This window comes from Solanum verrucosum, unplaced genomic scaffold (assembly GCF_900185275.1).
Source record: "Solanum verrucosum unplaced genomic scaffold, falcon-dt-bn FXZP01000108.1, whole genome shotgun sequence".
NCBI lineage: Eukaryota > Viridiplantae > Streptophyta > Magnoliopsida > Solanales > Solanaceae > Solanum > Solanum verrucosum.
This window is the reverse complement of record NW_026020274.1, coordinates 3540346-3611151: the sequence shown is the minus strand read 5'-3', so window position 1 is coordinate 3611151 and position 70806 is coordinate 3540346. Positions and strand designations below refer to the sequence as shown.

The 70806-nt window shown below is 31.6% G+C and overlaps 9 protein-coding genes across 14 annotated transcripts; 1 reads left to right on the top strand and 8 right to left on the bottom strand.

The window, feature by feature from the left end:
* Window positions 1-1688: 1688 nt before the first annotated feature.
* On the bottom strand, window positions 1689-3653 carry LOC125833926 (bidirectional sugar transporter SWEET1-like). The gene is made up of 6 exons (XM_049513085.1): window positions 3502-3653; window positions 3390-3426; window positions 3135-3230; window positions 2424-2703; window positions 2084-2203; window positions 1689-1995 (listed from the first exon to the last, which is right to left on the bottom strand). The coding sequence occupies exons 1-6, from the start codon at window positions 3542-3544 to the stop codon at window positions 1810-1812; spliced, it is 762 nt and encodes a 253-aa protein (XP_049369042.1). The 5' UTR covers window positions 3545-3653; the 3' UTR covers window positions 1689-1809.
* A 12065-nt stretch (window positions 3654-15718) lies between these two features.
* LOC125833927 (bidirectional sugar transporter SWEET1-like) lies at window positions 15719-18465 on the bottom strand. Its single transcript, XM_049513086.1, has 6 exons — window positions 18331-18465; window positions 18198-18234; window positions 17958-18053; window positions 17128-17407; window positions 16387-16506; window positions 15719-16083 (listed from the first exon to the last, which is right to left on the bottom strand). The coding sequence occupies exons 1-6, from the start codon at window positions 18371-18373 to the stop codon at window positions 15907-15909; spliced, it is 753 nt and encodes a 250-aa protein (XP_049369043.1). The 5' UTR covers window positions 18374-18465; the 3' UTR covers window positions 15719-15906.
* A 12650-nt stretch (window positions 18466-31115) lies between these two features.
* On the bottom strand, window positions 31116-34201 carry LOC125833928 (bidirectional sugar transporter SWEET1a-like). Its single transcript, XM_049513088.1, has 6 exons — window positions 34100-34201; window positions 33811-33847; window positions 33576-33671; window positions 32564-32843; window positions 31696-31815; window positions 31116-31545 (listed from the first exon to the last, which is right to left on the bottom strand). The coding sequence occupies exons 1-6, from the start codon at window positions 34149-34151 to the stop codon at window positions 31378-31380; spliced, it is 753 nt and encodes a 250-aa protein (XP_049369045.1). The 5' UTR covers window positions 34152-34201; the 3' UTR covers window positions 31116-31377.
* A 6562-nt stretch (window positions 34202-40763) lies between these two features.
* Window positions 40764-47427, bottom strand: LOC125833929 (bidirectional sugar transporter SWEET1-like). Of its 5 annotated transcripts, none has more exons than XM_049513090.1 (6): window positions 47153-47427; window positions 44614-44650; window positions 44409-44504; window positions 42595-42874; window positions 41189-41308; window positions 40764-41018 (listed from the first exon to the last, which is right to left on the bottom strand). In XM_049513090.1, exons 2-6 carry the CDS (start codon window positions 44622-44624, stop codon window positions 40854-40856), a joined length of 672 nt encoding a protein of 223 aa, XP_049369047.1. In that variant the 5' UTR covers window positions 44625-44650; window positions 47153-47427; the 3' UTR covers window positions 40764-40853. The 5 variants fall into 5 exon arrangements, with proteins under 5 accessions (XP_049369047.1, XP_049369049.1, XP_049369048.1 ...); XM_049513092.1 differs by lacking the exon at window positions 47153-47427 and adding an exon at window positions 45559-45591; XM_049513091.1 differs by lacking the exon at window positions 47153-47427 and adding an exon at window positions 45418-45482.
* Window positions 47428-48432: 1005 nt separating this feature from the next.
* Window positions 48433-51252, bottom strand: LOC125833902 (pentatricopeptide repeat-containing protein At2g29760, chloroplastic-like). 2 transcript variants are annotated; one of them, XM_049513054.1, is made up of 2 exons: window positions 49023-51252; window positions 48433-48511 (listed from the first exon to the last, which is right to left on the bottom strand). In XM_049513054.1, exon 1 carries the CDS (start codon window positions 51229-51231, stop codon window positions 49405-49407), a length of 1827 nt encoding a protein of 608 aa, XP_049369011.1. In that variant the 5' UTR covers window positions 51232-51252; the 3' UTR covers window positions 48433-48511; window positions 49023-49404. The 2 variants fall into 2 exon arrangements, with proteins under 2 accessions (XP_049369011.1, XP_049369012.1); XM_049513055.1 differs by having other exon boundaries at window positions 49097-51252.
* Window positions 51253-53193: 1941 nt separating this feature from the next.
* On the top strand, window positions 53194-54890 carry LOC125833908 (pentatricopeptide repeat-containing protein At3g21470). Its single transcript, XM_049513063.1, has one exon. It carries the CDS (start codon window positions 53219-53221, stop codon window positions 54806-54808), a length of 1590 nt encoding a protein of 529 aa, XP_049369020.1. The 5' UTR covers window positions 53194-53218; the 3' UTR covers window positions 54809-54890.
* Window positions 54884-56956, bottom strand: LOC125833925 (psbP domain-containing protein 4, chloroplastic). Its single transcript, XM_049513084.1, has 5 exons — window positions 56379-56956; window positions 55955-56058; window positions 55701-55812; window positions 55291-55518; window positions 54884-55205 (listed from the first exon to the last, which is right to left on the bottom strand). The coding sequence occupies exons 1-5, from the start codon at window positions 56698-56700 to the stop codon at window positions 55141-55143; spliced, it is 831 nt and encodes a 276-aa protein (XP_049369041.1). The 5' UTR covers window positions 56701-56956; the 3' UTR covers window positions 54884-55140.
* A 438-nt stretch (window positions 56957-57394) lies between these two features.
* On the bottom strand, window positions 57395-63398 carry LOC125833910 (probable glucuronosyltransferase Os03g0107900). Its single transcript, XM_049513066.1, has 8 exons — window positions 62940-63398; window positions 60301-60447; window positions 60043-60107; window positions 59552-59621; window positions 58948-59166; window positions 58209-58352; window positions 57986-58121; window positions 57395-57898 (listed from the first exon to the last, which is right to left on the bottom strand). Exons 1-8 carry the CDS (start codon window positions 63315-63317, stop codon window positions 57669-57671), a joined length of 1389 nt encoding a protein of 462 aa, XP_049369023.1. The 5' UTR covers window positions 63318-63398; the 3' UTR covers window positions 57395-57668.
* A 1350-nt stretch (window positions 63399-64748) lies between these two features.
* Window positions 64749-66991, bottom strand: LOC125833922 (peroxidase 43-like). The gene is made up of 4 exons (XM_049513082.1): window positions 66751-66991; window positions 66035-66217; window positions 65748-65910; window positions 64749-65183 (listed from the first exon to the last, which is right to left on the bottom strand). Exons 1-4 carry the CDS (start codon window positions 66973-66975, stop codon window positions 64750-64752), a joined length of 1005 nt encoding a protein of 334 aa, XP_049369039.1. The 5' UTR covers window positions 66976-66991; the 3' UTR covers window position 64749.
* Between the last annotated feature and the right edge of the window lie 3815 nt (window positions 66992-70806).

The following is a 70806-nucleotide window of genomic DNA, read 5'->3' as shown; positions in this document are numbered from 1 at the left end:
TTTCAGGAAGTAACATTGAGGTCTTTAACTCCACGTGTATACAAATGAGACAAGTTTGATGATCCAATATTTTATACTTCTATACTGCCAAAATTCATAAAATCTGCATCAAGAAAGCATAAATTTGACTTCGAATAAATATAAATAATAGAAAAAATGACTACTATAAATATGGGCGTTTATGGGTCGATATTTAATTAAAATATAAATAAATAAATTGATTTAGTTGATTTTTAAATTATTAAAATCAAATCAATTTGAATTTTTCTTCTTTTGTTGTTCTTTGTCCTGTTGTGCAACTACTTTATCTTCTTCTTTTACGAGCTTTAAACAACAAATTAAGAAAAGAAAAATATTGAATTTGTTATAAAATGAAAATAAATAAAATATAGTAAATATTGAAAGCAATAAAGATAGAGAGACAATAGAGGATAGCTTTCTTATTCTTTAAATTGTGTTCAAGTGTATCTGATATGAACTTTTATGTCTCTATTTATATTGTTACATAGAGGCATATAAAAGATTGTAATAAACATGACATTAACCATAAAACTTATTAAGAAGATCACAAGAAAGGTTGTGAATGTGTGGAGTTAATTACTAGAATGGTAGACAAAATTACTATTCTCTGGACACACTTAAGTTTTGATGCTCATGATTTTGATGATGGTTCAATTCCCCTTAGATATTTAAAATAAAGGGAAAAAATTATAAAAATTTGTAAAATCTTTAAATTTTGAATCCACCCCTTATACTTAAAAAAACAAGGATGTGAGAATAGAGTATACATGTAAGTCTGTGTGTTGTCTTTTTATTTTTAATTTGGAAATATATTTTACCTTCTGGATATACGATATAACTTGTGGGACACTTTACTCCCAATATATGTATAACTTGTTTGATATTATGATACAAACATATGAACTTATGCAACGAAAACATTGTTTGATAATATGATACAAAAAGTGTTGTTTTTCGGTGTCAGATATATTTTCGGCCAACTATTTTGTTACTTAACCTTAAAGCATATCTTAATATTCAAATATACATATTAAGACATCTTAACCTATTTTTCTTTTTTTTTAAATGAAGCTTGAGTGATCCAAATGATGTTAATAAGCTATGACATTCTTGTTATTATAATTAATTTAACCTGATGACTTTTTTTCCAAAAACAAGTGGACCTTCAGAAACTTTTCAAATGGCTAATTTTGACATTTAAAAAATCCAAAATTATAAATAAGAATTTCTACAAGTTTGAACTATGTGGGATGACATTAATGGGCTGGTCATTGATACTGGCATCAGTAGCCCAGCCCAGTATGTTAATATTAACTCTGGGACTCATCTTAATATGTCAATCACACTTGTCCATCAAAATGAGTCCTCCCATCCTCTTCCCTTTATTGGTCCAAGTCATTTCGGGACAAGCGGATCATTTATGATTAAAAGGATGAGCTTCAAGAGAATGATTCGGGATTCTTGCAGAGTAAAACCATGCACTACCAGACACGAGATAGAAATTCCAAAGAACAAGGCCGGGGGAGTGGGGAGGGGATCCTAGTTTCAACTTACAAGAGTCTCCAAATAGTAAAAGGCATTCATTAGAAGAAAACAAAGAACTAAAAGAAGGATCATGGTTTATTTCAGCAGCAAAGATGATGAAAAAGTAGAATCCAAATATATGAAACTAGTCCAATACTAAAACAGATGTCAAAGATCACTATAGCAAATCACAAGCACCTAAAAAAGATGCACACATTTCACAACATCATTCAAGAATTAGAGCCATCCAACTGCAATCATATCCTAAACTTGCTCAAGCTTTGACTTATTATTGTTGCTAGATTGCTTCTCCTCTTGGTGAGACTTGACATTTCCCGTCGTCAATGACTCATTAAAGGTTGATTTCTTGGTAAATCCCTTCTTCTCACAGTAGATTGCATATAAGATAAGTTGCACTGTTCCTAAACCAAAGCCAAAACCATTTGGAATCTGCAATGCAACAGTATATTCTTGTTTAGTAGGCAGCAACATCCATATTTTGGTATACTCAAAAGTTAATCAACAAATAGCTACTTACAGCAACAAAAGGGTCCTTGCCAAGAAGGCCAAAGGCAAACCAGGAAGCGCCACATAAGAACACGAACAATGACAAGAAAAATGGCATGAACTCCACGCTCTTCGTCTTGATTACCAATCTCTGTATACATAAAAATTGTCCTTGAGTGTATGCAACTATCGAGCATTTCCATCGTAAGAAGGAATAACCTCTTATGTTAAAATTGAACATCGAATAGCACAACTCATCCCAACTCTCCATCCAAAATTGGGACTACGATGAAGTATATAGTCAAGAGAACTACCAATAAACAATAAATAACTGCTCGAGAAAGAGTACGAAATGATGTTAAGGAACTTACTATGATGGATAGAGGAGATCCATACATAATGATAGAGAAGATCGTGGCAGCGATACCACAAAAGAGCTTCCTTTTGCTTCCATGTAAAGCGAGCATGGAAACAAGGGCTACAGCAGCAAAAACAGTAAGGACTAATAGAAGAAGTGCTGAGATTTTCTTCTTCTCTTTACTTGGTGCAAATGCAATGAAGATCAGCACATAAATGGTCTCAATTACAGCTCCAGTCCCATTGATTGTAGACACCAACAGATTATTTGGTGACACAAATGGTAACCCATACCTATCCAATTTGATACACAAAAACAAACCAGTTCAAGAAAACATGTATCACTTCTACAAAATCAAAATGAGATAATGTACACTGCTAACATGAACCAAAAACTATGTTTCTTCAACTCTCGAAAAATGTCACGAGTGCGTATCAGATCCTTTAAAAGTAGCACATTTTTGGAGGATCTGACACTGGAGACGTCCAAGCAACAAAGACCAAATTTCTCAATCTCTAAAAACAGATAACCAAATCCCAAGATTTGAGGAGTTGAACAATTTTTAACATCATGTAAGCAAGATTCTTGAAATGACTATAATTTACCACAAAATTAACAAAACAGTATCATTAATTGGAACTGAAAAGGGTAACAGAAAGCACTATACAAATGTTAAACCTGAAAGAACTTGATAGATAAATACAACAATGTTATTTAATCTTACCATGCAGAAAGCAGGCAGTTGAGTAAAGTCATAACATAAGGCAAGCCAGAAAATTGTTCAGTGGATCGATTTTGAATAACCCTCTTGAATGTGATTCTAAAAGAAGAAGATATCCAAAATGTTAGAAAGTTGAATAACAGATTCATGGAGAAAACCCCCCTTTTTTTCTCAAACAAAAGCTTTAAAGTATGAAAACCAAGAAAATAAAGAATCCATTTTTAAGAAATGTAAAGAGTTGTTGAAAATGGCTCTCACATTGGTGCCAAGAACAGAAACAGAGCAGTGGCATTTCCTGCAAAACAGAGAAGATGAAACTAAGAATGTGATTACAGAAAATGAAAAATCTTGAAGAAGAGTGAAAACCCACCAAATATCCCAAAAACAAAATGCAGAGTATGAACAACACCCATGTCTTCTTCACTTTTGCAGTACAGAGTAGTAGTTCAGAGCAATTTCTTTGATTGAGAGATGAAAAAGACTCTGTTTTGAAGAAAACCCAATTGAAGAAACTTACAAAACTCTCCAAGAATTTCAAAAAATTGAATACCCAAAGGAGAAAAATGAACAAGAATTTGAAAATAAGAGATGTTTCTTTATGAAATTGAGTCATAGTGAAGGGTTTATATATAGGACCAGAGCCCAGAGGAAGGGCAGTTACTGCTAAAAGACACCCTTTTCTTGTCCTTATCTTCCCTATCAGTTGGGTCACAGTACACTCTTCTGCCAAATGAAAACCGTTTGTGTGTCCGCTATACATGTTAAAGTCCGATTACATATAAAGCGTTCCGTAATAAAAATGACTCTGTATTTGTGATTCGAACCCAAAAAATCTCTTGTTAAAAATAAAGGAGTACTTATACTTATGTGATAGTAATAACTGTTTTATAGTTTCAAATAGGAAGTTACAAATGGAAAAAAAAAGCGGAATGACATGAGATGTTTCGGTACTCGGCTCCGTTTGTCAGTTGAACCCTCATATTCATCACTGTTGTCAAATGAATTGTTAAACTCAATGAATTCCACGTGTAAAACGAGTGCACTACACAAACTCATCGGATGAGAAAGAGATTTAAAATATTGTGTTTCAATGAGTTTAAGGGTTCAGTTGGCAAGTCATAAGTACGAAGGTGCAACTTACTTACGATCCAAGTACAAGAGTCACTCAGGTTATTCCGCCAAAAAAGACAAAAAAAGAAAAAGAACATATTTTTTTGGGAAAAAGGTCTGATATACCTCTCAACTTTGTCATTTGGAGTTGATATGCCCCTCATTATGAAAGTGTCTCATATATACCCTTACCGTTATACAAACAACTCACATATACCCCTACTGTTATAAAATGAGCTCACATATACCCTTCATTTAACGAAAGTGAAAAAATTAGTTTTAAAATTATATTTTTGACTTTTGATTTTTTTTAAAAATTATTTAGGGGTATATATGATTTTTCTAGCAAATTTCAAGGTATATTTTAATTTTTTTTGGACATAAATTATTTTTGACTTCTTGATTATCATTATTTGAGTTTCTTATTCTTATTTTATTTTTTCTTGTATTCCTTAGTGTAAAGAAAAAAATTTAAAACTATTTTTTGTGGCTATATTATGATTTAAAATATTTTTTTTGGATATGTTGTGATTTAATTTTTGTATTTGAATAAAAAAATTGGGTCATCTATAATAAATTTTACAAGAATATTAGCAAAACTTAAATAAATTTGACCATCAAAATAATAAATCTAAATTAGTCATTGAAACAAAAAAAAGGTTAAAAAAATAATATATGTTTGAGGAGGATTAAATATACCCATATGGGATAATATTTTTTTTTAAATAATAAATTAAACTAAAAATAATTTTTTCACTTCCGTTAGAGGAAAATGGTATTGGTATATGTGAGTCATTTGTATAACAATAGGGGCATATATAAGCCATTTTTATAACGAGGGATATATCAGCTCTAAATGACAAAATTAAGAGGTATATCAGACCCTTTTCCCTAATCCCCCTCCCTTTTTCTTTTAGTTAACAATTTCGTGTCAAAATTCATTTGTTAGTTGGTTTCGTGCCGTAAAAAGTTCATTATGGCAGTAATGAGCAGAACATAGCAGATAATGAAAAACACCAATGGAAATACTACACTTGAGAATATGTTTATGCATGCCAATTAATATTCTTCAACAATTTTCAGGATTTCGTATGGATATATCTGACACATAAATCATTTTATCCTTATACTCTATTCGAAAATGAATCTTTCATTGACATCGGCTCACAAATTCCTATCTTATCCATTCTACATGCAACCATATGTACAAAGTTATTTTTCACTAATACATACAAAACTACATAAATATTTATGGGTTAAATATTTAACCTATAAAACTTAAATTCCAAATTTATCTCTATTAAGGAAGACTCTATTCCCAAAACTTGAATATATATAAACATTTCTCGGTGGTAGAAGGGGGAAATATATGTAGGACGTCATATAAGATGCTATGTAGGACGCGAATTGTCACGTAGAATATCTAAATAGGATAAATATATTTACTTGTTTGATTTTATATAAATTAAATATCTATTCATATATATTCAAAATTAAAAAATATAAATACCAGATAAAACGGGATTAAATGATCATTTATCAAGTAGAAAAGACCACATGTGACATATTGATGATATCTCAAATTTGAAAAAAAAAATATGTTCTGCTTATAAAAAGCAAAGCCTTCTATCATCTAAAATCAAACACGTCTTTTTTTTTAAATTAAAAAAGAGAAAGAAAGATAAATGAAGAACTAATTCTAACATTTAACCAAAAACAGTTCTCAAATGCTAATCAAAGCACTCAACGACAGAAAACAAATGGAGTAGCGAATGGTATACTCCTTCCGTTTTGATTTAAGTGACACAAAAAAATGTCTTTTTTCGTCTTGTAAATTTTCTAGTTCTGATATCCTACTCAATAAATTTAAGATCTTGGATTGAACGAATGACATAACTCTGTAATTTAAGACAATAAAATCAATTTTTTAAAAAATAAAAATTCGTGACCAATTAAATTAACATATTTAAATTAAAACGGAAGTATAAATTACATGCTAGTCATATTTAATAATTTTTCTTCGATTTTCTCCTTCTTTCCACTCTTTTTTCATATTATGTCCCATATTAATTATTAAAAAGAGAGTAATAAAAAATGTAGACAACTAATATAAAACGAAAAGTAATATCATTTTATGTGACGATCAGGTCTAAAGATTTTTATAATTTTTCTTTGTAAAGATTTTAAATTAAACGTTTTCTTTTGCACGTTTATTTCTGGCCTTTTTGTTTTTTTCATGATTGTAAATTGTAGTAGTGTTTTATTACTTTAGCGTGCATGTGTCATCTGTATTTTATAAAAATAAAGTAAAAGCAACTAAAAAAACAATGATTTTATTTGGTGAATGAATCGTCTATACATGTGAACAAAAAAAGAATATAACTTATATATATTGTCAGTGTAAAATATCATGTTATAACTTATACTCATGTACAAAATTATTTTATCATCTAAACTTTATTGATCTCATGAAGCAAGCAAAAAATTTAACTATAAAAACTCTAACGTTTGCTTAAAAAATGTTTTTATTTTCTGATTTGGAAAGTAATTAGGGTGGCTAATTGATGGTTAAAATTGGATATTGTAGCAAGTCAAGTGTTAAATTGAGCTGGGCACAAAGATAGAAATGAGAGAAGATGAGAGTCAAGTTTATATATAGTTATATATAGCTATTTTGGATTGTTATTCTCATTATACAAAGCTTCCCATATTTGTACAATGAATAGTATTTTTTCAGTTTCATTTTATATGAGTTAGTTTGACTTAGTAGCCGAATTTAAAAAAAAAGGAAGTCTTTTGAAAATTATGGTCTAAAATAAGTATAGATATTTATGTGACTATAAATCATTTTATTAAGAGTAAAATTAATATTTTAAAGTTAAATTGTTACTTAATATAGAAATGTATCATTCTTTTAGAACTATAAGGAAAGTAAGTCATATAAATTATAAAGTGGGACAAAGTGAGTAATGATGTTCCTTGAGGTTCGTTATTACCACCAGATTCAAATTTTTTTATTATTTTCTTAAATTCTGTACCAAATTAAAATACCAAACAAATTGAAATGAAGAGACAAGAAATTAGTAATATAGGAACTGATATTATATACTCCAATATTCATATACGCACATCAAACGTAAGCCAATCTAAAATTTGAGAGATAAATTTGAACCTTTACGTGGAGTCTACCCATTTTAAATTGAAGCTCCTTTAATAACAATAACAAATAAAAACTGTTTGTAAAATTTAACAATAATGAATTACACAAAGGCACGAACCATTTTCCTTTTTCAATTTTTTTTTTTTTTTGGCTTATTACTTTTACTGGTAACAATTTTTGTTTGTGTTAAAAGACTCTTTTGTTGAAACCCCACTAAGATTTTAACATGTGAATGTCTTTTCAATTTTATAAGAAAATCACATGTGAAAGATCAAATTATATATTTGATTAGAAAAATTTCTTGAAATAGACTCTTTTCAAATATTACTTGTTTCAATCATTGAACGTTATGGCTGATTTTGGCTATAAGTTGATAGTCTCTATTATCACATCATGAATTGGGTTATCGTTCACTTATAAATAATTAAGTAGCTACCTTTAGCCAAGTCCTTTCTTTTTAGCATTTCTTATAATATTTATTTTGTTAAAGAAATTAGTAATTATCGTTTGCACTGATTAAAAAGTTTTGTCATTGCTCCTCAGTGATTTTATTTTGTAGTTTTTTAATAATTATTTTTAATTTTATATCTCTTTTTTATAAAAAAAAATAAAAAAATCTTTAATATAAGGTTAAATGCACTAAAATAATGATTTGGAGCTTAATTTTTTGGGGCTCCCATTTTATTTTTTCTAAAGATGTGTTATATATTATTAAAAAACATTCATGTACTAGTTAAATTTGAAAAGAAAATTTGGGTAAAAAATATAATAATTAATGTGGGAATTGTGGTAATAATTGAGAAATTGAATAATCTTTAAGTAATTGTAGTATTATTTTTTTGTATGACTATCTATTTTATTGCCTCATTTATATCCTGATGATTAGCATGAACCTACATTATTGTTCTTATATGTATTTACTTTTTTCATTCCCCTCCCACTATTATTTGTTCACTTATTATTGAATTATTCTGAGGTCTTAACCGAAAACCTTCTACACATTAGGCTAAATCTATTAATTGTCTATTTATAAAAGGCGGAATGGTCTGATGGACCCTTATACTTGTATGAGTTTGTATTATGGATCCTTCTACTTAATCATTTACCAACTGAACCCCTGAACCCATTGAAATTTAATATTTTAAACCCTTTTCTCACATGGTGGATAGTGCGTGTAATCCACCTCCTACATGTCAAATTCTACCTCATTTTTAACTGCCACGTACGAAATAAAACGGTAAAATTAAATTAAAGCCCCAAATTTTTATTTGAAAATTCTTTTTCTCCTTTTCCAATTATCTTCCAGATTTCTCTTCTTCCTCCTTTCTCATTCCAAAGGTTTTCACTAGTAAAATCTCACGACTCGTTCAAATTACTCAACCCTCATATTCTCTTATTCACTCATCCTCCATATTTCTTTTTCTTTTTCTTCCCCTCTTTGTAATTTTAGATCAATCTAACTTTTTAGTTTTTTATGATTTTGTGTTCTGACGATTTGCAGAAATTGGTGTTGTTGATAGCTCCGACGATGTTAAGTTCGGAGGAAACGAAATACTTGTTGAAGAATAGGATCGATAAGTCTATTTATTTGTTTGGAGCAATGAAAGAAATCTGTTAATTGTGAAAATTCTTTGTAGAGTAATAAAAACTGAATTTGTTCAAGAAATAAATGATCCTTTGAAGAAGATGAAAGGCAACATGAAACAAGTAAAAAAATGGAGAAAAAATTTGGAGATAAGTAGAAAATCCCCCCAAAAAAGCTTTTTTTTTGTCCAACAATGGTATATGAATAAATGGGGAAGAAGATACTCTAAATTAGGTCAAAACTTGACATTTTCAATTTTTTTGAAGACCTCACGCTCTTGAAATATGTGTATCACATGCATTTTAAACAAATATGCCACATAGGATGACAGGTCAAAAAAAGGGTTTAAAATCTCAAGTTTCAATAGGTTTAGGGGTTTAGTTGGTAAAAGATTAAGTAGAAGAGTTCATAATACAAACTAATACAAGTACAAGGACCCATCAGACCATTTCGCCTTTATAAAATGATCAAATTTAATTTGCTTTTTGGTGTCTTCTTCAAATTTCAAGAATGGCAACAAGTCAATTGTACTTTTTTAATATCAATTTATTAAATCCAATGAAACACTATTTCATTGTTATTACATCAACTTCTCAAATTCTTGAATCAAGTTTTGTAATAATTTACGTAAGAGGAACAAGATTGTGTACATGTTAACAACAGTGGATTGATAATTGAATCTTGTGAAATTGTTGCTCCAAATCTGACTTTGAGTCTCAAGAAATCAAAGTTTATGATTCACAAACTAAAATCGTTCTTAAAAAGAAAGAGAACTTTTTTCTCTATTTTTCTTTTCTCAGAAGCGTCGTAAAAAATTTAATTTAAAAAAAGGAAAACATATTTACGTTGGAGCAGTTACATACCCCTTTTCTAAATTAACACTTATCTTTTCTTTCAGAAAACAATCTTTGCTTGGATCAGACCGAATCAGTCGACATGAGCGATCCACGACTCAAAACTTATAAATTTTATTATTCTAACTTTATTTTATATTTATTTAATTAAAAAATTACATTATATTTATATTCTTACATCATAAAATTTATGTACATCCTGCCTTTTCTAAACTTCACTCATAAGCGATAAAACTACACCATGTATGTTAATGTTATTCATTTTATATATGTCAACCAGACAAAAGTTAAAATCTCAAGCCTTCAATCTTATTAAAACAGTCATGTATCTAAGATAACTTAATCTTCATCTCTATCCACCTCACCAATATCACCTTCAAATAAATTCTCTTTCAACAATAAATACTTTGATACAGAATTAATTACATATCCATAATCTTTGACTTTTATTCTCCAATTCCCATCTTGAAAAGGACTCAATCCAAAACACTTCATTCCTCCGTCACAAATTACTTATTATGTTTTGTTAGTTTATTCGGAGTTAAATAATATAAATTTTAATTTTAATATATATTTTTTCATCATACTTATATGAGCTAGAAGAATTATAATTTATAATATATTTGATATATTTTTTAAAATATTAAATTAATTAAATATTATTTAATGCTAAAAATTAATCAAATTAACTTCGGAAAGTATAAATTAGTATTTTAAGACGAAGGGAGTAAGCGATTAAATCTAGGATCATAGAATTTATATAATTAGGATGAGAGTTATATAAATTTATTATTGTTGTTGCTAAGATTTTCTTTAAAAAGAATGAAGAAAAAGTTTACCCATCTGTTTTTCTAAACATCAAAATGCACCTATTTTGTAAATTGTTTAAAATGTGAGATAAGGAGGTTATTGTTATGGTTTTGTCTTGCTTGTGAAACTATATAAGTTCACAACAAAATATTGTAATTGTGGCTTCTCGACCATTTATGTTTGTTTGATTTTTTTGGTTTTTTACATTCGATGTTTGATACTTGTATTGGAGCTCGACTGATTTGGATTCGTACCGTGTATGGCCCATTCGAGGGAAAACGCTCTCTACCAATGATCTTTTTCACTCGAACTCAAGACATCTAATTTAGAGAGGAATAGCCCTCTAATCCACTGCACCACATCTTTTGATGGTACCAAATATGTTATTTACTCCCTCTAATGTTTATGGATAAGTTGTTCAATTTCAAATTTATGATCTCCCCCAATCCACCGCAAGTAGTTATTGTTTTATTGACAAATCTTACATTTTAATGTACAACTAGTCCTCATTTATAAGTTACATTAAATTAAAAATACACATCCATGACCAAATAGACGATGATAAATCACAATCTATTAAATAAGGAAAAGACAAATACACACAAAAAAGTCTAAAATATAACGTCATAATGATATAATCATAAATTCTTGTCGAACGAAAAAGAAAAGAAAGAAAAAGGCTTAATACATAGCTAGTTTTTTTTAAACACGTCTGGATATTTCATTTAGATATTCGAACTAAGTCACATTTTAATTGAACACCTTAATTCATAATAAAATATTCTAATTAGACACCTTCGATTCAGATTTTAAAAACACCCATGTGTTTGTTTTATTCATGTATTACATAATTAGGTTAGTCATATAAAATATGTCATCTCCTTAAACTATATGCATTAACCTCAAGTAGAAAATGTTTAAGGGTTTACGACTTATTGAGATAAATGTATATATTTAAACGGAATGACATATGTTATCTGATTAATATAACTATCTAACAGACGAATAAGAATACATGCAAGAAAAAAAAATTCAAAATTTCAACAAAAGTACCTTATTGAAACTCTTTATTAAGAGTTGGAGGTGTTCATTTAAATATGACTAGTTTGAATGTCTAAATGGAATACACGTACACGTTTATGGACTGATTTTGTATTAAGCCCACCCCACCCCAATCATGAAAAGGAAGAAAGAAAGGGAAGTACTTTCTTTGAAGGTTACACTGCCCTAAGAAAGAGGACTCTCTTTAGTGTCTACCTAACACTCAATTGGTTGCAATTTGCAAATGCAAATAGGTGGTGCATCTCTAAATCAAGAAATGCCCACAAAATAGAAATACAAACATTTTTAGCAATTTGTTTTTATAAGAGTTCCATGTGCTATTCTCATCAATCTTTGCAACTATGACATCCAATATACTTTTGATGAACTATATTTTAGGGACTCCAAGTGTTATTGTGTATTCAATTTGTGGGGAGGCATAAGATCTTTTCTACACTAATTATTAGGCACTATCCTATATGCCCTTTGACCAAGGTAGGTTTTAGTCAATTTTATCTACTATATAATAGATATCCAGAATCTATTGATCTTATTAATTTAGATTTACACTGTGTAAAATATATTAAAGAAAGAATTGTTTCCATTTTAAGTAGACGTTTCACGTACATCTTATAATACTCCTTGATTATTTATTTGTCCTCCCACTTCATGGAAAGGGCCAAAGATCATAATTATTGACAAACAATTGTAACCTTCATAATTTACCTCAAGCATAAAATTAGGTGTCTTGAACAGGACAAAAATCATGTCTAATTTGTCATGTTAGTTAAGATTTTCAGTTGGGCGCTTGTGATTTGAAACTTTTTAAGGTAAAGTTGGGGTAAGTTTGTGAATCAAAAGTGCTTTATTAGTCAATTCCACAATAATGTCCAATTTTTCTTTTCTCTAAGATAGTGATATTTGTGGGTTTTATGTTATAAAAAAGTTTGAAAAGACACAAAGTTCATACTTTAACATAAAGTTATACTTTCTCCGTCTCATTTTAGATGATAGTGTTTAAAAGAAAGAAAGATTTTTAAAATTTGTGATCTAATTAAAATAATATTTAGATATATGTGTGGTAGTAAATCATTTTGTTAAGGATAAAAAGAAAATTTTAAAATTAAATTATTTCTAATTATAGTAAGCAGACATTCTTTATGGAACGAGTTAAATTAAAAAATATGTCACATAAAATGAGACGGAGGAAGTATATATTAACAATTAAAAAAGTTACTCAACTTTTGTAGTAAAAAAGTTGCTATTTTTTTTTAAAATTATTTTTGTAATAAAAAAACAAACTTTACCCAAGTATCACAGAAGAAAACAATGAAAATCGGAACACGCTATAATCATTTAAATTTTATTGGACTTATAAAATGATTTGAATTCTATTAAATTCAAATATATCATCCAATAAATTATAGACTATAATTTAATTATATAAGTTTCAATAAATATAAATTTAATTAAAGAATATTGATTGACATGCGATAAAATTGACATGTTTTAAGCCAAATATTTTATTTAACAAATTAAGCCTTCAAAATATGACGTTCAGACCATCTCCAACCCACCTCTGTTTTACTCTTCATTCTCTATATTTGAAGAGTAAAATAGAGAACGGACACTCCAACCAACCTCCATCTCACTCTCTATTCTTCATATTTAGAGAGGTGAATAGTAGTTCTCCACTCTCTATTTCACTTTTTGAATATTTTATTATTATTTCTATTACTTTCTAATTAACATATTATTTTGCATATAATATCATTAATTAAATATCTAATATTCATAATTCTTTTTAAATGTAATATATACTACTTCATCCCGAATTAATAGTATTTTAACTTTTTCTAAATTTCGTCAATAATATAATTTGATTTTATTATTAATTTTCACTATAAAGAATACATAAAATTAAAATGATAAGATGAAAAATTGTTCAAACTATTTGTGATCCACATTTCCAAAAGAAGAAATATTTCGCGATGAAACAAGAATCGTACCGAAAAGATGTTGAACGTGCATTCGGAGTTTTGCAATTATTGCATGATAATCACGTTTTTAGAGAAAGGAAGTGCTACATGATATAATGACTAAATGTATTATACTGCACAACATGATAATTGAGGATGAAAGTGATCTTAATGCATCAATTCAAGATGTTGTAGAGGCTCCAACTCCAACGACAAAAATTGTGGTAAATGAAAATCTCCGGTTAGGACAATTTTTAGCTAGACATACAAAAATTAAGGACAAAAATGCTTATTTTGAACTCCGTAATGCATTAATATAGCATTTATGGAAGCAATGTAATAATTTCAAAAATTGAGTGTTTATGTAATTGTATTTCACTTTTATTTGAATTTGTCCATTAATTTGTATATTATATAATATTTTCTTGCAATTTATGTTATTTAAAAATTCAGATTAAATTTTAATTTGAAAAAATAAAATTTTTTATCACATGAAATTATATAAAGTAATTATTAGGAAAAAGAAATAAAGGATTTATATTATGAAATAAGAAAATAAGAATGAAATAGAAATAATAATATAATATTGAAGAGAAAGAAAAAAGATTCTTTTTTAGAGAGTAAAATATGAAATTGGGTTGGAATTAATTATCTTAAAAAATAGAGAACTGTATATTTAAAAAGTGAAATAGAGTGTAGGGTTGAAGATACCCTCGTGAGACATTTCCTTAAAAATCTCTAATACAGTTCCATTGATTAATATGAATATATGATAATGAATATACATAATGATACATAATGATACCTTCATATTTTTCATACATATTTTTTTTCAATGACACCTTAATTATTTCTACCGGATATCTGTTATATCTAACTAATAAGAGTAGGACAAATAAATTGAAGCGGAAAAATAATAATATTTTTTTTAGAGTAAATTTTTTGTAGTAAAGCTCAGATTCCAAGATGTGTGGCATGGTTCAATTTTTTTTGAATTTCAGTTACAGTGCGTCAGATAATCACGGCATTTCTTGTTTGGTCTGAAAAGTTCTAATCAAACAATGTTTCACTCGTCACAAAATCATGTGATCTTTTTCACCATTTAATTTGGACAATATTTTTTTGGAAAAAAAAAGTTTGTTTAAAGTTCCAAGAATATATCAACTTGTACAAATTTATTCTGCCTAACAAAATCATACTCTTTTCAATCATAATTATTAGGAAATGCTAACTTTAAACCTCGAAAACACTTTTAAATTCGATGTAAATTATTAATGTTATTATTAAACTATTAATAGCCTTAAAAAGACTTTTGATCTTGTAATATAAGTGAAATATGTATTCCTAAATTCCTGTCAAATTTAGAGGTGTTTTCAACACTTTTCCTTACTTTTTATTAAGAAACTTATGTTCCTATAAGACTTTGAGACCACTTGTTATATCATACTGCAGATCGAGGATATATCTAAGTTTAGTTAATTAAGTATAACTATATTTTTAAAATTATCAATAATTTAAAGACGAAATTGATAATTTATGCTAAATTTTATTATGTTTTCAATACTTCTTACTTTGAACTTGTTTTGGATTTTTTTTTTTGGAACCAACAATTGAAGATATACACAACAATATCAGAAGTAGACGTACAAAGACAATTCGTTTATAAAACGATGACTACTATTCTTTTTATTTATTTATTTATTATTAATCTTATTTTCTTTTTATTTTTATTTTTGAAAGTTGGTATCGGTTGCCATTTGAAATAACATTCTTTATAATAGTAACATCTTATCATATAACAATCACTTCCTTTTAGGAACTGATTTACTGATTTTCGTGTTATATTTATTATACGTTAACTATATAGCACTACATAGCAGCTAGAAAATATCCGAACAAACAATATGTTAACGACATTTTGTTATAACAGCTAAAACAATATCTAGACAAACAATCAACTATATTCCCACTTTATTTTAATGATACTAATACTTGTGTTTCAACTTTTAATATTCTGATAATAAATCTGAAATACAAAAAGAAAATTGTTTGAAAAAGACTCTTGATTTCTTAAAAGAACTTTCACAATAACAAGGAGAATACTAATGATGTCTAAGTTATTACAATTACACACTTGATATAATGAGGATTACTCCTTCCAATTAGGAAAAAAAAATAACACAAAGTTTGGTTACATATTTTTCTTTTTTTTGATTGAATATTCTAATTAAATTCATCATACTTTTGCATCACTATTTTGGGTGTTAGGTATTTCCTTCTCATATGGCTTCTCTAATTCCATCTCTACTCTTCCATCTTCCTCACCTTTCTTGATTTGTCCTTTGTTTTCCCTATAAATGGCATACAATATCAATTGTGCTGTTCCTAGAAAACTTCCAACTCCATTTGGTACCTGTAAAAATTCATAACATAACAAGATTTAACATCGAGTTTATCTGAATCTAATACTAATTAAGCTCAATACTAAAATCCCTAAGAATTGAACTCATAGAACTTATAAAATCCTGAACCCGTCTCTATTAAATGGTATACATTAAAGTGAAAATACATATTTTCCAATAAAATGTTATATACACACACAACATATATAGATATTGAGTGTATATATGGGATACGAGTTTTAAAAAAAGTAAATTTTACCCCTCATGACCATATGATAAAAGTTGAAAGAAATGAAAGATTATAGTGTGCTTACTGCAATGAAAGGGTCTTTTCCAAGCAATCCATAGACAAACCATGAGGTGCCACAAAGAAAAACAAACAAGGACAAGAAGAAAGGCATGTACTCCACACTTTTAGTCTTGATCACTAGCCTCTGCCAAAATAGGAAATACATGAATAACAACAAATTACATGAAATATACTTGACAAGTTATTTAACCAAACAAGAAGATAAGCATTGTCAACAAAAGTAGCTTGAAATGATTTATAGGACAATGAGTAGTCTATTCAATGAAAAAACAAAGTTATTTAAGATAAAGTATTGTTTTTTATTTTCTCCATAGGATTCGATATCTGAAACCTTCTAGACCGACTAATCATATTTGTATTGAGTCCAATCAAAAGGATAAAGCGGTCCATATCAAAGAGGTTTATTAGGAACTCAATATCTAGGTTAAAAGCAACAAAAAATCAATAATTTACTAATGGTCACATTTAAATTCACTAGTAAAACTTTCGAATATTGACTTGAATTTTTCTCTTAATAAAATTTAGAACTTCATGACGATACTTATTTTCCTAAAATAGGATAAAAAAGTAGCCAGCAAGCGCTATTTCTATCGAAATTTATTAGTCCTACTACACCTCTTACCCTGTTCTATCTACACACAATATCGCTACACGTTAGTCATTTGATATCTGAAACCTACTAGTCCGACTAATTAGCGGGAATAAACGCTTCGTATCAAGAGAGGTAAGATTTAAAGATACATACCATAATTGACAAAGGAGAACCATACATAATGATGGAGAAAATAGCAGCAGCAAAGCCACTAAAGACCTTTCTTTTATTGCCATGAAGAGCTAACATTGAGACCAATGCAACAGTTGAGAAGATAGAAAGGACAACAAATAGAATTCCAGAGATTTTTGTTTTTTCCTTCTTTGGTGCAAATATGAGGAAAACTAACACATAGAATGCCTCAAGTCCTGCTCCTGTCCCATTGATAATTGATACCAACATGTTGTTTGGTGACACAAATGGTAGACCATACCTATTACAAAAAATCCATCAAATTTTTATCAATCACATACTCATTCTGTCGTCAATTAGTTTGTCCTACTAATTTTCGTTTTAAAAAAATGTTTCTTTCCCTTTTTTCTTTTAATTCATTGTACATATCTTTTGAATATATACTTTGACACTTGAAAGGTGAAACACATTTTATTTATCTTCTTAACCCAGGGCAGAGCTAGACACCAATGTAAGAATTCGGCTAAACTCGATAACTTTAATCCAAATAGTATTTATCACAAACTAAATAACTTAAAAAGTTTTTTTTTTTCCAAAAGAGTATGGATGGAGGTCACTTAAAAGTTGTAATGAGCTTTTTAAACCTAAGCTATTTACAAATTTAACACCCACACCTTGTATAGAATTCTGCTTTTTTGACTATTCAACAGGGGAAATTTGTTTCAATAAAAGGGGGAGCAAGTTAAAAGATTTGACTTCAAGGTCAAAATAAGTCAAATTTTCTTAAAAGAAAAGAACATATATATATATATATATATATTTGTTTGCTTAATTGAAGAAAATAATCTTACCAAGTAGAGAGCAAGCAATTGAGAAGTGTCATTACATATGGTATGCCTGAGAATTGCTCTGTTGACTTATTCATAATAACCCTCTTGAATGTTATCCTATACAATCAAAATGAAAAAGAAAGTTAGTTGTATGCACCTCGACTATTTCACGATACTTATTACCAGGATAAAATCAGATAACTCTGTCCACAAAGTAATATTTCATTTTAAATATTGAAAGAAAATTACAAGGAGGCTTACATTGGAGCTAAGAAGAGAAACAAGCCAGTAATATTGCCTATTCCAAGAAACAAATAAGAACAAGTCATGAAAAAAGAAACCATAATATAAATCCAAGAAAAGTAAAGTGAAAAATAGAAATGAGAACTCATACCAAAAATCCCAAACAAAGTGTGGAGAATTTTGATGATTGCCATAGCTAGAAGTTTTTAATTTTCTATTCAAGAAAGATATTGTGTTGAGAAGGGAAACGGTAGTGTATATGTAGAAAAAATATGTTAGGATTATAGGGAAGAGATATATTTATGTTTTTTATTATTATTATTATGTATAAATAGAGCCAAAAACAAACAGGTTGGCAAAAAGAAACAATCTTTTTGCTTTCGGTTTTTTCCAGCATGTTAGTATACGTGTTGTATTGGTAGTAGTACCTAGCTAGTATGAGATGAGGTCCTTATCCTTCTCTTCTTTTTTTTAGTGATGTCTCCTCAACCTAACCCTTAAACCGAACGACGTTAGATGGACTAAGAATATTTTTTACTATGATTGATGTCTTTTTAACCTAATCCTTCAACCGAATGATGCTAGACGGATTAAAGATATTCCTTTTGGTGATGTCTCTTCAACCTAACCTTCCAATTGAATGACGCTAGACGGACTAAAGATAACCCTTTTGGTAATGTTTCATTAACCAAACCCCCAAACCAAATGACACTAGACGGATTAAAAATATCCCTTTGGGTGATGTTTCTTCAACCTAACCCCCAAATTCATGAATGACGCTAGAAATACTAAGGATATCTCTTTTGGTGATGTCTCTTCAACCTAACCCCAATCGAATGACACTAGACAGACTAAGGATAGGTGAGAAAAAAAGAAAGAAAAGTTTTACTTCTAGTTGATCTCATCTATGAATTTTGGTTTCTTTCATCTTCACGGAAACTCTTTATCTATTTTTTGTCTAAACTAAACACACACAAATGGAATATGTGATTATCATCGAGGTTAGAGTGAAATGTATATAATAATCATAAATTAAAAAAAAATAAAGTTCAAGTTCTGAAATATAAAAAGAAATTTAGTATTTAAGGATAATTTTTTTCTTCAATAAAATTTTCACCATATTAATTCAAATTATTTAAACTTTAACACAGACACCAAATATCTGAAGAGAAATACACACGAGCATGATTGAAGACAAGTAGATTTCGAAGTGCTAAAATTTCACACCTAAGAATCCAATTCATGACTAAAAAAATGAAATTGAATCCCTTTTGCAATTACCCTAATAGAATTTAACAGTCAACATACAAACATTATTTAAAAGAATTTCACCACGCGCAAATGTAATTTTCGATTGAAGGAATTTAATTGATTACTTTTGAGCCAATTGTCGGTATATGATATAACGGTATTCGGGTCAACTTTGACAATCGTTGATACAAAATTGTCTAAGGAGCGATTTACTTACTCCTAAAGCAGAATTTCTCTACGATACTCAAATTAATTTTGATTTCATTAGTATTCAACGCAAGTTTAAATTTAATTTGACTGATCATATATTACTATAGAAATATATAAAAAGAAAAAATAATTAAACAGGTATAAGTATTTGATTCCGATTTAATAGAGACATTTTGGCAATATATACATTTTTAATTACGTACAGAAATGAACTATCCAAGAATAATTAGTAAGATGTCATGTCACAATTATTGTACCATGTGCTCGTAGGATAAAAATAACATAATTATGGAATTTTTTTTAACAGAAAAATCACAGAATTTTCACTATTAACACAAATCATTATGGCCGGAAAATCAAACTAGTGATAGATTCTTTTTTAAAACCTTTTTTAAAAAATAAATAAATTATTAATACAATTTAACAACATTACCCAAACCAAAACCATATGTAAAAAATTAATTTTGTGATTATTTTTTTTCAATTTATTGACCTTTTTACTGTATCTGGTTCATATTACATGATTTGTTAACTTTTTTATTTTGATTCAAAATAAGTAATGTTTTACATAACCACGGATGTAAAATTTTATTTTTCCAAAATTTACGGTTATTACTTTTTATTTATATTTATTAAGATAAGGTAGCTGGTGTGCCCCAGTGACTATTTTATTCAATATATGTAAAAGGTCTGTACTCTGTATATAAAAATTATTTTTAAAAAAAAAACCAGAAATAGAGCAAAACTAAAATAAATAAAAAGATGAAAAAGCTCTTATTTTCTAAACTTAAATAATGTAGGTGAAATTATCATATATCTCAAGTCTCTTATTTTCCCAAATTTACGCTTATTATTTCTTCGATAGTGTGAGTGTAATTATCATATTTCTTAAGGGGTGAGCCTAATTCAAAAAAATATCAAATAATATAGACAACAAAGAGTAATATTTATTTTACATATGAGTTCAATCCTAACCCCCCCCCCCCCCCCCCTAGGTCCACTCGTTAAAAAGATAATGAGTTCATGTCAGGTCAAATCTCTTTAATTAAATTTGTATTTATTTAATAATTAAATAAATTTACCCTTCGATTTCGAAAGTTGGATTTATCAACAATAGTTATTTTTGTGTTATAGGGTGAAAATTGGTGGTTTTTAGAAAATACACTTTTATGAGAAGAAGCCATATAATTGGGTGGCCTTATGCGAAACAAATATTCAAATATATATATATATATATATATATAGAACTATAATTAATTATCATATATCTATTTATTTTTTTCCCAACACGACAAGCTGCCAGGTTGGAAATATTCATATTGTTTTTGAAGAATCATAGAAAGGTTTAATATGAAAGAGAGAATTAACGGTCATTTTGGTGGCGGAGAATCGAGAGGATATATATTATATCAAATCGAACACTATGGAGGCGAGATGGGCTGGGGAGTAGGGATGTGCACTATTTGGATTAAACCGAAAAACCAAATCAAATCAAACCGAATTGTAATTTGGATTGGTTTTTTGGATTTTTGGTTTGGTTTTGGATTTATAAGTTACTTTGTTTGTTTTTTTGGTTTGGTTTCGGATTTAGAAAAATGAAAACCGAAAAAACCGAATTATATATATATAAAAATAAAAATAAAAATAGATTAATAATTACACATATAATATTTAGGTTTACTATGTAGGCCGTAGAGTACTAGTAATTCAAAATTACCGTAATATTTAGGCCCATATCAAATTACTGCCATCCTATTTCACTAAATTTTAGGCATTAGGTTTTACATTATAACTATAAATATCACATATTACTTGCACTTTCATGAAAAAAAAAATAGCTGAACTAGAATTAGCGGCGCTAGTCAACTTTTTTACTTTTGCAGTTTGCTCTTTTTTCTTGCTTTATTTTATTTGTGTGCTATTTGCTTTTGAAATTTTTATCTACTTCTTTCTAAAAAGTTTTTTCATCATATTTCAGGTTTAAGAGATCTTAATTGAAGACATGAGTTGAATTGCTGGTTCAACCTCGATGCGATTTGTGTTTAGTGATAATACTTTAGAGTTTAGAGTTAGTTTCATTGAAATTATTGATAGTATTGTGTTTTAATGTTTTACTCGTGATTATAATGGAAAGGATATTTAAGAGATTCAATATTATTACTTTTCCTTATATGGAATTTTGATTTTTTAAGCATGCAAATATAACTTTGATTATGTTATTAATTAGTTATGAAATAAGTTATAACCGAATAGCCAAACCGAAAAAAACCAAATCGAAAAGAGAAAAACCGAACCAAACCAAATTTTTTTGGTTCGGATTGGGTTATACTTTTTCAAAACCGAAAAACCCAAACCAAATAACACAAAACCGAACCGAAAAACCGAATGCACACCCCTACTGGGGAGTGCAGGTTCCCATTATTTTTTGGGGAAAAGACATGAGTTTACCCCTGAACTTATCTCGAAAAATCAGTTATACGCTTAAATTATCATAGCGACCTATTACATACTTATTTTTATTAAAAGTGTAACTAATACCACCTTCTAATATACAAAACCAGTCACACATACTAGAGTTGTGTGCACACGCCTGCCAGATCCTATGCAAGCATACACGTGTAATTTTTTAATTTCTTTTCCTAACCAAATTTGCCTCTATCTTCTCTCTTCATTTTTCACTTTTTTTCCAATCATTTTACCTCTATCTTCTCTCTTCTTCCTTACCTGAATGACACCATTTTTGTCTTTATTTTTTCTCTTCTTTCTTACCTGAATGACTCCATTTTCAATCCTTTCTTCTGATTATAAAACATACCAAACAAATTATTGCGACAAATAAGATCGACGGAGTAGAAGAGATGGTTAGAAAATTCGTGAGGGAATGGGGGACATGGATAGCAAATTAAATCAAAGTTATTATTCAATACGATTTCATCCCACTTGTCATCATCATTGACATTAATTTTGAACCCAAAACTTATATTTCTTAGCTTCTTAACCCTATCTAAACACCTTCCTTTCATTTGGATTTTTCAAATATGGGTCAAATGAACTTTAATTGGTAATGGTTTATTTTGAATTTTCTTTTTAGTTAGTAGTGTTTTGATGGTAATGGGTTGTGAAACTTGAAATAAATATTTTAGTTTGATATTGATCAATTTTATATTGTTGAGCCAATTTTGATTTTGCTATGTATAAACCATCATTGAACCCAAACCCTCGTTCTATCAAATTTTCAGCGCTGTGTAAACTTGATAATCTTGATAAGTGGGGGTGGGGAACAATTTACTTTTCTTGGTAATAAATATTTAGGAATTTAGGGTTTGACTCTTTAATGTTCTTTTGATGCTAATGGGTTGTGTAAAATTCAGATTAGAAAATTATTATTTTTAGTGAATCACTTTGCCGAATTAAGTATATGTCAAATTAGTGGAGAATTCTGAAGTAATGATAAAATTGAGTGAGAAATTGTAGAGTTTTGATAAGAAAAAAAATGAAGAAGAAGTCTAAAGGAGAATGAGAGAAGATGAGCATGAAATGGAGGAGGGTGGGGATCAAAAACAAAAGTGACTTTATTTTTTACTCAAACGCGCCTAATTTACTTTTTTATTTAATTTCATTTCCAAGTCAGTTCTGGGGTTGTATTAGTTACATTATCAAGAATAAGTGTGTAATAAATCGTCATGATAGTTTAAACGTATAACTGACTTTTTAAAACAAGTTAAAGGGTGAATTTATAACTTTTTCCTTATTTTTTGTGGAAAACATTTTCCTTCTTACCAAACACACCCTTAAACTTTTTGACCGTTTGTCCTGACCTTGATAAGTGAGTAAGATTAATTTTAATAACTCGATTGCTTGGCTATTCTGTTAGAGTTATTGATAAACCAAAAATTATTTTAAAAATTCCTTCCTTTAAAAGCTGTTATTTCCCACTGAATGTATGTCCAATGAGATGAATAACCAAACATGACATGTATGAGGTCCCCCACCCCATCTTGTGTGATGGTATTTGATCAGTTAGTCATTAAATTTGAGAGTTCGATCTGTTGGAATTTGAAGGCAGTAAATTAATGCATTTTGGAATTTAGCTATTTTAACCCCATACACACGAATCTAAAAGATAAAAACAAAATAATGTATAGGGGAAAATTCTAGACAGCGATAGGTGAATGAATCGAAAGATGACTTTAGAGAGGTCGGTAGGAAACAACTTTGTTTGTGGGGAGTCCTGTATGCTAGCTACCATCATTTTGACAAGGGCCTAGATAGTTTTGGAGAAGTGAAAAGAGTAAATTTTAAATTTAGCAAACATAAAAATCATATTAGCATTCTATAACTATAAGTATAAATTATAGGAACCACATATTATAAGTACTAAATAACATCATATCCCTTCTAGTTTTCTATTTACCAAAAATCCCTTAAAAATGATGTTTGCAGGATACATAGTTTCACTACAGGAAAAAGCTTTTTTTAAGACGAACATTTAGAGACTAGCTGATAATCTCGTCCTTGAAAGTACATGTATAGAGACGAGATTATATACTAGTCCCTAATTCTATGTTTTATTGCGAAGGCACTAAATCTAGTCTCTAAAAAAATTAGTATTTGGTCCCAAATTATAACTTGAGAGTGGGCGCGGGAGAAAAGTGCGCTCAAACATATATTAAAAAATTAAAAAAAAATAAAGTTAAAAGATTTATTTTCACCAAACTCATCAAGTGCCAAAAGTAAGAAATAAAATTCCTAAAAAATAAAACAAAAACTCTTTTCTTTTAAATACATATCTCGTTTTTATATTGTGCCCTAGCAGCAGCTCAGATCTGCAAATCGCTATTCTCAGCAAAAACATTGTAGTTTCTCAAAACAAGGAAAGCACGAAGTTAGCTCATCACGGCAGCTCACCTAAAACAGAGAAAGCACAACAGTTCACCAAAATATATTTTCATCTACTCTAATCTTGGGTATGCTCCTGTTCTGCGAGTTTATCTTTTTTCTTTTCTAAATTTGCTTTACTATTTGCTTTGCTAAAGTAACTCTTCATCTTCTTCATCTCTTGCATAATCTGATGGTAATTTTTTGTGCAATTATTGAAATATTATTGATTTGGGAGTCCTAGTTGAGGGAGTAGTCATTTGTTTTAAAATTTGTACAATATGTGAAAGATTGTCGAGTTGGAATTCCTAGTTGGAGTGTGTATGGTGTTGGGCTTGATCAAATACAAACTTTTGTTACTTCTTGTTATATTTCTTACTACTATTTATCTTATGAAATCACACTGCTATGCTCTTCTTGTTGTTGTTGTTGAACCCTTAGTTTTTATAATCAATTATATTCAATTAGCAATTTGGTTTGCAACTAGTTCAAGTTCGTCTCTTGTAAACCTCAAATAATATATGTTCTTTCCTCTTCAACTTACTACATCTACTCTTACAATTCTTAAAGTTGGAATAAAGTAATAGAAATTTACCAGATTATATATATTAAGTAGAATATCATATAGGTTTTTAATGTAGATGAGATTCTCTATCACTTTTGCTATATTCTATCTTAATGGAAGTTCTCCGCAAATCACAAATTAAAGCCAACTTTCAATAAAAATGTTGTAGCTTTTCAAAACAGAGAAAGGACAGTTAAATGATATGACTTCGTAATTTTGAATTGAGTAGATTTTTGAAAAAAAAGAGCCTTTTGTTGTAGCGGATCAAGCATCTCAAGTGTTTTATGCTAATGATAATCCCAAAAAAGATTGGCATATAGTGAAAAAGACTCGACCTCGTGATTCAAATTATTGATGATTTTTTAGATGACTTAGATAATTTTTCACAAAAGAAATGAAAAGGAACTAATGATATAAAGTATCTTCTATTAACTAAAATGTTTGGTGTCACCCATTCTGATAGGCATGCCTTTATTATCGCACAGGCTGGTTATTGAGGGGAAAAGTCGCGGACTGATTTTTCCTTTGATTCTCGATTAGGATGTTTGTATTCTGTAGGGAACAATAATACACTTCAATTATGCCACACTAAAGTTCAACTACGCTTTAAAAAGGCCCGTATATTTATAAATACTTATTGTTGTATTGAAAAATTATAATTTCTAGTACTTTTTGTATAGTTTTATAATTTTGCAAAGCTCAAAGATTAGTTTGATTCAATCCTTCGGTTCACTGGATAAGAATTTTACTTATTATTTTTGTACTTTTGCCTCTTTCTGCAGGTTCAGTATATAGATTGAAAATTAGGATGATCAAGTATGAATTGTACTATCAGATATTCATTCATCGCGCCTGGTGCAATTGGAAAGGGATGAGGACTAGCTGACGAGAGCTTAAGTCTCTGACATCAAAAGGCAAATTTCTAAGTATGAATTTATTTTTCCCAATCTACTGAACTAGTTAAGAAACACATATAAGAAGTTGAAACAAGTAAGTTTTTTTAACAAAAAAAATTGTACAAAAGACACAAGTTTATTCAACGAAATGACTAGTATGTGTAGCTAGTCCTTTTGGACTCAAAGACTAGTTTCAGTATTCAGACCACTACTGCTACTTTCAGCTATATATACAAATGGATCCTATATATAAGTCATAAGACTATAGTATCAAGCATGCATTTTGATCTACTTTGCTTCTGGACAACTATGTGTAGCTCTTTAGCAATCTCCATCGGAACTATGATTGGCCCTCTACATTTTTGTTGTAAATTGTGGATGTTTCTCTCTGTTCGAGTATGGAAGACAATTGCAGCATATAGAATCCTAGTATGGTATTTCTAGGAATCCTAGCATAGAATACACATAATGTCAACTTAAATACGCCATCTTATTAATATATCAACTCTTGTTAGTCTTCTTTATAGGGCTAGCTAGAGGATGAGCTAATGTTTACCATATTTCCAGTTTCCATAGTGAATTTCTTCCATCTAGTTGTAGGATATTGTGGAAGAAACGATTAATAAGCACTATTTATGTTGAACACAACCCACCATAGCTGATGAATCTGTCCAGTTCAATTCAACAGAAAGTTCCAATAATTAAAAAGGATCTTGTATCCAAAACTTTTTTTAACCCCCCAACCAGATTGTTTAGGTGTAGGGACATCATCTATAAAGTTATCTTTGATGTAAATGTTATGAATCCTTCACTTGTCTTTCTTCTTTGTTATAGTCCACTGTAACTTGCGTATTCCAACCTTATTCCAATTTGAGAAGTTCAATTTATTAAGCCCCTTGTCGACTAGGTCGAACAGAATAATTTTTGATCGAATAGAATAATTAATTATTGAAATAACAAACAACTAAACTAGCACGTAGTTGTTCTTACTCACTTATCTCTCTTTTTAGTTGTGGTCTGACCACCTTCTAATTCCAAATAGCCTATGTCTTGTCCTCCATGTATGATATCTTGTTATTGAAACTACTTCTCATAACATATTAAAATAGTTTTCTTTCTCCAGGCACTATTGGTAAGGGACGAGAACAAGGACTTACAAACCTTACCATGTCTTCTAATTAAGGAAATGGAGTGATACATAAGAACTATGTGGTTCTTGAGAAAGAGTGCATGCAAGTTTATACTCTATTTCCTTCTTCTACTAATGAAGTTAAGAAATACACCCAAGGAGATGAAACAAGTAAGTTTTTTTTATGTCTATTGAGATTTAATTACATATTTAACTGAATCTACTGCTCATAACATGGTAAATCATTTTTTTGGTTGAACAAAACAGCTTCTTATTGATAACAACTTATTCCCAATTGGATTGTAGTGAAGGACAAGGTGCTATTTATTTATAATGAAACAATTTCTCATTGATAACAATTTTTTTTATCAAATAAAACAACTTCTCCATGTTCTATTGGGAAGGAACAAGGAAAAGGACTTAACAACTCTACTATGTTTTATGATCAATGAATGATATTAAGCAATAGAAGTTTGGCACATGTGAGGAGCTATTTAGATATGAAACTTTTTTGTTCTGAATGGTTTCAAGTATGCCTAGTGATTTAATACTCAATTATCCAAGCATTTACCTTGTAGCTCGTCGTGATATTTAGATATGAAACATTTTTTAACTTGGTAACTTTTCGTAGTGGAACTTTTAATATGAAATATTGGACTTTAGCTTTTGTGTTTGAACTTCTATTTTGTAGCTTTGTGTCAAGAAAAATAGATGATTTTGTTGTGTCATTTATTGATTTTGTTTTACTCATAGTTAAAAATACAAGCGAGGAGTAGTAGAAATGCAGAATATCGATATTGTAGAAAATTATTGTAGACCTCAAACTCGTAACCATGTATTTGCTTTTGGGGTGGAGTAAAGCCGAAAGTCATGAAATGTGACACTTGCTCAAAAGTTGAATTAATGTATGTGCTGCATTAAACCCAAGAGGAAAAAAAATCCTTGAATAATGGATTGTCTACCTAGAAGATAAGATGAAAGAAAAAAGTTGAATGCAAAAATTCTTCACTGCTCAATAGTGACATATCCTGCATACGTCATCAACAGTTTCAGCTGAATGATCACTGGCATATTTTGCTATCCAAGTAAGTGAGCATATACCTATATTTATTTACGTATAGTTGTTTGAATAGTTATTGTAAGGCTGAACTGTTAGGAAACTAATAAGATGGTCGATCGTGTTTGAATGCTTTCTTCCCTTGTGGGGTCCTTTGCTGGAGGATTTTATTCTCTGAGCTGGGGTTTTTTTGATTACCTATTGCCTTTGGCTCTCAGTTATTGGACCAATGCTTTATATCTAGAGTTATTTGTATTATGAGTCATCTTTGCCTACCTTTTATGAAAACAATTTAATGATGTGATTGGAAGAAAAAATCGAGTTCTCTAACTACATACATACTTGAATAGCTAATGAAAGAGTAGGTCCATGTTAATAGGTATGATTGAACATGATCACTGTGCAAGAATCATATAGATCTGATCCATGCTACATAGCCGAAGTTGCTTCCCTGTCTTTTATTTCCTGCACAACTATATATGCTTGTCTTTTTAATCTATTTTTTATTTTCTGTACAACTGCACGTTACGTCTTCTTCCTCTGTTTTTTTTATTTTATACACAGTTGCACACATGCCTTCTTCTATTTTCTAAATATCTGCGCGTGCACATTTTTTATTTCTGCACAACTGTGTTCGCACATCTTTTATTTTCTGCCAGCTGAACTGAATCATACTCTTCAATAAGAACATAGAAATGTTATTTCATAAGAAATATAGTACCCCTTAACTAGATGTCTAACTTAATAATCTTTAAATGATTTCTAAGAGATGGCTTATATAATTGTTATTTGTTGAGAGCTTCAACTATGATAGTATAGCAACCCCAGTGTAGTACACCTACAATGAGATAAACAAACTTGAGATTCTTTCACCTAGTGTACTACATCAAGACATATAAACTTAAAAATTATAGATGTTTTAGACTTCTGATATGCTACTGAATGGACACTTGAGGTTCTAATAAGAAACTTTAGGAGGCGACCACAATTTAGAATTAAGTGAGGCTGCTATGCGAAAAGGAAAAAGAATTCTTTCGTTAAATGGCAATCAAAGATAACAATATGATGAAATCATTGTGTCCAGTACTCTACTCTGTGTTTGTCTCCAAACACTACATCAAGATGTATAAACTTGAAAATTATAGACGTTATAAACTTGTGATGTAGTACCAAATGGACACTTAAAAGTTCTATTTTGGTGCATCATTTGATGGTTTCTTAGCATATTATTTGTAATGAAGCAACAATGTCTCGATCTTTTAGTATGGTTTTCTGTTTTTTGGTACACTTCTTGTATCTGAAACATTTTTGTTCTTAGTTGATGAAAAAGAAAAAGAAAGCTCTAAGAATGATTTGTAAGAGATATAAATCTTTTTTCCTAGAAGATGATCACAGTTCAATGGATATCTATAATGTTTAGCAGTGAAGAAACTCTTTATTGTAGCAGATTATGTGATAATGAACATTGGAGTTGTATTTAAACATTTTTTTAATAAAAATGAGTAAAATGGCTACTTGATCAAGGGATCGACATGGAAACTTATTGTTGCATTTGTGATAAAAATTTGAATTGTTTGTTAATGCATCTCAAAGCTTTCCTAATTAATTTTTTTTACATCCTCGCAGCTTGTTCATGTTTATGGATAGCTCTTGGAGAATTTTGGAAATTGAAGTTCCAAGTCCAGATGCAAGTTAGAAGATGAACAAGATCAATATCATTATGTTATGAAAGTTATGTAAAACATGATTTCATAGTTTAGCTTGTGATGTTAATCACCTAAGTTTCGTTTGTTAAGAAAATATTGAAATCTAAGTTTTGTTAACCAATATATATCAGCGTTTTTTATGGAGCAATCTTATATTGATTGGTAATTGTTTTTTAATTTTATGATATGAAGCTCTAGAACCATTTGTGGTCAATTAGAAACGAGGTACTTTCTCCACCCTAAAGGTTCATTTAGGACGAGACATTTTTTCCCTAAAGTTTTATCTAGGACGAGGTAGTTTCTCATCCCTAAAGGTTCATCTAGGATGGGGTTGCTTCTCGTCCCTAAAGGTTAATCTAGGACGAGGTAGTTGCTTGTCGCTAAAGTGATTTAACGACAAGAAATAAAGTGCATTTCAAAGAAGAAAATCATCTATTGGGGATGAGATATGTAGTCTCTAAAAGTGTTTTGGCGACCAGCGTTGTTTCCGTCTCTATAAATATTTAACGACCAGCAAAGATATCCCGTCGCAATTATTTTTTAGCGAAGAAAGCTATTAGGACGGGTGGCGACCAGCCTTTTCCCGTCGCAATAGACCATTTGAGACCAGTTTTGGACTTTTAGGGACTAGATTTCCCTTCCTTAGAGGCTACTTTTCTTGTAGTGTTTTGTGCACGGGATACATTAGGTTTGATACATTTCACATACCGGGATAGATATCGTTGTGCACGTGATACATTAGGTTTGATACATTCCACATAGCGGGATACATAGCGTTGTGCACGAGATACATAGTATTTGATACATGCCACATAGCGGGATACATGCGGGATACATAGGTAAATAAGGGATTTTTGAAATTTTTGAAATAAGTAGGGATAAATGGATATTAAGGTAAGTAAAGGAGTGTAGTTAAGTAATTTATCCTAACTATAATAGCTTATATTATCCAACTATTTGACATCAATTAGGCCCATCTACTCTATATTGCTTCAAACTTTACATCAACCAGGCCCATATACTATGTGAAAACTCAAATATTTGCTACTATAATACTATGATACCAAAATTTTGACAAGCTAGAGAATTATTAAGGATAGTAACAATATTGATTCGTCTTCTTGATCATCAGGACGAAAAATATATTCTCGATTATCAGGACGAAAAATATATGCTCGACATGGTTGAAATTACAGATAAAAAGAAAGTAATCTGAAATTGCAAAAATTGATTGGATGATCTATGACTGATTAAGGGATATTCCTATTATTTATACATCATTAATTGGCTCAAATATTTCATCCTCTTAATTGCAATTACAACAATACCTTACAAACTAACTGCATCAATGAATCTAATCACTGAAAATAACTGCATACACTTTTTTTTTACTGGTGGCAAAGTAGGAAATATATTTAAATCGCAAAATAATATTTCGACTTCTTCCTTCATTCCTTTTGATACAAATTAAATCAATTTCGAATATCCTTCACCCTTTCTTATACACTATAGTGTATAAGTTTCCATATTTTTCTGCATCTCAATTTGGGGTTTTTCAAGCCCTGTTTCAATTGAGCCCTCCATTTCAACGTCTAATTTCTTTTTGCTATCGCGATAAATTGCGTACAAAATCAGTTGCACACATGCTAATAAAGATCCGATTGAATTTGGTACCTACCAAAACAATATTAAATTTGTGAAATTTAGTCTCCATGACTTAATAAGGTACCGTCATTATCATATATTTCTTAAAATAAAAGAGTGTCACTTAAATTGAAATAAAAATTTAATTATGATTAATATTTCAAATAAAAAGCTACTCACAATAATGAAAGGGTCTTTCCCAAGCAAGCCATAAATTGCCCATGAGGTACTAGAGTTGAAAATAGATAGTGACAAGAAGAAGGGCATGTACTCCACACTTTTAGATTTTATCACCTGCCTCTGTATACAAAAAGCAGAGCCAAATAAAATAAATAAGTTATATATACATAATAAATGAGCTTTCTATATAATTATTAAAATAACCAATCTTTTGTAATTAATTGAGCTATAGTGATTGTGTAAAAGATTAGGCCGTTTAGGTTAGCTGATTGTAAATAGTTGAAGTGTTGACAAACACTTTAAGTGCTGAAAATAATTTTATAAATAAACAGTTATGTATTTAGATAAAATGTGTCGAAACTAAAAATAAGAAATTAATGTGTTTAAAAAAAGTTTTAATAATTTGCTTTTTTGTTAAAATGACTAAAATATCCTCAAAATTATTAGTCAAAAAATACAAATTTAAAAGTATCTTTCTAAAAAAAGAAAAAAAAGTGGGAGGAAGGGTGAATTTAAACGCCACCTTGTTGCTGAAGATTCGATTTTCTACATTGTTATTCTCTCCCCATATATTCTCCCTTCCCCTACCCACAATTTTTGAAGAAAAAAAGAATATGAGGTGAAAAGAAAGTTTGGGATTTTATTTGGGAAGAATATCTTGAGAAATTAAAAAATATAAAGGATAAAATAGTTAGAAAAAAATTAAAATTGGTCAAACTAAAAATACTTATAAACCAACTTATGACTGAGTGAATATTCACATTAATAAGTCAAAAATAGAATACTTATAAGTCAATTTGATCAGCTTGTAATCTTAGTCAATCGCTCGGTTAATATATATTGTAAATAAAATTGAAAAGAGACTTACCATTACTGTAAGAGGAGCACCAAACATCATAATACAAGTAATGGCGAAAGCTAAGCCACAAAGAAGCTTCCTTTTATCTCCATGAAGTTTTAACACAGAGACTAAAGCCACAATTGAGAAGATTGAAAGGACCAAAAAGAGAATTCCAGAGATCTTAAACTTCTCTTTTTTGGGTGCAAATATGAGGAAAATCAACACATAAATTGCCTCCAAGGCACCACCTATGGAAGCCAACACTGTTAATAATGTGTTGTTTGGTGACACAAAAGGTAGACCATACCTGTTTAATTCATCAAAAGTATAGTTAAACTCAATATTTGTTTAAAATAATTTATTTATTTTTTTACAAAAGGTGAAAATTAATGAACTTGTCATGACACGATTTTCTAGGTCACAATGACACTTGTTGTAACCCAATAGTAGGTAAGTCAACTCGTAACGGGTGCAAGGGTAGGATAACAACCAAATTGTTCCTCTTTTGCATTTGGTTGTTATCCTACCCTTGCACCTGTTACTTGTCATTCTGAGTTACGGGTTGACTTAACTACTGGTGGGTTATATTATATGTCATCATGACCTGAAAAATCGGGTCGTGACAAGTTGATGTAGTATGTACAAAAAAATATTTTTTTTAAATCTACAAAAGTACTAATGCACTACAACAAAAATAACTTTTAGCGGAAATAAATATGATTAACAAAGAGTATTACCGCCTTTACCAGAATCAGTTAATTGTCATTAGATTCAATGTTGTTATAGGCTTTAACGACATTTACAAAGAGTTCTAAAATGTAATTGTCACTAATAATTGCCTCTAAAAAAATATATTTAGCATCAATCAAGCTATTGTCATTAATTAATTATCGCTAAAGATTATTTTTGGTATAGTGTTAAAACCTGACCGACAACTTGAGAGGGCTAAAATCTAAAATTCATAAATTTCAAATCCTGGCTTCGCCTCTATCAATTATTTTATTGTTTTGATGTTGAAATGTGATTTGGAGAAGCTTACCAAGCTGAAAACAAGCAGTTGAAGAGACTCATTAGATATGGCACCCCTGAAAACTTCTCTGTTGATCTCTTCATAATAATCCTTTTGAATGTAATCCTATAAAGTCAATTTTTGATTAATTGTGATGTATATAAGTAGTTAGTTTTAATTAGAGAAAGAATGAAAGAAAAGAGCAAATGCACATGCATGCACTTATTAAAACAAAAATTAAAAATTAAACTTGTAGAAGACTTACATGGGCGCCAAGAAGAGTAATATGCCAAAAACATTTCCTATTAAAAAAAAAAAAGCAAATGAAGAAAAAAAAGATTTAGCATATGAAACTGAAATAAAAAGAAACTGAAACATATGGTTATTCAACTAATAGTTATTATTATCTCGGAAAGTCATTTTCTTTGTCGAAAGAAACTGAAATAAAAAGAAAAGATAATTTTCTGAGATAATAACTATTAATCGACTGAGTATACGAAAAACCAATCCAAGACTAAACACATGAAACTTGGAGAATGAAATCAAAATCCTACCAAAAATTCCAAAGGTTGTGTGGAGAATTCTGATAACATGTACATGACCCATGGCAAATAATTATATATTTATTGTACGGGAATTGAAATAAACTAGCAAAATGGTGCATAGGCAGAATAAACATGACTAGTTTCTAGGGTATTTATTTACATAATTTTGTTGATTTGCTGATGAATGATCCACTACATTTTGCTTGCTTGTTCAGCACTTGAATATTCAGTGTGGTTAAGGCCCTACAAATTAATTAATTCCACTAATTACTTACTTAAATAAACATCTCATATAAACTATGCTCCTATTTGGATAATTATTCACAATACATACCTTGATATATATTCACAATATTAAAAAATCTTTTTACTTTTTCTTAAAATTTTGTGTCAAATTAAAATCAGACAAACAAATTAAAATGGAGGAGGAAGTATTTAATTTGTCTTCTAAGAGGTCTTAGATGTATTCTTACACTGACATACAAGTCTCAATAGATTCGTGGCAAGTAATACTTGATCTAGTATAATTAGTGTAACAACCATAAAAAAAAAATCTCAATTAATTAGTATTGTCTCATCTATGTAAACCGTTTGTTTCTATTTTAATTTGTTGTACTCTTGAATAATTAAATCTGCATTAGTTCAAATAGATTGTTGTACGTTAGAATTTAATTTCCGCCTTTTTCTCTTTTAATACCATCGAATATCAATAATAATAATATATACCAATAAGGGTTGTGATAGAGTGGTAAGTACTCTTTCATTCTTAATCAGAGGTCTCAGATTTGAATTCCCTTGGGTACAGAGTTGCCTTTACTAGGGAGAGTTTTACCTCTGAGACTTTAATTCCCGACGCGAATTTGGATTTAATCGTACTTCAAGGATATCAGACACCAAAGGAAAAACAGAAGAGAAAAAAATAGCAATTTTATATATATGGTTACGTTTATGATTAATTCTAATATTGTTCATGAATCTAGTAATGTTAACGTGTATACATATCATCAGTGGCGGATCCAGGATTTAGAGTCCGTGGGTGCCAAATAAACTTATCGATTAAATTAATTTTATATTCGATTAAATTAAAAACGTCAATAACAATTATAAAAAAATAAAAATAATGTGCAGCTGTTTTCCTTTAAAAAAAGGGGCTTGGGGCCTTTTTTTTTTACTAAAAAACGTCAGCAGCATTTTTTCAAAAAAATAGGTTCAAATGGGATTCGAACCCGCAACCTCAACCTTCTAAAGTTGCCCTCCTACCATGGCACCACAAGCCAATTTTGTTCTGTGGGTGGCACGCTTTATATTTATATAAATATTATGTATATATACCTATGTATATATAGAGTTTCCGTCGAAGCTCGGGGGTGGCGTGGCACCCCCAAGGCCCTTCATAGATCCGCCCCTGCATATCATAATAATTATCACATTTCTATGATATTCATATTGTGAATATTGTTGACCACTATAATAAAAAATAACTTTTAGCACTATAGACTTTAATGGTATTTATAAAGATTGTTAAAATGTAATTGTCACAATGTCACTACTAGTTGGATCTAAAAAATAGATTTAGCTGCAATTAATTTATTATCATTAATTAATTATCGATAAAAATCATTTTTAATGTAGTTAAATGTCCTCTTGCATATCACTCCTATAGTTTGTTTGTTTTTTGGTTAATTATTTGAGCAAATTCCATTTTGATTATATTTTGTAATGTATCTTCTCTTACTTGTTTGCCTTTAGGCATCATAATCTCATTTAATTAACATAATCTCATTCTATTAGTTCCACTTACGTAGGTTAGTGTTTATCTTACGCCGTCAATTGACTAGATTATTTAAGGAAATTAAACGTAATGGGTAATTAACATTGATACGCAATGGAATCAGCTAATTAATTGTAATCTTTTAAAATATATAATATGATTTATGACATGGAATCTCACTAACACATTATGATACATTTTATATATATTTAAACAAGAAAAAATATGGAACAAAAAAAAAGAAAGTGCTATCCTTGTAGGAAACAATGACAATTTTAATAGTGAGTAAAGAATATTCTACTAAAGGTATATTTTCCCGCCAATAAGAGATTTTGCAATAAAAACACTATACATAATATAATATAACTAATATGGACGAGATAGAATAATAAGTACTCATTCATCCTTAATCAAAAGTCTCGGTTCAAGTCTTGTATATGAAGTGACATTTGTTTAAAAGCGATTTACCTTGAATATAGGACTTCTTCATGAGAATTTAAATTTAATCGAACTTTAATACGAATATTAATTAAACATCATCGGAAGGAAAAACAAAAAATAAAACCCTCTTTGCATATATTTTCGCATTTTTTTGGTACATTTGTTGAGTCAAGCCAACTCAGCTAGCTACCCCATTGTCTTCTGAACATGTATTTAATTATTAAAAAGTGACCATTTACTCAAAAAAAAAAAAAAAAAGGAAAAGAAGTAGCCACTATAGGAAGTTAGGAACCATATTTGACAAAATATTAACACAATTTAAAGCAAAGAAAAATCAAAATGAGCTTTGATTTTTTGTACAATTGGCTACATTTTAATTATTAGCAATATATATCAAAAGATTTTTCTCCAATATATTGCATTTTCTTTTTCTTTTAAGAGGGGTTGTTGGGAGACGATATATAATTTTAAATTTGAGCTTATTTGAACTAATTTTTATTATTAAATCGTGTATTTAATTATTAAAATTCGAAGAAGAAAATATGCAACTAGTCTTCTAATAAAACACCTATACAAAGCCAAATATATGTTTTGATGTGGGACGAATAATATGTCTGAACCTACCAAATCCCAGACCACAAATTGTATGTCGTTTAAAAAAGAGCAGCTCGAAACGCACGTCTTATTTTGTATTTCTGCAAAATACTATTTTTAAAACTTAAATCCGTAACATCCTAATCACATGACAATAATTTTACCCGTTACTCCGAACCTCTAACAAATTGTATGTCATTCTATCCGAACAAAATGGGAAAGGAGTGACGTTATGTGTATAATCATTGTAAAATTGGTGCTAACTCGATGTGGTTTGCACAATTGCACTTGTCTAACACTAATTGGTATTGCTTAATTATTATTCTGTTGTATTGTCTTTTTAGCACATCATATTTTTTTGTTTAAAATGTCATAAGTTGATATTCTTATTAAGGTTATAAAAATTTGGTCAAAAATGTCTGAAATTGAGCATGATAAGTCATTGTATATTTAAAGTCTTGCTAAAGTTATAACTTTGATTACAAGTGTCGTAAAGTTTGATAATGTCAAGTACTCCACAACTTTAATTAACAATGTCCAAAATTGATTTTTTGCCGGGTATACCAAACTTCAAGCAAAAATATCTAATGTATAATCCTCACAAAGCTACACTTCAAACGCTAATGTCTGAAGTTCTGCTCAAAGCAGGTAAACTTGAAAAGAAAAAAAAACTGACTTTGAATTAATATTAAATAATATCTCCAAAAAAGAATATTTGTACATTTCTCTTTTTAATTTAGTGTAAACACTCAATCCACATATATCAATATTATACTCCTCCAATGAAACAACTTATTGCCATTTGTTTAGATTAATTTAATTTTCTATTTATCCAAAGATCAATCTATCTATAATAATTACTATATCCATAGATCAAATTTAATTTTGAGATGGTATTTGTATGGTTTTGTACTTTTATTCATTGTTCCAAATCATACTATTCCCTCACTATTAAAAAACATGAGTAATTATTAACAAATAAATTCCGTAACTTAACAACTAAATTTGTCATTAATTCTATTCAATAGTAATATAGGTAATTAAACAATTCTATTAACTATGAGTAATTTAGTGATGATGAAGTTGATAGCTGATTCCTTTTTCTAGAGGCTCGATAAGAATTGGGTAAGCTAATTCATAAGTCAAGATTATGTTTGAATTATGTTAGTGAACTCGAAAACCTGCAAGACTATAAAAAGGTAAAAACACTATGATCTCAATTCTCATGTTCCAAAATCTTTTGCCTTTGGAATGAAAAGGACAAAAGAAAGAAGTATTATATATACATCGATCTGTAATGTATATTTTATTGTATTAATAATATAGAGTTAATACCTCAGTCACTCAACTATGCGTTCTTCTCTCAAAAAGTCACTCAACTTTCAATTTTAACTCAAAAGTCACTTAACTATGCATTTTTTTCTCGGAAAGTCACTCAACTTTGAATTTTAACTCAAAAGTCACTCAACTATTCACTCTTCCCTCAGAAAGTCACTCAATCTATTTAATTGTTTTTATAATTAAAATTTGTTGATATTAATTGTTTATATTTTAAAAAATAAAAAATATCATTTAAACCATTTAATGATCCACCCACCTAACCTGATCCATTAAAAAATATAATATGACCCATTTTTTTTTGCCTTTAATCCTAAATTATTCCCTCTCTTTCTCCTTTGCTCCTCTACATTTTTCTTTTTCTTTTTCGTTCTCCATTGTTGTTAGTGCCTCTTGTTCCCCTAGCTATCACATATTAAAAAGCTATCAAACCTTTTCTACTATCTGTAGTCTTAACGTCATTTGCCTTGAAACTAAGGAGCCCCTTTGATTGAATCTTCCTCAATAAACAATTCTCACAACACTTGGCCTGAAGAGAGACATGTAAAACAAGTTCAATTACTAAGACTCTAGGGAGATACTGGTTCATATGATTCTCCCAACCAAAAAGCTATAATTTATTACAAGTTAAGAGCTTAATATGGACCAAAACAGAGAACTCTGTTTATTATAAAATTAAATTTTAAATGGATTATCTTCCTACCAAATGAGATATTTAGGGGAAGAAGAGGCACCAACAATGGAAAACGAAAAAGAAAAATAGAGGAGCAGAGGAGAAAGAGAGGGAATAATTCAAGATTAAGGGTAAAATAAAATGGGTCATATTATATTTTTTAATGGGTCGGGTTAGGTGGGTGGATCACTAAATGGTATTTTTTATTTTTTTAAAATTTTGGTTTGTTATATAAACAATTAATATTAGCAAATTTTAATTAAAAAAATAATTAAATAGATTGAGTGACTTTTTGAGAGAAGAGTGGATAGTTGAGTGACTTTTGAGTTAAAATTCAAAATTAAGTGACTTTTTGAGAGAGAAGTACATAGTTGAGTGACTTTTGAGTTAAAATTGAAAGTTGAGTGACTTTCTGAGAAAAGAGTGCATAGTTGAGTGACTATCTGAGATATTAATTCTAATAATATATATATGTGATATATAGTTATATATTATATATACATAAGTATATACTACTATTTATACAAAATAGATATATTATATATACATAATTGATAATACATTACATATACATACTGACCATTTTGTTGAAAATGTTATCTGTTGTGTTTAATGATATATACCAACTTCTCTATGTCTATCTGTCATATTTTATACTCGCTTTGTTCAACAATAGTTGGTCCCTATTGATTTGACACACATCTTTTAAGAAACAATATAAGGATAGTATACTATTTTAGCCTTTGAATATATTAAATTCAATGCTTTGAGAAATGTAGTAGATATTGAATAGAGCAAGGATAAAATAGACACAAAAGGATAAACTATCTCTTAATTTTTCAAACTAAATAAATATTATTGGATAATTATTTTTAGTATAAAGTAAAAATGAAAGTATATATTATCATCTCATCATCAGTTCATAAAGAGAGAACTCATGAAGTGAGTGAGTTTTTTTAACCGTTAATTGGGGGATTTGAGTATGCCATGTGCTCTTGTTACACTTTTTAATGAATAATTGAATATGGAATTTAAATTTACTTTCTGAGTTTGCCCTCAAGAAGTAGTTAGAAGAATGTTCTTTTTATTGTTTTGCAAGGAAATAAACAGATAAGGGTGTAAATAGTATAAAAAAAACATGATAGAATGTAAATCACAAAATACTATATTGCAAGGCTGTTTAAAATCGATAATTCAAATAAAAAAGTTTTTAATTTTCTTTATTATCGAGTTATCTATTCTTAACGGTTTGAGGTTTATCTTAATGGGTTAACCTATAACCCGATAGTAAATTAAATAATTATATTTATATCATTTGGTATATAAAGTCCTTGAGTTAGAGTTTAATTTCATACTTTTATTTCTGAGTGTCTCAAACTCTCTGTTATTTTATAATGTGACAGTGTTTGCTTTTGAACAAGATGCAATCTGTCAACTCATGTGCATGGTTCATTTGGTTTGTCACCTTGTTTCTAAGTGAATTTCAATGATCTTTTTTTTGTATCAAATCTTAACAGTTAAACCGATAACTGATAAATCAATAACCAATTACTGATAAACTTCAAAATCGAACCGACCGATAGGTTGCAAATTGTAAGGAACTCCATTAATAAAATCCTATGATAAAGAGTTCTTTATGGATGAAAATGCAATCATGAATACTTGAGACTTCTAATTTAGGCCCTATGCAAAAGTTCTTTGAATACTTGTGAAAAAAATATGGTACTACATTTTGTAAAGCAGGTAGTGCCTGCTGATTTAGGATTCAATATTGACACAATGAATCAAAAACATAGAAATTTGCCTTTAGAAAGGCCATATTGTACTAAATTTATAAAGCATACTGAGAAATAAAGGTAAGTAGTTGAATATGTTCCTCTACAGTAGAAAAACAAGCAACCATAACTTTTGATCCAAATGGAGTTACAGTTTCTGGATTGCCATTCTCACGCGTCTCCGTTGTAAGCTAGCTTCTTGTCTTGGAGTTCTCCAGTCCTCGTCTCTATAGATTCGTTCATTTCATCTTTCTTGACTACCCCTCTGTTATCACGATAAATTCCGTATAAAATTAACTGCACTGCTCCTAACAAAGTTCCAATGACATTTGGTACCTGTAAGACAAACACTTCACTGAGATTTGTCATTGTTATTGAATCAATCTTTTATGCCTTTGTTTGGTTGGTACTGACTTAAGTATCATGATTTTCTGAAAACCTTACAAAAATTCTAGTCACGAAAACGTAAAATTTACTGAATACTTGAAATAAAAGCTTATTCTTACCAAAATGAAAGGGTCCTTTCCGAGCAGGGCAAAGATAAACCATGAGATACTGCAGATGAAAACAGCTAGTGACAAGAAGAATGGCATGTACTCAACGCTTTTAGATTTGATTACCAGCCTCTACAAAAGAAGAGAAAGGAATAGAGTTATAAAAGAAGATAAAGAGGATTTTGTTTTACTGCTAATACAAGCTTGATTTTAGCTCTAATGTCGAATTCGGAAGATTGAACTGTACATTTATAAGGATGAGATTAGGATTTGTTGTTAGGAGAGTACCATTGATGAGAAACACACTCTTGACACAGTGATCATTTGGGCCACATATTTGTTTTCATTCTATGAATGTCTAAATCTGAATCAGTCAAATCTCAGTATATTAAGTGAATTTGTTTTCATTTACAATCACTTATTTGCTCTGAATTTGTCATAATGACAGATTATGTGCAAAATCGTTAAGATAATGTTTACTTGAAGTTTTCTGTGAAGGGAACTTTTAGCATTTTTCTAACTACCACATACAACCACTGTCAGCCTCCCCACCGCCCACCACAGCCCTAACGGCCTCTATCACTAGCCTCAACCTCACAAGCATTTCCACCACCAATCACCACATCAAAACTTCCACCTCCTAGACACCATTGCAAGCCAGTCAATCAGCATTGCTGGTCACCTCTACCAAATACAACCACCACTAGGCACCATATCTGAACCATCAATGTTGCTGTCAACTACCACTATCACTGGCTTTTAGAACGTCTTTAGTCAAACAATTAGAAACACTCAATCTTAAATATCCCATGCTCATATGAGAGAAAAGATTTTAATAATTTGATGTGTTCACACTCAAATATTTTAATCTTAACCGAAAAACGTCCACTGGAAAAACATGTGAATAAAATCAGTGATTTTCTTACTATGACAGATTGACCAATATATCTAATAGATAAGTCAACGTATAGCAAAAAGTGAATAAAATGCCTAAATTAGCAAAGAAGAAAATAGATTATAGATGGACACATCTTTTGTAACCTGTCCGTAACAATGAATCCACTAGTAAATATACCAACCTATATCAATGTCAAGAAATGGATCTTGGACCTAACTCAACTCAAAAGCTAGCTCATGAGGGGAGGATTTCCCAAGACCATATAAGGAGATCAAAGGACTCCTTATCCCACCGATGTGGGACTCCAACACCCTCTGCACGCCCAAGACGGGACATCTGGGGCATGGACTATATAAGACGGGAGGGCCAACATTGAAAACAATGAACTGAAAAAAATTCTAAAAAAAAATATTTCACAAAGGATGACAACGTAAATTCTTACTTCTAGTACCTATTGAGTATACTAAAAACTGAATCAGCTAGTGACTTTGCTAAATAAGTGGAAGACTAAATAACTTACCATTACAGAGAGAGGAGAACCATACATCATAATACAAGAAATTGTAAAAGCAAAGCCGCAAAGGAGCTTCCTTTTATTGCCATGAAATGCCAACAGGGAAATCAAGGCCACGCATGAGACGATGGAAAAGACCACAAAGAGGTATCCGCAAATTTTGGCCTTCTCTTTCTTGGGGGCAAATATGAGGAAAATCAACACATAGGTTGCCTCCAGGCCAGCGCCTATGGAATTGACGATAGTTACCAGCAGGTTGTCTGGTGACACAAAAGGTAAACTGTACCTGTTTTCATTCACCAAAAGCCAATTTCTAAGTTAAACTCAATATTTATTTTAAGAAGAAATGGCAACGACAGTATTATGTTTGGACCTGAATTATATACACATACAGTTATAAGTTATTTACGCTATTAGTGTAGTTAATATGTGATAGCATGTTAGTTACCATTTTTACTAGGTTAGCAAATTAAAATTCATTATACAATTTATTTCTAATTCTCTAACCAGATTGTAACCATCACTTCAGAGTCAAAAAAATATTGCATTCGATTGCACCCAACTTCTCTATGGGTGTGTTTCCTATGGAGCTAAACATTTTCCTAATTTTCTCATGTTTGGTTGGTCAAAACGTTTCTCCAGTAACACAAGCTCCTTAAGTGGTATTCCACCCCAAATGTATCCTCCCACCCTCCAAACATCCCAACCCCAATACCCTTACCCTTCCCATTCTCACTACCCTACCCCATCCCATTCACCCCATCCTTGCTACACATACCTATCCCCCCAAACCCTCCTCACCGCCCACATGTGCTAACCCCTGACCTCAGGGTGTTTGTCTAAATTATATATAAATACTCTTGGAATAATATCTTCTGCTTACTTATCAAACACCAGAAAATAATTTCTGTGAAAAATATTTTCCTTTCATACCAAACACACCAATGAAATTTTGTTTTCATGTCCTAATTTGACTAGTGACAAAAAAAAAACCTTTTATTAGTAGCATATAAGTGAATTAAAATAGAAAATTGTTCTTTTTTTCCTTTGAACCAAGGATGCTAAAGGGGAAAGAGAACAATGAAGGTGGCACTATGATGCTTGTAAAACCTAGACTATAGCTTAGGCGGCGAAAATTAGATATTTATTTTTCCCAACGTAACTTTACCGCTTCAGAAGATTAAGCTCCCCTGCAATGGCTCTGACCTAATCATGTTCAATCATTCCAACAAAAAAATATTTTGAAGGTGGTTGGCTAAGCTTATCAAACTGGCTCATAAACACTTATTGTCTTATCTACGCATTTGATGACATCAATAGTAGTGCTTATAAGCCAAGATCTGCAAGAAGTCATAATCTGGTCCAGCCCTATCTTCTGGTTTTACAACTTATAAGAATTTTTGGTTTAAACAAACCTTTTACAATTTTATCCTTGATACCTTTTGTAGTTTTAGAAATAACTTGTATAATAACATAACTTTTAATTATCTCTTTATTCTATTTCCATCATTCATCCTTCTTTATGTAAAAAGGTACTTTAAAATTTATATATTTTGTAAATAATTTTAAGGATATTGCAGTCATTTTAATAGAAAAAGTGCTTATCAGCACCTTTTTACTTAACATGTTAAATGTTTATTATCAGTTTCAGCACTTCTATTCAACTATGTAAATGCTTATTTGGAAAATCAATTTCAATACCTAAAAGTGGTTTTCAGCACTTGATGTTTATCAGATAACTCAAACGGCCTCTTTAATAAAGTATTAATAAAAAAACAGATGGTTTTCAAGTAACAATAAAACTAATTGAAGAAACTTACCAAACTGAGAGCAAGCAATTGAGCAGAGCTATTACATAAGGTATGCTAGAGAACTGTTCTGTTGATCTCTTGCTAATAATCCTTTTGAACGTAATCCTGTATGTAGTGTCAAAATAGTTTTGATGAGAAAAACAAACCGAAAGAAGAAGACAAAAGAGCAGATGTATAAACGTAACTAAATAACAAAAATTTCATAAAGGCTTACATGGGCGCCATGAAGAGTAATACACCAAAAACATTTCCTATTCCAGGAAGAAAAAAACAAGAAAGAGTTATAATAACTAATATTCAGTTTTCACAGAAAACTAGGAATGAGAACAAGAACTAAAATGCACGAACCTAAAATTCCAAAAGCAGTGCGGAGAACTTTGATGTCTCTCATGGAAGAGATGCTTTTTCAAGCTAGAAAACTGGAAATGTCCCCGAGAAGGTTAGCATATGGTGCATGCCAGCAATTTTGTTTAAGTATGTCTAATATAGAGCTAAAAAGGATCCTTTTACTGTAGAAGAATAACTGGCTTTTGTTTGTTGATTGAGCAGTAGTACAGGAATTTGGTTCTTATATATTCCCACCACGTTTTTCACTCAAAGTAGTTATTAATCCATACTATCCAGTTAAGTAAAGCATATACTAGCTTGATATTAAATCTTACTCTTAATTTGTTGAAACACACTCATAGCCAGCATATTTTGAAACAGCATAAAGTAATATACCATTTATGTCATTTCATATACTCAAACATGGTTATCATTTCATTTATACTCAAGCATTTGTCCTAAGCAAGGATACTTGAAATTCTCAACCTTTTCTTAAGCTTATGATTATGTCGAAAATGCAATTTAAATGAAAGCTAGTCCTATATGTTAGGTTATCACTCATTTTATGTCATCAAATTTACTCGATCTCAACTCCTTCATCAAATTATGGAGACAATACATATCTAAGGATTAACAAACCAATAAAACTCAAAAAGTTTATCTAGTATGTATACCATAGGATTCACAATACCTGATACCAGTTTATTGGTTCAAATCCTATGTGACTGTAAATCTGTAACGAAACTCATCTATAGCTATCAACCAACTATTGTAGAATCCTTAATACCCATATCTGTTAGGATTCATAAACTACACAAATTCAAAAACATACCCAGTGTAATCCCACGAGTGGGGTCTGAGAAGGGTAGAGTGTAAGCAGACCTTACCCCTACCTTGGGAGGTAGAGAAGACGGGGGGTCATAAACTCCTCAAATCTTGCATGCAAATTCAAAGTACTCGGAATCTTATACCATGAGTCAAGCCTTTACTCAAGATCTACATATAATTCAGCCATATTCTTAATCCATCATGAACTCAAGCAACTCAAACTCTAATCATGAGTTTTATATATGTTTACTTTTACAAGTCATTCCAAAGTAGGTGAGTCCAACTTCAACTTTGAGTGAAACCCAAGCCAAGGGAATGAAGACCAAGATAGTTAACTTCGACAGGGGCTCAGTCCACCCAAGATTTACTCAAGTTATTTTTAAATTTTGTTGTCCATGAATAGAAAGGATCGTAAAGGGTGAAACATAGGTGCATCACGTATTACAATAATAAGCATCAGAAAATTAACTGATTTTTCTACAACTGGGTGAAATAGTTTTTAAATTTTTTTTATAACCGTGAGGTCCGGGCCAGCTTGCGTGCACCTCAACCAATTCCACAGGATACCTGTCAGCTCCCCCAGCAACAGGTAACAGGTAATAGGTAACTCTATCCACCAAGGCTAGAACAAATGGGAAGAAATCACCTAGTATTTTGTCTCTGCTGGGAATTGAACCTGAGACCTCATGGTGCTCAATCCACTTCATTGACCACTAGGTCACACCCTTGGATGCTAATCTCAAATTTTAAAAGAATCATAGAATAATGAGATATATAAGTTTTGTCATAGTTGAATAACTATTTTTCAAGATACTTGTAATATTTTGTTACAAAATATTCTCACATGCCATGAGTTTGACAAAAAGAAATTCATACGCCCGTGAGTTGCAACCCAATTTTCTTACTTTAATAACTACAGATTTATAATCACTAAAGGTTTTTCCGATTTTGGTGAAAAAAGTAATTGACATTTAAACATACTTGCATAATCGCTATCACCTCTTTTTTGCTTCTTCAACATCTTTGGATTCAGAGAACATGTAAAAAGTATAAAGAAATGAGATTTATTGGAGGGTGATATTTATTCTCAGCAAAAGCATAAATACAGAAAACTATTTAATAAAGTTTCTTCATAATGACCAAAAGGCATCCACATTAAGATGAACTAAGAATAAAAAGATGCCCACTAATGGAACCTATATTGACAATTTTCTTTTATTTTTCAGTTAATGAAAGAGAAGGATTCATTCTCTCTTTTTCACCACTATCCTCTCTTTTACTTTTGTCTCTTTAGTCTTCTCAATTTTATTGTAATTATTTAGGAAGTCCTAGGGAGTGGATGAGTACTTTTACAGAAGAGGAAAAAGTTAAATTATAACTTCTTAATCAATTTGACTGACCAGGAATATTAATTGTCTGGAGAAAAAATGTTGCAACCTACATTTGCCCATAACTATAGCAGTGCACCACTGACGTAAGTATCAGGCATCACATGATGAAGAATATGCCCAGGCATCACAGTTTGGTAGTTTATAATGCACTTGCAGAGTCAAAACCAGATGACTTTAAAGCTAAAAACATTTGTGACTTACTATTACCTTGGTGAACAGCATACTAGCCAGTGAAAGTACTTCAACTTCCATATACTAGTGTCGGCATCAGATTCTCTTCCAGCCAGCTTCCATTTTCAGCACTATATTTTCAACAGAAAGCTGGAGGCACAGCGAGCAAAAGAGACAACATTTGCACACAAAAGTTTTATATGTGGAAATGGATTGGATTTACAGGAGAAAAAAGACAGCTTCTTCAAAAGCAAAGCATATCAATATGGAGAACAAACAATCAAGAAGTGAATATTAACAGAGCACCAATTCAAATGAGGACAACCAAACAGAACACTTCTCAACTTTGTGCTTAACTTCTCGGAAGGAATCTTGTACATGTCCACATTATCTGAATAAGTACAATGAAGGTAGTATCAGTATATTGATTAAGTAACTGTTGGTACTGTAGAAAAGCAACATGAAGAGTAGTAAGAAAAAGGTATCTTAAAATGAAACTATTGATGTAGTAACTAACAGTAGTTGTGTTGTCTTGGCAAAAACAAATAAGAAAATGAGAATCTTGCAGTAGATCCATCCGCTAAACTCTAGATTTGGTGCAAATTTGGCCATCCTTCAACACCTTCCCGACCAACCCACCATCCTCCCATCCTGTAGATCTGTCTCAACTTTCTGATCAACCAACCACTCCCTTTTTTTTTTTGAAGAATTAACCTAAATAGCCACCACCAAACCACTTCAATTAAAAATAGCCAGCGGATGTATACTATATGTATAATCCATGTATATTTTGAGTGTAGTCGTGAACCAGACTACTAGAGTATAATCTACGTATATACACTAGGAAAAGTAAAGAGGAAATCCATCCAGCTATTTGAGTAAGGATCCCTTTGTTTCAAGTTCAACCCTTTGCTTATATGCTCCAATATAATCTCTTTTTGATATTATCTTTCGTTCAGTTTAAAGTACGTTACGAAAGAATATGAGCATCCAATTCAAAATATGGCAATAAGTGAAATAGGACCATTATAAACTCCTTTAAAGTATAAGCTGACACCCTCCACACCTATGACCAGTTTTGAGGACTAGAAGACAAGGGCGGAGACAACTTATGGTAAGGGGTTCATCCGAACCCCCTTTGGCGAAAAATTATACTATTTATACATGGTTAAAATTACTTTGTATGTATATACAGTAGATATCGAACTCCCCCTTCGACTAGTTCGTCTGTTTATTTCTTCAGATTTTGAACTCCCTTAATAAAAATCCTGACTCCGCCTCTACTTGAAGACTATTTATTCTGACAGACCCAGATCTTCAGAAGTTCAGAGTAGCTCAACGGGCAAAAGCGTGGACGTGGAGCATATAGAGAAGGCTCAACAAGTTAGGGTGTGCCTGGAAAGAAAAAGTGAGCTCAACAAGTTAAAGAGCAGGAATGATGCAGAAAGGGAAGACTCAACAGGTATAAAATGGGTTTGGAGCAGAAATAGAAGATTCAACGAGCTAAGAAATATACTTGGAGAAAAGATTGTATAAGTACATGTATTAAAATGGTTGGAGTAGAAAGAACAATGTTTCAGATACATTTGACTCCAACATATCGTATCTTTTAGTGAAGATGTCCTTCGGGAACTAATTATTAAATTGTTGGAAAATGCAAGTATATTCTACAAAAGGACTATTAGCTTTCTGCTAAGCACATACAAGTTTACCACAAGATTAATTTTCTCCTTAGGGTGGTTACTTTTTGCATTAAGACTATATAATCCTCCAAAGCCCAAAAAGGGATTAGCTTCAACTTAAGCTAATCCAGGAGTCTATTCCCCCATCCAATAATTTTAAATGCTCATTATTTATGTTCATCAGGAAGCAAGATGACTAAGCAGAGGAAAAATGGAAACCAGACCAATCTTTGATGATGTCCCTTTATTTGTTCTGGAACATACTTTAGCAATTCTTCCACGGCCTAAGAAATAGTACCTTCATGCATCTCATCTTGCCCAAAATTTTCAATGCAATAATTTACTCTCGTGATTGGACATCACAGTTTCTCCGAGTTGATTCCTCTCCCTGCAGCCGTACTGTGAGAATTATCATATTTCATTTCACGAGAGTACTTAATTCAGATCAGTAGTCCATCCACTGTGATCATGCAACTTCAAGTTACATGTGATGTAAAATTTCACCCATGTCAGAATAATGCGTATTCAAGAAAGTAGCCTTTGAGCAACGGACATTACAAAATCTTTCTATCTATAGATTCTTTTAGAAGCCATGGCCATTAAAATTCATTCGACCTCACATGATTTTAAGTGTCCATTTAAACACCCTAACACTCTATAGATTTCCTTCCTCTGTGGGTGCTTTGTATCTTTAGCTAAGAACTCATGGACATTATTTCCTATTTGGATTGAGCTACAACCGGGAATTTTTACTATTCCCTGGTCTCTAGTAGCTATACGGAAGTTCAAGGTATCTTGCCACCGCCCAACAGAAGAGCTTAAATTCATTATCAATGTCAAATAACTTGGGTTGTTAGGCTCTTGCTCCAGGATCCTCCTGGTTAAGGATTCTAACAACTCCCCGTTTCTATAAGTTTTACAAGCAGAAAGCAATGTGGCCCAAATGACCACGTTAGGTTCCAAATGCATGCTCTTAATGAAACTCAGTGCTTTTTCAAACTTTCCAGCTCGACCAAGAAGATCAACCATGCATCCATAATGCTCAATCCGTGGTTTAATGCCAAATTTATTCACCATCTGGTAAAATACCCTTTTCCCTTCTTCCAGCAGCCCTCCATGAGTGCAAGCTGAAAGAACAGCAATAAATACAACATCATCCGGCTCTACTCCTTCCAAGCACATTTTTTCATAGAGTTCTAGGGCGTCTCTGCAATGTCCATTCACTGCTAATCCAGAAATCATTGTAGTCCAAGTAATTATGCATCTTTGGGCCATCCTTAAGAAAACTGCTTTTGCATTTTCCATATCTCCACATTTTGCAAATGTGTCGATTAAAGCATTTCCTAGCGGAACTGATAAGTCAAATTTGTTCTTTCTTATAAAAGAATCAATCCATTTTCCATGCTCATGAGACCCCAAATGTGAACACGCTGAGAGTACACTAATCAAAGTAGTCTGGTTGGGTTTGCAGTTCCCATCAATCAACATATGCTGAAACACTGACAGAGCTTCATCAAACATGTGGTTATTTACATAACCAGCAATCATGGCATTCCATGAAACAACATTTTTTTCTGGTATTCGATCAAACATCTTTCTTGCTGATTGCACAGCACCACTTGTGGCATATCCTGACACCATTGCAGTCCAAGAGATTATACTTTTCTCCGGCATCTCATCAAAAATAGCTCTAGCAGTCTCTACGTCACCCAACTTTACATATCCAGAAATCATCGTATTCCAAGAAACATCATTCTTCTCCGGCATACGCTTAAAAACAGAACGAGCCATCTCCATGTTCCCAACCTTCAATAGCCCAGCAATAACCGAATTCCACGAAATCAGATTCCTCTCCGGCATAGCCTCAAACAAACAAAGCGCATATTCCTGATTACCATGAATCATATAAGCACCAATCATCGTATTCCATGAAACAACATCTCTATCAGACATTTCATCAAACACCTTACGAGCAGAACCCAAATTCCCACCACATTTAGCATAAAAATCCATAAGGGTATTCTTAGCAAACACACTCGACTCGAAACCCATCTTCGCAATCTGACTATGAACTACTTCTCCAGCTTGTAAAGCATCAAAAGACTCAAAACACCTCAAGAGAAACGTAAATGTGAAACTATTAGGTGTAATATTCGATACCCTCATATGGTTATACGTATATAATGCATATTTCAGTGTCTTACCAATGAAGCATTGAATCAAAGTATTGTAGGAAATAAGAGTTGGATTTTGTAAGTTTTCAAAGACATGAAGTCCATAATCAAGTGAAATGAAGTTTGAGGAAAAAGTTATGAGCTTTGGCACTATAGAGTTGTTATTCATGAGGCCATTGACAATAATCTGAAGATGGGTCTCTTTCAATTGTTTGCTAGTTTTGGATTTCTGTAAAAAATTGAGCAATTTTTGCTCCATTTTTGTGTGGGTTTTGGAAAGTTCAAAGGCTTAATACAGGTAATATAGTTAATAGAGTGCCAACAACAGGGAAGGTGAGTTCTTGGAAATTAAGGAAATTGCATTTTAGGACCTTACTCTTTAAAGATCTGTATTTAAGACCTCTTATTAGTGTTATGCTTAATTTTGAATTATAATTTTTATCTAATCGCACTTATAATATATTTAAATTTTAACTTTCATTAGGCTTTCATTAACATTACACCCTTTTTCAAATCATTAATTGAACTTCTTGTATTAAGTCAATTTTCTACACTAATAATCTCTGAAAGGGTTGAAAATTTTATTCGTTCACTATTCCTTCAGATTGACTCAATTGGTTTGGAGGATGGTCATCCACCGGGATTAATCCCCATTAATGCCTTTTGAATCTAGTTTATTGCATAGATCTTGCTTAATGTCGTTTACATCTCATGTGTGATTTGCAGATTATTAGGCAATGGAAATTTTATCCGCACAGAGTGCTCACGCGAAGGGCATGGGCAGAGACAATCTATTACACAATGGGTGCACACAAAGTGCTCAAGCAAAGGGAAGGGCAAAGGAAATCTATTTAGTCGTGGGGATTTACCCAATGCGCATTTTGTACAAAACAATTATTTAAGGCAAAATGGTCTGGTGAATCCTTATACTTGTATTAGTTTGTATTCTAAACCCTTCTACTTACACCTTTGTCATCTGAACCCTTAAACTCAATTAAAATGAGACTTTTAAGCCCCTCCAACCATGTGTGTAGCTCACTCTCCTTTATATAATTGACATGTCATATCCACGTCAGATATATTAATGCCACATCATAATTATTTCATAACTATTTTTTAAAATTATTAACCAAAATTATTTAATAAAATGTAAAATAATAACATTTTAATTTATTATTGGCATTTCTAATTCTCCCTATTTCACGACCAAACATCGCCGGCGTCGTCGCCATTTTTTCCGGCGAAATGACATATACTTTCTCCCTCACCCATCTTAATCTCCGCCGCACACCATCACTACTTTTCTTTACTCCTCCAACCTCCACAGTAACAACAACCTAAACCACTGCAAAATCAGATTTGGCCACCGCACAACCAGATCTGGCCAACCTTTTCGTAATCCTCACACCCCAAATTGCTTACAAATACAATTTCACACCAACCTATGCCGTGAAACTCGTCGAAATCTACCCATTATAGTTCCTCCCATTCCCATTGTTTCATGACCCAAACCATCGCCGTCGTCGTCATTGTTGCCGGCGAAACCACTCATATTCCTTCCTTTACCTGCCTTCATCTCCGCCACACGTCACAACCATTTTCCTTTCCTTCTCCAACCTCACAAAACCAACAGCCAACACACCATATCTAGCCGAAAAATAGATTTTGGAAAAAAAGAAAAAAGGGTTGGGCAAGGGATGAATATGGCTGAAAATGAGGTGTAATGGGTGAAGTAGAAGGAGTTTTTTAATTAATGATTTAAAAAAATTATTTTTTTATAATTTTAAATATTTTTTAAGTAAAAATGCTCCTCACTCGCCTTAATAGGCGTGTAGTTACACACTTTTGCCAACTCAGACATCTTACTGCCACATAAGTCTGGTCAACGGTCAGAGGGGTTTGTTAAATTGTGTTTTATTGAGTTTAAGGGCCCAGATGACAAAGGTGTAAGTAGAAAGGTTCAAAATACAAACTGATATAAGTATAAGGGTCCACCGGACCATTTCGCCATTATTTAATTATGTCTTGATTCCAAATTAATTAGAATTAATTATAATATGTAATCCATATCTTTGTCACTCTATTTAGGTAATTTCATAGAGTAATTTGAAATAGATTAAGGACCATAAATATAGTTATCAGAAAATATAAGGACTAAAACACAAAAGAGACATATTTTGCGAGTCAGTTAATGGCAGTGAAAGCAAGAAACTTGAACTTTATCCTTGCTTCTCAAGAACTCAGAAATGATCACAAACCCGTTAAAGAATTGGTCTTACAGTATAAAGAACTGCATATCTCAAGGAAAATTCAAAGAAGCCCTTTTAACATATACCCATAATCGTATGAATGGAAGTTTTATAATGGGTGTTGTTCCTTTGGTGCTAAAGGCATGTGCCTCACTTTCAATGCTTAGCCTTGGCAAAGCCTTACATGCTGAATCTGTGAAATCGGGATTTGATTGTAATGTAATGGTGGGGACTGCGTTATTGGATATGTATGGGAAATGTGGTGAAATTGGGAGTGCCCGGAAAATGTTTGATTATATGCCTGAAAGAAATGTGATTACATGGAATGCTATGATAGGAGGATGTATAAAGAATGGTGATATAAAGACTGCTTTTTTATTGTTTGAGAATATGTCTGAGAAGACAATTGTGACTTGGAATGAAATGATTGATGGGTATGCGAGGAATGGAGATATGCTGCTGGCTAGGAGTTTTTTTGACCGGGTACCAGATGAGTTGAGGAATGTTGTTACATGGAGTGTGATGGTTGATGGGTATACTAGTAATGGGGATATGGATGCTGCAAGGGAATTGTTTGAGATTATGCCAACAAGGAATTTTTATGTCTGGTCGTCGATGGTTTCTGGTTATTTTAAGAAGGGTGATGTTAAGAGTGCCGAGGCCATATTTGATAGGATGAGTATGAAGAACTTGGTGAATTGGAATTCATTGATATGTGGTTATACACAAAATGGGTTGTGTGAAGAAGCCTTGGAAGCATTTACAAAAATGCAAGATGAGGGTCTTGAACCAGATGAGGTTACTGTAGTTAGTGTTTTATCGGCTTGTGCCCAGTTGGCTTTACTGGATGTTGGCAAGGATATACATGAAATGATAATTCGGAAAGGGATTGAATTGAATGAATATGTTCTTAATGGGTTGGTTGACATGTATGCAAAATGTGGGGATTTAAGTAACGCCAGATTGATTTTTGAAGGAATGTTGGTTAAGAAGAATGATGCTGCTTGGAACTCACTAATATCTGGTTTTGCTAACCATGGCCACTGTGTGGAGGCAATTAATTTTTTTGATAGAATGGCTAGTTCAGGAGTGAAACCTAATGATATAACATTTCTCTCAGTGCTATCGGCTTGTGCCCATGGTGGATTTGTGGAGGAAGGTTTAGAGATCTTCTCCAGGATGGAGAAATATGCATTGACGGCAAGCATCAAGCATTATGGTTGTCTTGTAGACCTTTTGGGAAGGGCTGGAAGATTAGAGGAGGCTTGTGACTTGATAAAAGGGATGCCTGTCACACCAAATGACACAGTTTTAGGGGCTCTGCTTGGAGCATGTCGGGTTCACTCGGACACAGATGTGGTGGAAAATGTGCTGAAAGAAGTCAGAAAATTGAACTACATTAGTGATTCCGGTGATGATGCACATTATGTGATTTTTTCAAATATATATGCTGCTGCTGAAAGGTGGGAGAAAGCTGAAAGGATGAGGTTTGCCTTGTCAAATAAAGGGTCTCAGAAGACACCAGGGTGTAGTGTGGTCATGCTCGATGGACCAGAGACTAGTTTTATGCAAGTATTGACAGCATAAACTTCTAAAACATGATACTAAAACAATGTTGAGGTGATTGTAGTGACAATCAAACAGAGCTATCAATGCCTGATGTCGCGATCAATCCAGAAGAGGTGCCTTCTGAAGACTTGTAATATTGGTAACGTAAACAGTTTACAATAATCATAGGTAGCTAAAATTTGTTACAAAACTCATTCTAGAGGAAATTCTCCTCTCACATACTTAACTGTATATACTACTAGAGGTGATGTGGCATTCTTATAAATAATTGTGATTATAGTGACCGACTCTTCTTCCTTGTGCATTCCACCTCTGCTAAGGTGCTATCACGCATGGGGTAGATGTGTAAATTACACAACCCTGAAAGACTCAGCGATCTTTCTCAAATCTTTGTAATACCTTTTCCATTGAAGACCTGTGAAATCACAGCGAGTTGTAGGATTTGAACAATTGATAATAGCAGATATTCTGAAGATAGAAAGTGTTGATTTGGTTCTTACCATTTCCAGTAACATTGAACAAGTATAGGCGATTTCCAGCAGCTGTTGCTGTGATCATTACATGTGGTGGCTCTAATTCAAACTGGTAATATGTTCTTCCCTCATGCTCTGCTACTTCAGATCTTAAGACTTTACCTTCAACATTCTCTCCAATGACTTCAGGCCCAAATGCGCTAATCACTTTATCTGGTGGTCCAATTTGTTCTATGGTAGCTTCTTCACCAATTTCTACATCATATTTTGAGTAGAATACCACCAAGATTGAATCCATTAGAGACAAATTGAGTTGATTATATTTATTTGTTAGTATGTTTTACACGTTCATCCATATGTTCACCTAAGATCATTTTTTGTTTTAGTTCTTAGCTTCATTACTAGAATAGAAGGAAGTAAAAACATGAGATGCTCACCATCTGAAAATCTTTTTACAGGAGCGACAATTACAATGACTCTCCCTTCTTTGGGATTTGCGAATCTCAAGTCGATCTCTGTACCACCTAGATCAGCAATTGACACAGGGACCTGTTCAACAGATGAAAACATCAAAAGTGGACCTGATTAAGGTAAGTCCAATCATGCAAAGTTGATTAATATCAAGCTTAAAGGTAATTTCTCTGACATTGTCTACTGAAATACGTGCAGTTGTGAATAAATGGATTCCTACCTCTTCCCATTTATCAGGCACGGAAAAAGTATAAGGAATCATAGGACTCCATCCAACACCATGTCCACCTGACTTGTCATCCGGTCTTCGGTATGTCCTCCAACCTGCCTGAGCAATTTTGTCCTTGTTAAGATGAACGTTTACTTGGAAAACGAAAAAGACACTAAGAATTCCAATAATGTAAGGAAGTGTTGCTGGATTTATGTGTTTTTGATAAGATTACACGTTGAACAAGTGTTCTTTCGTTATGTGGATGTAGTCTGTGTCAACATGCATTTTCCAGCTTAGAGAAAATCTTTTGTTGCAATCCAAAGCTATGAACAATACCAATTGACTTAGTAAGAGTCTACTAATTGTCCATGTTTATCAACATCACTCATGAAAATATCAATAGGCTTATTGCAGTGTTAAATATGAGACTAACCTTCTTCATCTGGTTCAGACAGTCCAGGAACTCTCCCTGCTAGGAGACCTTGTTTAATTACAGCAGATCCCTCTCCAGGAAAAAGCAGTACTGATGAAATCAAAGAAGCACCAGATATAATAGCTGACCTCCTATTCAATGAGCCTGCAGATATCTCACTATCCCGGTTCATACGAGCATCTTCTTTAGAACAAGCAGCAGCTTTAATTCTTGAACACCCTTTTTCTGGAACACCACGCGGAACCACATGGTGAGAGGGATTCATCTGTCTGCACAGATTTTTCCAAGAAAGGCAGCTACTGCTGTATACAAATGTCCCCATTTCCTCCCAACCGAGAAAGAAATGCGGTTTGTGACCAAAAAAAACTATGCAATATGGGGAACTTCAGTTATCAGATTGAAGCCTCTTTGATTATGTTGTTGGGTTGTCCTTTAAACTTATATTATGAATTCTTCCTCCTAAACTGAAAAGAGCTTTTGATTGGGTTTACACCTTGCAAAAGCTGAGGTCCACAGAGTTTGGAATGTCTTGAGATTTTTTGTGGTTGTGGTGGCACTGATTTAAAGATTTGGTTTTTGCGTCATCGAATAAAGTTCTTGAAAGTTCTGGCTTTACATGTTATCACTTATTCACTTGTCACTTGCGGCTCACCAATAAAAACCATATTTTTGTGGTTATTACAATTCTGCAAATTTTGGTGAAAAATGTCGTATTTTAGAAACCGCATCTTATCAAATTATGAGATTTACTTAAATATAGTCAGAGGTATCAATATAAATAGATGACTTAACAGTACCAAATAATTAAGACAAGTTTTTATATTTTGTGAAGGAAACCAAAAGTAACACTGAATAGAATCAAATAAATTTATATATATTACAACAACATATCTAATGAAATCTCACAAATGGGGTCTATAGAGGATAGTGTACGCAAGCCAATTCCAAGTATAAAGAAGAAAATAATGAAGAAACTATAAAAACTAATAAAAGAAACCAAAATAGTGCAGTGGACGAAACACAATAATCATATGAAGATACATATCAAAAACTAGTAAACAGAGGAGCTTAACATTATAGTCTTCAGAATAGCCTAAGGAACCACAATTCCTTTGACAAATGACAACCTATACATCAGGAGAAAACACGAAAAAAAGAAAGTGCAAATTTCTTTTATCAGGGTTAACAAATAATACGATTAGTTAGTGAGATTTTCTTTATAGCTCTGGAACAATTACAGATGCGACTATAACAAAAGCACAATTGATCTACAAGTCGTTAAAAACGTGTTCAAGGCAGAGGCATGGGTGGTTTCCACTTGCTGAATTCCACCAAATTTCTATTGACTATAGTTCTATTATGGAACCAGAAAGTTCCTGATGACTGGTGGAATTGCCTTACTTTTCTCTGCAGTTCCCACATAATTGCATTAAATGCAGAGCAGGAATCAGACTCGGGTGTATAAGCGAACAAGCACCTGATCTTTTGACCCCTAGCTATCATTTCTTCGATGTCTTTATCTGAGAATGAAAGAAAGTTGTGTCATAAATCGATTGGCTACTATCTTTAACGCAAGATACTAGAACAATAATAGGCAGTGTGCAGACCCGGTATTGATTCTAGGTAGTCCAATAGTTCAGTTCCTATATGAGTGGATGGCCATTTGATTGATATCTGAGAATAGTCTATCACATTCTGAAATGGTAATTCTGCTTGGTCCGATAGGATTACTGGAACACATTCCTGTTTAACACAACAATAGCATAAAACAGCTTAGGAAAGTGCAATTTGACAAAATTTAGTCATGCACACAAGATATGAGAGACTAACCACAAAGAAGGACTCATAAAAGCGAAGCGTCCATGATGATTCACCACGTGGAGCCAGGCAGAACTTGGCATTGCGGAGATGTTCAAAATATTCCTTCCTTCCTAGCTTGTCAGGACCACTGAATTTCAATTCTGGACATTCCAACTGTTGATAGAATCAAAAAGACCATCTTTTGGACAAAAAAGACATTATATGGAACTCAGCTGGAAGCAAATATAATCAGTGGTTTTGGAGAACTAAAGGATTCTCACACATGCAGATAAACTGAGAAATCCATGTACCTGGTAATGAATCAACAGAATACTGCTTGACACACTTAGCGACGCTTATGTTATCAACATATAGGACAAAGGTTGTTATCACTAACCTAAGGCAGTAGCAGTGGAAGATGAAATTTGACACAGATTTGAGAAAAATATGAGGGTTCAGGATTTTTGTGAATGATTATATCTTTTGGGAGGTACAGAAAATTTTCCCATTGGAGAAAACTACTTCAGAGATATTCACCATACAATTAATTCAACAACCCATTTCAACTGAAGATACACCGGTGAGATGTATTGGCTGGGACCAGTTAAGGGAGATGTGAGAAACTGGAAGAACTTAAACAGGACATCACATAGAGTAAAATGATGATTCTTATACTAGACATTGAGTAAAACATTTTTTGCCAGTGAAGCCATCATTCTCAACCAAGATGTGAAGCTACATGCATCAATGGAGACGAGAAGAAGCTTACCTTGTCTGGGTACTGCTTCGAGAGTTCTATCAACCGAAGGCGACCCACCTTTCCTTGTGCTCGACCTAAATAGTTCGCTAAATGTTTCCTCTTTGACAAAGGCAAAGGCTCAACTATCCTAGAGCCATGAGTAGTCATCCCATCATCAATGTTTCCAGGTATGATAATATCTTTCCATGTATTAAAGGCACTAGTATCTCTTTTATCTGTGCGATCCCCCTGCATTAGATGCAATGATATTCCTCAACATGGAAGACTGAATGAGAATTAACTTATTGGAGATAACAGGCATGATATATGCAAGCATGTTAAGACAACAAACATAGAGAATAACTTGAAGAACCTGCTAATAGCCTCATATCTCTAGACAGAAAGCTTATAATATATTTTCTTTAGGCAGGTTCTGTGCATGATATATTAAATTGTCACAATGAACCGACCATGGAAACAACATACAGACAGTGAGAGCGAGTTGAGATTCCATGAGAGACAGAAAAAAAATTGATCACTGCATAGTGAATGACAGCACAGCAATCCATGAGACATCTTCTACGACTGCATATGAGGGGTAAGGATTATAGACTAACAGTTTGTAAGACCTTACCTCAGGGGTAAGTATTATAGACCGATTCAAGTATGTCGCCCACGATTTAAATAAATGAGCTCCAGCACCACTGCAGTTCAGCAAAAGTAACACGCATTAGAAAAAGTGTAATTCTTTCAATTGAAAATGCTACTGAGAGAAATTTAGTTGCACGTCTATTTGCAACAGCATTTAGCACAGGTAACAATGGATGATCAATATTTTATCTGACTGCACCATTGAAGTTGTGCTTCACATCTACATCCCAGTTCATAAGGTAGTTATTCCTGCCTTATTCAAATGGCAGTTTTGACAAATGCAGCACAACTACCATTAGGCGATATTTTTATCGGATTGCAACTTTGAGGTTGTGGCTTTATATCTACATCTAATCCCATGCAGAACTTCGCTATGCCTGTCATATTCATTTACCAGCTCTTACAAATTCCATACGTCATTGGGTCATCTTTCCTATCCATGAGTTTAAAATATCTCCATATGACAACTTATACCTTGGGAAGACAAATATGTGGTTGCGGCCACCAGATAACCTGAAATATGGCATTTGACTTAGGACCTGCAAGCAAAAGGTTGAGAGAGAGAGAGAAGATCATACATAAGGAAAACGAATATATGAGAGGAAATGGATACAGTGACATTTCAATTGAAGCTCTAAAGCCAAGCAAAATATCTCAATTATTCAACTATAGCAATAAATAGAACTTAGAAAGTTTTTTGAAATGTAATTTTAAGGTCCTGAATTTTACTACCTTCACATAGGTCTGATTAATCTCTTTGTCATTCAGTCCGCCCATCACTCGAACACACTTAGGATAAGCAGGCACAAAGAAAAGGTCTGCCTCTTCTTTCTTTCTGGTCCGGAACCTTGACTGCAAAAGCATCTTATGTATCTTAACCTACAGACACATCAAAAGAATAAGATATAGAAGTATTAGATAGTTAAATTCAAAACTATAACAAGAAGCCTAAAAAGGGAATGCCGATGCACTAAGTTCCCGCTATGCGCGGGGTCCAGGGAAAGGCCAGACTACAAGGGTCTATAACAAGAAGCCTAGTAGTGAAAATTTTCATGCTATTATTGGGTGGCAACAATGTAATACTTGCAGGCTTTTACTTATGTTTCCCTCAAGAAAAAGGAGCCAAAATAAAAATACTCAGATTTATCCATAGTTTGAAGAAAAAGTGGAGAGTAAATTCTAGCAGTACCTTGCATAGACGGAGAAATTTATTGATACAACGAGTCATCTTTGTCACTAGAACTTTTGAAGTTAAGGAATTGAAATAAAGAAAAATAAATAAAAGGAAGAAAATATTGAAACCTCTTTATTGATTTCCAAATAAAGATAGAGAACTAGTCTTCTTGAGAGATTCCCAGACATATTCAACTTAGTGGTGCATCAACATAAGACCATGGCAGAAATAAGGACAGAGCATGGATGGGATATCACTTTCATCAGAAGAATCAAACGGATAATGCCCGAAAAGGTCACTGAAGTTTTACATAGTTGAGAGGAAGCAGGAGTTCAGGCAGAAGACAGGAGTAGATGGAGAAATGTCCCTGCAAGCATTTGGTGGACAGTCTGGAAAGAAAGGAATTCCAGGTGTTTTGAGTAACTCAGTGCACAAGATCAAACAGAATTGCCTTCTGCTTTTTTGTTTTGGTGTAAACAGACTTATTCTGAGGATTCTGTTGACCTTAGAATCTCAATTGTAATTATAGTTTCAGTACAACCCATGTACTGTTTTGTTTATTTATACATACAAGTTACCAGTTCCAAAAAATAAAGATAGAGAACTTTTTTTGACAAGTAAAGAACAATTTATTCCATCCGTAAGAAAGTGATGATTTGGAGACTAAGCTGAGGATTTGCAGTCACATATACTGTAAAGTACTGAAGAAATGAAGAATGGCTTCGACGTCATTTACAATGCCAACTTGCACCAAAAATGAAGCAAAAGTATACAACTATGCTTAAGGGTAATGATATTTTCAAATTTGCCTTCAAAAACTGTATGGTTTCTTTCCCTGATTCCCTCCAATGAGTCCACCATATAGCTGCTGGGATGGAATGCCAAATACTGATAATTGCCTCGCTGAGGTCTTTTTACTGTGCCAAATCTTCAGAAAGTCAAGGATTGGTTTTAATGTTAAGGTATTGAAGAAGAGTGGCCACATTTGATGTGTGAAGTGACAGTGCAAGAACAGACGCTTGACTTCCACTTAACCTTCACAAAGTGGACATCTTGTGCACATCTGGTAGCCTCTCCTTTGGGGATTGTATTGGGTTAGGCAGGCTTCCTTTGCAACTAACTAGACAGAAAAATTAACCCTACAAGGAGCTTTGTTTTCCAGATTTTTCTCCACGGCCGGAGTAGATTTGGAGTAGAAAGGCTGAACAGGATCTCAAGTAGTCAAGAAACTTTACAAGTAATTCTCAAATGAAGATAGAGAACTACAAGGAAGGACTTCAAGTCGCTTCACAAGTTGAGGGACAAATGTGCTTTTCCTTGATAGTTCCTCAGACGTCTCTTAAGCAAATGAAGAAAACAGATATGCTCCCTTAAGATCCTTTTCTGTTTTCTCCTTTTTCAGTCTCCCTTCCTTTGCAACAAAGACTTAAAATTCGAAAAGAAGAGAATTACAAATTATACAACCACCTCACACCACTTTGACTCTTAGATATTAACCCTCATTGTTAGACATGGAAAAAGTAATGTTTGACAACAATTGGACTTCGATATGTTTGATAATGTAATAACCGAACTTCGATAAGTGGGAAAAATGCAGGCTCTTCATTCCAACTTATGAAAAATTCTCTTGCACCCAAGGCACTAGTCTTATCAGTGATCTGACTTCACACTGAAAGTTATTTCACGCTACCTAGTTTTGCTACTAGCTCTCGATAACCACATCTACATTGTAACAACTAATATTAAATCATGCCCTCAAAATCATAACTACTCTAAAGCATCTTCATTCTAAGATAGCTAATACATGATTAAAACAAAACGATAACTTCCTTGATGATTCGCCATTTTCTCACTAATATGTGGATGTTAGCGAGCTCAATATGCTAGAAGTTGCAAAAAAAATCAATGGGTGAAGCTGCTATTGATCTGGTCTACCAACACAAATTCATCCAAGTTCTTGAAAACCAAAATGGCAACCAAATAAGTTAAACTTAAAATGATTAACTTCTACTACATTACACTAAAATACTTGATTATCCTAAAAAAATCTAACATTTCCCAAATCTAATCTGATATAGGCAGAATAATATTCAAGCAAATATTTATTCATATGAACAAAAAATAACAGCAAATCGCCACTTCCTGTCAATTTAACTTGAACAAGTTTCTCATAATACTGGAAAAAATGGGTAATTACCTGAGTACCCCATTGGCCTTTAACACAAGAATCAGGCGAAATCTTCCCATCACGGCCATACAACAAGTGTTTTAACCCATCAATTTCATTCTCATCATACACATAAATCTTCAGGGAAAGATGGGTGCCATACCCACGTTGTGGCCAAAAGATGGACCCACCGGAATCGGAGAACCGTACGACATCGTTCTTGGATCTGTATTGTCCAGAAGTAGGGGTTGAGAAGGAAGAGGAATTGAATGACTGGTCGAAGATTCTGGTGAGGAAGAAAGTGATGATGACGAGAGCTAGAGCACCGATCTGATGGGTGCGAGTGCATGGGGTTACAGTGTGGTGTGAAGCGAAAGGCCTGGTCTTGCTGCTGTGTATGCTTGCCATTGTTGTTGCTACTGAGCAGAACAGAGCAGTGAGGTGAGTGTTAAAATGTAAACGCAACGAAGAAGATGGAAATGGAAGCCGTGCACGTTGTACTTTAATGGTGTATTTTAGCAAATTTGGTTCAAATTATCAAATATTGGGAGCTTCCATTATTTTTACCCATAACTTTTAAAAAATATTAGAAATATCTTTAAGTTTGTAATATCATTTTATAAATAACATGTTCCATTAAAAAATAATTTTATAACATAATAGAGAATAATCAATAACAATTAACAATATGAAAAATGTATTAATCGAATATTCAAATTTATCACTGATTCAAAATGAATTATTACTCATTAAAAATAAATTGTTCTTTTTTCTCAGTCTTGTTATCAACTATTAATGGAGTAATTTGGTAGATAAATACCGTTGGAATTAATTAATGATAGGTATATTTTTTTTTAAAATATAAAAATTTGGAGTAATTTTTTCATTTTTAAAAATTCTCAAATATTAGAACTTGACTCAAATACTAGTTTTTCTAGTATGGGAACTTGAGATATTTGATAAATATATTTATTAAGTAGTGACAAGTTGTACGGCCAAACATCATTTCTCAAGCTTTTCTCAAATATATTTGTGGTCAAATGGGTCCTAAAAGATTTGTTTTTATTATATTATTTTTAGTATAAAATAATTATTATTAAATTAAAGTTTTAAAATATTAATAATAAGATTAATTAGAAAATACATATATTTAATTAAAATTTTCTTAAAAAAATATGTCAAGTCAATAGGTGTCAAGTTTTATCGTCAATGAGTATTAAGTAACATGAAACGAAGAAAATACATATGAATTACTCATACATAATTATATAGCATCGACATAAGTCACTAATAGCCTCTTAAAGTTGGATGTTGATGGCACTTGTCTTCTTTTAATCGTTGTCATATCACCACGAATGTATATATTATATTTTATTTTTTAATGATTATTAAAAAATATTTTATAGGAACAACTTTAAGAGATCATAATAACTTAAAGCTATAAAATCCAAACTTCAATACACATAGTTCAATTATTTTACATTCTTTTTTATTAATTAAAATACTTGAATCGCTAGTAGTTTAGTACCTCAATGATATTATGAACATGTTTTAAAATTTTATACCGTGTTATTAAGGCATGCTCAAATTTTTATTTATTTGATGGGAGGCATACTGAATAAGTCATGCTCCAAATTTATTTATTCTTTTGACACCCTTTATTTCTTCAAAATAACTATTATGTTAGCGTCTAAGATTAATACATCAAACATACATATAAACTATACATAACTTCAATTTTAACATTCTATTAATACTAATTAAAATGTACTACTTATACTATATGATCTCCAACCTTAATTGAGTAAGTAATACCATAACTCATAAATGTTATAAACTACTACATTTTATTAAAAGAATTACAAACCTTTCTAATCTCTCCTAGTAATCCAGTCTTCACCTCAAGCCTTCCCAACTTCACCATTGCTAAACCAAAATCAGTCCCAAATGAAGATGAATTAGGATTTAATTTCTCTGTAATCTCAAGATAAGAATCAACCACTGCTTTTGTAATATTATCATCATAAAGCCTTGCATCTGATGCTATAACTGCAAATCCATTCTTTATGTTGTGCATTATTTGATCATCAAATTTCCTTTCACTAAGGTTATCGAGCGATATTCGAACGTTTACGTCCCCATTTTTGGGACATTTGCTTCTTAATTCTGGGAGGAATTTAGGATTGATAGATGGATCTGCATCTGATTTTCCAGTGAAGTTGTATAATCTTTTAGGCATGAAAAAACAAGCTGTTGTGCCAATTGTATGTGCCCCTGCGCAAGATGTTTAACACAGAGGCTGAGTCAGGATTAGAAGATGTTTAAACTTTTAACATGTCAAAAGTTATAATAAAGTGACAAAAATGTATGATATTGTTGTAGCTAGAAAACAAAATGTATGTGTTAGAGACTATGTTCAAAGTGTGGTCCGTTACGTTAAATATATTCTAGCAGTTTTGCACTTTTAGTCTTGGTCAAATATTTATGATACTTTAAGTGTCAGTTATATTTTGTATAATCATCTAATAGCTAATATCTTCTAGTCTGAGTTGACTAATTTAAATTTGCATAGCGTAAGATTTATTTAAGAAGGAAACACTTCCTATCAAGAATTCTCTAATTTATTTCTGGAATTTGAACCTGAAATCTTTAGTTAAACATCGAAAAATTCCTAATTGATTGTTGCTAATAATTAGAGATATGTTGAATGTTTACCGCCTAATGTAACTGTGTTTTTTACCCTCACTTATATGAAAAATGAATAGATGGCTTATTATTTGTTACTTATATTTATCATAAAAATGAGTATGTGTAAAATTATATGATCATCATACATACCACTCAAAATGACAAGATCCTTTTCTGTAAAGCCTTTGGTTTTGAATTTTTCTTTGAGAACTTCAATTGAGTCATCCACATCTGGCATTTTGGATGCAAACGACAAATCTGATACTCTTCCATCTCTTCTACCTGTCTCTACTTCATAAGATTCTCCACCAGTCTGACGGAGTCAGAAATTTTATTTAGGGTTATATAAATGTATCTCATGTAAAAAATAAAAAAAAAAATATTTTAACTCGTATATATACATAAAACTAAAATTTTAAAAAATAGTATAGCATTACCATAACAACAGCATCTCTAGCAGCTAAAGCGACAATATCAGCACAAGATACAACACCAGGACATTGGACTTCCAATTGAGTTTTGGCTGTTTGGATCTCAGCAAATCCTCCAAGCCCTTCATGACCAAATGCATTTCTTTCAGCTTCTTTAACATTATCAATCAAAATTGATCCATCACAACCCTTTTAACACATTTCAAAAAGAAGAATTAAGAAGGTTATTGGTACAAATAATATAAATTAATGTAATCACCTTCTTTCTAACTCAACCACAAAAAATAGCTTAGTAAGAAAAAGTATCCAATTCTATATAAAAAAATCATCGGTCTATTTTTTAATCAATGTGGAATTCTAACACACCCTATTTAGGTTCAAGCCCAACTAAAGCATAGACTAGTATGCAGTCAAAATTCGAACTTCAATACCATATAAGATATGATATTTAAGTCTAACTCAACCCCATACTTCAACTCATAAAAAAATGGCTCAAATACATATATAAACAAACCATAAGTCTAATCACCAATTAATGTCTAACCCACTCTAACATCTTTCATGTCCAGATGAACCTAACTTAGATATGACACTTAGGTCTAATTCAGAACAAGAAATGCCCAAGACCATATTGCAAATACTAGTTCATTTTCCAACCAACATGAAAATCAAAAGAGTTAAAATTGACATACTAAAATTTGGTTTAAAATATAAGAAAGAACCTGGACAAAGCAATCATGGAAATGGAGTCGAAGTAAGATGGCTGGCATTCTTGGTTCTCTTTGTGAAGCTTCTTTAACCATAGAGCTAACAATGGACTCTACATTATGACAACTTTCAGAATAAAACCCAACTCTAAGTTGTCCATTTAGAGCTGATAATTGTAGGAAACAAATAATTGAAATTAATTTAGTGAAACTCTTTGCATCTTTGTTGAACAATGTCATTGTTGTTGTTATATTAGAAAAAATGGTGGAGGAATATGATATGATGATAAATAGATGAGTGGGAAATAATAAAATAGTCCAAAGTAAATAAAATAAAATTGCCTTAAATAATAAAACAGGATATATTTTGTCAAATGTCATATTTAATAACTACATGACTTACATGTCATCCATGCAACTCTTCTCCAGCAAGATATTTTTTGTTTTTTATGCTGAAATTAATTTCTCTTCATTCATTTCACATTTACTCTTTCTCTTAATTTATTTATCTAGCGACAATTATTGAGTTAAACTGAACTCGTATATTGGCTTCCAGCTACACAATGATCACATTTTTAAATGTTTTTTATTTTACAAATGTATAGACTATTTTAAAATGATCAATTGAGATTAAAAATAATTAAAATTATTTTAAAAAGAAAACATAATTTTAAAAAGAAAAGAATTAATTGTCCAACAACTTAGGTCCATTCAAAGAAGTAATAATAAAAACAAAATTACAACTATGGTTACTTTTGCCGACTTCCTCACCAAAATAGATAAAGGTCTTGAGCTCAACTATCATGTCTCTTTCTAAAACAGCCATGTGCTTTTTGTTTGATTTTTTTGTAAAAGATAAAAACAAATGTTTATAAAGAGCATTATTTGCTTTTCTTATGGTCTAGTTGAGAAATATAGTCCTATTTGTCCAAATTATATCATATTTGTGTTGATAGACGATAATATATACCTATAAAATTAGTTGAGGAGTGTGAACACGTTCCTGTTCTGTGGAAATAGAGTGATTCTATTCTTACACGATTCCTCCTCCTTGGTATATGATGTCCAAAAATTATAAAGTAAGATCAGAGTAAAGGAATTTTCACTCTCCTATACAATGCATTTAACAAAATGTAAGGAGTAAAGTTAAATTTTTATGAAGACGTGTGAGCTAATCATTACTCTGTTTATTTCAATCAATGTGATATTTTTGTCCTTTTTAAGATTCAACTTACGTAAAATTTAAAGTTTAACTAAAATTTTAAAATATATATTTTCATTACTCTATATATTAATAAGAGTAAAATTACAATTCATAATACCTTTTGAATATAAAAATTTTGAATTTAAAAAATTGAAGTAATTTAATCAATTTAATTTCAAAGATAAATTAATTAAATTGGTTCTTGAAAAACGAATAATGCTAACATAAATTATAACATAAGAAGTAAAATACAACATTTTAGATATCAACTACTGTGTTTCAGTTGTCTATGTGAAAAAATTGGTCCATATGCATTGTCTTATAATGAGCACATCTTTAGGTTAAACATAAAAATTACGTTATAGGAATCACACAACAAAAATGGTGTTTGAAGTTTAAAGAGTCATAATTTGAAGTAAAAAATCTAACAGGTCATTCAATTTTAATATTCACAAAAGCAGATAATTTGTTCAAACTTCAACGATTTCCTTCAATAACTCACCTCAAACGGCCGTTTAGCATGTTAATATTTTTTTTGGGAAATCGGTCAAACTTCAACGAGGTGCTCTATATATTTTTTTAAAAAAAATAGGGCAAATTGCCCGTGTCCATTTTGATAAATTTCAAAATCGAGTGGCCTATTCAGAATTTTTACTTCAAATGATTACTCTTTTGGCTTCGAACTTTCAAAAAAATGTATATAAATACTCATTAAAACTAGACACAATTAAATAGATTTATTTTGTCTAACAAATTTTATATTATATAATACTTACGGTTACATAAAGGGGGCAACATTTACATAATCCAATGGGTAGAAGAGGATGCAGTTGGTAGAGAGTTGTCGCGCCCCGTTTTTCGCAAAACGGATTCTGGTGCACGACCTAACAACTCTTTTGGGTTTTGGAGCATGAAGAGTCGCCACCTAACGAATTAAGGCGCGTTAGGGCACCTATCTAACCTAGCTAATTCTAACTAAGGTCAACGAACCAGAGATCAGGGTAAGGGTTCAAATTACCTCGAGGGGAAGGTGTTAGGCACCCCTCGAGGTCCACAAATGTGGGTCCCGGCCGTGTCTCATGCAATTTATGGGGGTTACAACTAGCAAGTATGGTCACTTCATTTATTATTTATTTTATAAACATGATTACTAGGTGATGAATAAATATTAAACAATTAAAATCAATTTATTTATTAATTTAATAAATTAAGCATGCAAAACTAGGTGATAACAACATTAAGCAATTAAGAGCACTTTAATTATTTTAATTAATTAGTTAAACATGCAACTAGGTGATAACATAATATTAAGCAATTAAGGAAACTTTAGTTATTTTAATTAATTAATTGAGCATGCAAGACTAAGTGATAAGTCAACAAATAAATATTAAACAATAAGGAGATAAGCGAGGAGATAGAAATTACACAAATAGATAAGCAAACATTTTTTATTTTAATTAAACTACCCCAAATAATTATAATAAGTAAAGGGAGAAAAGGAAAGGGAGACTCTGAAGGACTTTAGGATCAGCACTCGACTTTCTTATTTCGGTCGACTTCTCGTAGGGACAGACAAAATCAAACTTTGTCATTTAGACCGAGTCGATGTCATCATCTCCATAGGGCCTAAACTACCCCTACCCCACCACCGCATGCTTTTCGTCTCTAAAAGGTGTCTAGCGTCCCCACGTAAGGTCCAAGAGGCATTGGACTGCTATTAGGGTGAATTTAGACAAAATAAAATATAATAGGCCCACCTAGACACCAAGTCAAACAATTTAGACAAGCATTTAGCACGTAGGGTCTCATATTGGCCTCTAGATTTTAATTTAAACATGCTAGCAAACACACATAAAGTGAAAGATCTTAGGCTTAGTGTGTGGGCATAAAATACATTACACATAATAGGCGGACTTAAAGTAGCAGTATTGAGCAAAGCAAGCAGAATAGCATGCAAATTACAATTGGTTGATTTTAAAATAGTAACAGCAAAGTGGTCACAAATGCAAGCAATATATTTTAAACAGTAGCAAACTAGGTTACTATTAACTAGCATGCTAAAGATGAATCATATTTTATTTCAAGTAGCGATGCAATTTATTTTCATGCATAAATTAATTATTTTGGACAAATTTTAATTATGGCAGATTTAAAATTGTAGCATGCAGAGGACAGTTCATAGCAGATTTTCATCTTATCATTATTTTTTTTAACATGCTAGAGATTATTTATTGCAACAAACATATGATTAATCTAATTTATTAAAGAATCTAAAATTGATTTTACAATTCCAAATTTTAGTGACATGCTGAAAATTGATTTATAAACTTATATACATGATTTCTAAGTGATTGAAAATATTATAGCTCCTATAGGCATGATTTCTAAATTTCATATAACATATAAATAATTAACAAAAATATTTCAACATATAAATTCTAATTTAGATACAAAAGTAATCATTTGAAGGTCCTAAAATGGCAAAAAATATATTACTATGGATTATGGAAATATTCACAATTCTATTCATTTTATTATATGGAAGGAACTAGTTGAACTAAATGGGACAAGGAGCAGACAATGTGCAGCGGATCTATTTTAATTATTTAACATGCTGACCAATTATTTATTTAATCTTATAGGCATGGTTTCTAAATGAATGAATATGCTGACAAAAATAACCCAAACTATTGACATGTTGCAATTACACTAATTTAAGTGAATTAGGACTAGATTAATGGGCAAGATTATTATTGAAGCCTGTAAAGATTGTTTGAACTGATTAGATAGCATCAATTTTATTAGTCAAGTCCTATAGGCATACTTTCTAAGTGATAATGCCAAAATTAATTAGTAAAGCTCACATT

Coding starts and splice junctions, on each gene's coding strand:
- LOC125833926 (XM_049513085.1), bottom strand. CDS start 3,544: ATGGGTGTTGTTCATACTCTGCATTTTGTTTTTGGGATATTTG. Junction 2,204..2,423: donor GATCTCCTCTATCCATCATA/GTAAGTTCCTTA, acceptor TTATGTATACAG/AGATTGGTAATCAAGACGAA. Junction 1,996..2,083: donor GCAAGGACCCTTTTGTTGCT/GTAAGTAGCTAT, acceptor GTTGCATTGCAG/ATTCCAAATGGTTTTGGCTT.
- LOC125833927 (XM_049513086.1), bottom strand. CDS start 18,373: ATGGCAATCATCAAAATTCTCCACACTTTGTTTGGGATTTTTG. Junction 18,235..18,330: donor CACTTTGTTTGGGATTTTTG/GTATGAGTTCTC, acceptor TTCTTGGAATAG/GCAATATTACTGGCTTGTTT. Junction 16,507..17,127: donor GTTCTCCTTTGTCAATTATG/GTATGTATCTTT, acceptor CTATTTTGGCAG/AGGCTAGTGATCAAGACTAA.
- LOC125833928 (XM_049513088.1), bottom strand. CDS start 34,151: ATGGGTCATGTACATGTTATCAGAATTCTCCACACAACCTTTGGAATT. Junction 31,816..32,563: donor GTGCTCCTCTTACAGTAATG/GTAAGTCTCTTT, acceptor TTTTGTATACAG/AGGCAGGTGATAAAATCTAA. Junction 31,546..31,695: donor GGAAAGACCCTTTCATTATT/GTGAGTAGCTTT, acceptor TTGTTTTGGTAG/GTACCAAATTCAATCGGATC.
- LOC125833929 (XM_049513089.1), bottom strand. CDS start 44,790: ATGAGAGACATCAAAGTTCTCCGCACTGCTTTTGGAATTTTAG. Junction 44,505..44,613: donor TTACTCTTCATGGCGCCCAT/GTAAGCCTTTAT, acceptor CACTACATACAG/GATTACGTTCAAAAGGATTA. Junction 41,309..42,594: donor GTTCTCCTCTCTCTGTAATG/GTAAGTTATTTA, acceptor CTTCTTTTGTAG/AGGCTGGTAATCAAATCTAA.
- LOC125833902 (XM_049513054.1), bottom strand. CDS start 51,231: ATGGAGCAAAAATTGCTCAATTTTTTACAGAAATCCAAAACTAGCAAA.
- LOC125833908 (XM_049513063.1), top strand. CDS start 53,219: ATGATCACAAACCCGTTAAAGAATTGGTCTTACAGTATAAAGAACTGC.
- LOC125833925 (XM_049513084.1), bottom strand. CDS start 56,700: ATGGGGACATTTGTATACAGCAGTAGCTGCCTTTCTTGGAAAAATCTG. Junction 55,519..55,700: donor TGTAAAAAGATTTTCAGATG/GTGAGCATCTCA, acceptor AATATGATGTAG/AAATTGGTGAAGAAGCTACC. Junction 55,206..55,290: donor GTTCAATGTTACTGGAAATG/GTAAGAACCAAA, acceptor GTGATTTCACAG/GTCTTCAATGGAAAAGGTAT.
- LOC125833910 (XM_049513066.1), bottom strand. CDS start 63,317: ATGGCAAGCATACACAGCAGCAAGACCAGGCCTTTCGCTTCACACCAC. Junction 58,353..58,947: donor CGAAGCAGTACCCAGACAAG/GTAAGCTTCTTC, acceptor TTCTATCAACAG/TTGGAATGTCCAGAATTGAA. Junction 58,122..58,208: donor TTTATGAGTCCTTCTTTGTG/GTTAGTCTCTCA, acceptor TGTGTTAAACAG/GAATGTGTTCCAGTAATCCT.
- LOC125833922 (XM_049513082.1), bottom strand. CDS start 66,975: ATGACATTGTTCAACAAAGATGCAAAGAGTTTCACTAAATTAATTTCA. Junction 66,218..66,750: donor TCCATGATTGCTTTGTCCAG/GTTCTTTCTTAT, acceptor ATGTGTTAAAAG/GGTTGTGATGGATCAATTTT. Junction 65,911..66,034: donor CTAGAGATGCTGTTGTTATG/GTAATGCTATAC, acceptor TGACTCCGTCAG/ACTGGTGGAGAATCTTATGA.